This window comes from Protopterus annectens, chromosome 12.part0, assembly GCF_019279795.1.
Source record: "Protopterus annectens isolate FY-2018-M chromosome 12.part0, PAN1.0, whole genome shotgun sequence".
Taxonomy (NCBI): Eukaryota; Metazoa; Chordata; order Ceratodontiformes; family Protopteridae; genus Protopterus; species Protopterus annectens.
The window spans coordinates 1241064191-1241136279 of NC_056746.1; positions in this window are offsets into that span (position 1 = coordinate 1241064191).

The following is a 72089-nucleotide window of genomic DNA, read 5'->3' on the forward strand; positions in this document are numbered from 1 at the left end:
TGAGACCTGTAACTGTGACATGTTCAGTGAGAACACCAACACTATAGACTGTGCAACTGTGACAATAAAGACAACCCTGAAACATATAACAATTGTTGGAGTGTACAGACCACCAAAGTCAAGTGCAGATGACCTAGAGGAATTCATACATTTATTGCATGAAACACAGGAGGGAAGAATAATATTAGCTGGGGACTTAAATTTACCAGAAGCAGACTGGAATAATATTGATTCTACAATGTTAGTAAGGAAATTATTCACAGTGTATATTCAGGAGCAACAATTGCTTCAGATTGTAAAAAAAACCTACTAGGGGATGGAGCATATTAGACATTGTTTGTGTTCCCAGAAACATTATTGTAACTTCAAGTCAAGTTTTACCACCATTGATGTGCAGTGATCAAGGGGTTATAAAGGTTAATTTGTTGCTAGATAATTCTGCTAAACCGAAATCTAAGCCAATGTACAGAAGGTTAATTACAGCTTATAGGGAAGCAAAACAGTCACTATGCAAAACTAACTGGAGTGAGGTGTTCAGTGGAAAAAACTGCAGATGGAATGTGGAAAGTTTTGAAAGACTGCAGATGGAATGTGGAAAGTTTTGAAAGAGAAATTGTTTGAGTGCAAAAAAATAAAAAAAAATGTTTAACATCAGGATCTAGGTGTACAACATCAGGTGGATATAGTTCCATAAGAACAAGATATATGATTAAGGTTTGTGTCTTTTGGCTTTTCCCAGTTAGGGGTCGCCACAGCGGAACTCTGGTCTGCTAATGATTGGCAGTAGATTTTTACGTGCTGGCTTGCCAGGCCTAACGCACAACCTTCAACGAAGGAACGCCCATTCATGCATGTCACCACACAGAAGATGCTCTAACTGAAAATCAAACGGGCAACGTCTAACTGTGAGGCGACAACGCTACCGCAGCACCACCACCGCAGTGTAAGATATATGATTAAGGTGAGAGACAAAAAATATAAGAAATGGAAGACAGGTTGAATTACAACTTTGAAAAGTGATATAACCAAGCTGGACAAACAGATTAAGCATAGTGTGAGACAAGATCAAGAAAATTTTGAAGAAAATGTATATAAAGATATTGAGCATAATAGGAAACCTATTTATAGATACATAAGATGTGGAAGGAGAAAAGACACACATATTGATAAACTGTGTGCAGATTGTAAAATGTATTCTCAAACACAACAGATTATAACTATATTTACAAAATCTTATGCAAAACAGTTTGGCTCCACAAAAGGGGTGGTAAGTTGCCCTAGTGACATTCAGGTAACCCCAGATACTGAAATCAAATTAGATTATATTGAAAAAGAACTGCACAAACTGGATCCAAACAAAGCACAGGAAGGAGATGGAATTAGTAACAATGACCTGAGAACACTTCAGCAAGAACTTACAGTATCATTACATCTGTTATTCACTAGGTCATATAAATATGGGGAGATTCCTCAAGATTGGAGACATGCACTTATTAAACCTGTTTTTAAGGGAAAGGGGAGTAGGGCAAACCCAGAATCATATAGACCCTTAAGTCTACTTTCATGTTGTGGAAAAATAATGGAGAAGGTAATGCTGGGTAAGTTATTGTCAGAACTGGATAGGCTGGGACTTGAAACCATATATCAGCATGCATATTTGAAAACATATCTATTGCCACCTGTAACCTGATGTTCTATAACAATATAATAACAGCTATGAATGGAAAACTGTGCTGTAATTTAATTTATATAGATTTAACTTCAGCATTTGACAGGGTCATATGCATAACACTGATCAATAAATTAGTACAATTAGGTATTGATGTACTCTTGATTAGATGGATAGCTGCATGGCTTGCAAATAGGACATGGCAAGTATCATACAGCAACTGGACAGGCAAAATCCTTGGTTACAGTCAGGGTGTCCAACAGGGCTCTGTCCTAGGCCCTTACAAGTTTAGATTATATCCTTCAAACCTAACTTTTTCATCTGAGGCGTTCTACAATCTATATGCAGATGACATGAAATTGGGTAAACTGATCACATGTGTTACAGATAAGGCATGTCTGCAAAATAATGACTAAATTGACCATTTGGGCACAGGAGAATAATATGCTGATAAATACATAAAAAACTAAGCATATGAGATTTGGTAGGCATAAATTAAAAGGTGAATATTTAATACAGCACACAGTGATTGAAACTGTAGACTCATTTAAAGACCTGGGTATCTGGGTAGATTCCGCTATGAGTTTTTTAATCATGTCAACCATCTGGATAATGATAGTTATAGAACTATAGGTTGCATAAAAGATTTATAAAGTCTAGGAAATCAAAAATAATGAAGTCATTGTTTGTTAGTTACATTAGACGCAAACTTGAGTATGGAATAACAGTATGGAAACCCTATAAGAAAACAAGCATGAGTAAACTGGAAAGAGTACAACAAAAATATTCCAAGGGTATCCATGAATGCAGAAATTTAAGTTATTATGAAAGACTAAAAATGTCTGAACTTGTACAGTGTCACTTACAGATATCTAAGAGGAGATCTTATTCAGGTATATAGGGCATTTAGTGACAACTACCTCTTGGAATGTTTGGGGTTAACAAATAGTACTAGAGAATCATCAGACAACCTACGTTCAAGATTCTATAGGAATGAGAAGTGTACTAATTGGTTTTCTGACAGAGTAGCTGATGCATGGAACAGGCTACCAAATTACATTAAAGCAAGTACTAGTTTAGATATTTTTAAGAGCGGCCTGGATACTTGTTATGGGAACAAGTGTTTTAGTATATTGACAAGCTAGAAGGGCATTAATGCCCATGCTTGAAATATTTGTATGTATGTATGTAACATTACAAGAGCCAACCGCAATCATGGACAATATCTGAATAATATAACCATTAATCTCATGCCTCTGACATAACATATGTGATGTGGAGTGATAACAAATACACCTGCACACACACATTTGACCAACTATTATGATACAGCCACACTCTATGAGGTTAACCATGCACACTGTCCTGGCAGTGTAATATTTACAGGAGGTGTTAGCAGGGACACTGCTGTAATTGTATGTGACAATATGGGCAGTGCAGGCTAGTTGCCTTGTGTGCATGGCATATATCTATGGCCCAATTCACACTGTCACAAATGATATACATGTCATTAATGTTGTCAAACAATTATGTATACAGTGTGAGCATAAGATGAACAGATAGCACACATGCATTTGGTGTAACAATTTGATTGGTGCTCTGTTTTACATATACCTTGCCAGACAAATGTAGCAGCTCGACAGACCACAGGGCTTTCTCAGCAAGATAACATAGGGCCCACATGCCATGCCATGATGTATTTGGATAGATTAAAAGCCATGTCACTGTAAATTTTATTGTATAAGATGATGTGACCTCTGACTAGCCCCTAGACCAGTCTCTGACCCTACCCTGCTAGGAGTACTGCACATCCAGAAATGTAATATAGCTGATTATATCAGCAGTGTCTGTTGAGGACAAGAAAGCAGTGCCCCACATGCTGGTGTAAAATGCTGTCTGTAATGTCAAGAAACAACCCCACCCCCCCACACACACACAGTTGACTGCAGTGAGAACAGAAATTCCACCTATCTATGTACACAGTATTTTACACCAGTGCCACAGCTCACATCTGCCATAGAGTGTGTCAGACAACACTTTATAACTGATGACACCAGCAGTGTTTGGTGGGGAAAATATAGTAATAATAGTGTCCCACATACTGGTATAAAATGCTCCATGCAATATCAAGCAAAAGCACAGAAACACACACTCCCCCAGTTGACTTCAGTGAGAACAGAGCCCTTCCTATCTAAGCACAGAGACTACAGAACACAGTACTTTAGGCAAGTGCTACAGCTCAAATCTGTATTGGATTGTGTCAGACAACACTTTATAGCTGATGACATCAGCAATGTCTAGTGAGGAGAATATGGTTATAACACTCTCTCACATGCTTGTGTAAAAGGCTCTTTCTAATGTCAAGCAAGGGGGGCAAACACACTGCCCACCCAGCCAACCGATGTGAGAATAGAGCCACTACCTATTCAAGGTACAAAGACTACAGAACACAGCACTTAACTCAAGCGCCACTGCTCAAGTCTGAGTTATACAGCAGTGTAGGTGAAGTTATAGTAGATAACATCAGCAGGCCATCTGGGAGACAAGAGGTTGGGAGGCGTGTATGAAATGGATGAGTAGGCATGAGGAAGTATCAAAGTACTAGTAATCCATGTAAATGGTATAGTAACAGTAGGATGCACACATCTTCTTTGCTGTTTAGACACACAAACACACCCACTCAACTTTAGTGAGAACAGGACCTCAATCTAAGTGCACTGTCTAAACACACATACACACATATACACTCAACTCCAATGAGAGCAGAAGCTCAGTCTATCTAAGTACTCAGAGCATAGAACACAGTACTTAACTGAAGCACCACCCAAGTCTGATTTATGCAGGAGTGCAGGTGAACTTATAGTAGATGACATCAGCAGGCCATGTGGGAGACAGGAGGTTGGAGACCTGTATGAAATAGATGTGTAGACATGTGCAAGTATCAAAATATGGACGACTGATGAAATGGAAAAGTAACTGTAGGATACACACACACACACACACACACACACACACACACACACACACACACACACACACACACACACTTGCTCTGCTGTCTAGCGACACACACATACACCCAGTTGACGACATTGAGAACAGAACACCTACCTATCTAGGTACACAGACTACAGAACAGAGTACTTAATGCAAGCATCATAACTCAAGTCTGATTTACATAGGAGCGCAGGTGAATTTAGAGTAGATGTCTTCAGCATGCCATATTGGGGAAAAGAGATTTGGAGGTCTGTACAAAATGGGTGCATAGGCATGAGCAAGTGTCAAAATGCTGGCAATCCACGTAATTGCCGAAGTAACTGTAGAATGCACAAATCTGCTCTGCTCTCTAAGTATACACACACACGCACAGACACACACACATACACACACACACACACACACACACACACACACACACACACACACACACACACACACACACACACACACACAATTGTATATTATGCAAGAGCCACAACATGTTTAATTTATACATGTGTGCAGGTATACTTATAGTAGATGACATCAGCAGGCCATGTGGGAGACAAAAGGTTGGGAGGCCTGCATAGGCACATAGCCACATAGGTTCATATGAAGCTCCTAGCTCAATAGCACTAGGGTCTTTGGAAGCCTAGCTGTGTAACAACTCAAGTACCATTATTGAGCATAAAGCTATGGTTGTTTTTAGCAAAGTGTGTTTGTGAGCATCACCAACTGGCCTTGTCCATAAGGGACATATTTGCCAGCCCAGAAGTCAATTTACAATCACGCAACCAGTAGTTAAGGTTGCGCTTGAATAGGGTCATTGAGGAACACTGATTCACATGCATCAGGAGCCCATTACAGAGCAGTCTGAATCATCGTGGGATATATCTTTCTCCCCAGCATGTTCTATTTATGTCACAGGCTAGGATGAGAACCTTGGGGCAAATTATTTGCCCCATTTGAATTGCAGATGTCCATCAATTCCAGAAGACCAGGGTCTGAGACTGCTCTGAAGTGCAGCCATAGGTCACCTCTCAGCAGCCTACATGATGCCGAATACAATGACAGGTATGGCAATCTTTCCATGTATGTCATGTCTGGTGGCCTGGGAGTCTGCCAGGCAGAACCCTGTGTTCTCCACAATTGCTGCAGGTGTCTGGTGAGGTACAGAGTGAGATGTGAGCATTGCACTGCATTACTGGTGTGATTAAGGTAGAGTTCAGCAGAGGTATGACTACACTGGTGTTGGATGTGATGTCCATATGTATGTACAATGCAGATTGTGTGTGTCACCACTATGGGCACATAGTAATGAAAATTTAGATTGCTATCAACATGAGTTCCCAAGTCTCACAACCCTGTGTTTGAGCTTGGAGAGGGTGCTATATATATCAATATTATCAGAGGCACTTCCTTGACAAAGGTGACAAAGAGTCATTGTATGCTTAAAGTTCAGTCCGTAAGTTTATCACCAATCATCAGTCTGTGTTAGCCCCATATTGTAATATCTTACTATCATTTGGGGACTGTATATGAGTGCATCCACTTAACAATCATCTGCAGACTTGGTAAACAATAGGCCATCTACTGTTGCCTGTGCTTCAGGGAAGTATTTTACAAACAGCTGATTGCCCAGCACAGATCCTTGGGATATTTCACTGGTGAGCGGACTAGTGGTTGAAGTGCAGACCCAACTGGGAGAGTGTCTGTTCTGTCATTGAACCAGTTGGCTATCTGTCTAGTACTTGAGTTGACCCATGTTGTATTTCCCAAGGATAGATCTTGACAACTGAACTGTGTGGACATCTTTGAAACTGATCCCAAAGACTTGTTTGACATATAATTGGACATACCACCTATGTTCAGTTATCAAAGGCCTTTGACAATATCCCACATTCATGTCTCATAGTGTAAATGTCATCTCTGGGAATTAAGCCATACAGTACTAGCTCGATAGCCAAAAGGCTCACCGACAGAACACATATTCTCAAAGTTGAGACTGCACCCTCAACTAGCCACTTATCAACTGAATACCCAAAAGATATGTGCTGGACCATCAACTGAGTGGAAACTACTTCCCTGAATTGCAAACAACGGTTGGTGGCCTGTGGTTTACCACATTTACAGATGACTGTTAATTGGGCACACTCATATAGATTCCACCAAGGATGGTAGCATATTACAGAAGGGACTGAGAGAGACAAATGATTGGAGCCAAACTCACAGACTGAACCCTACAGCAAACAATGTCTCATTGTCCCCTTTGGGAATGAAGTACCCCTGTTAATTATGATATACATAAAACCCCTCTCAGCTCAAAGACAGTGTTGTAAGACTTGTGAACAGATGCCCACAGTAATGTACACTTTCATCACTAAGTGCCCATGGTGGTGAGACACATATTCTGCATTGTGCACATCATACATATGGACATTACATCTAAGACTAGGGAGGTCATAGTTCTGTTGTACTCCACCCATATTAGACCAGTAATTGAGTACAAGGATCCATTATGTCTGTACCTCACCAGACAACTGCAGAAATTGGAAAAATAATAGAGGCTTGTGACTGGGAGAATGCAGGTTCTCCAAACATGACATACATGGAAAGACTACAAGGTCTGTCACTGTCCTCAGTTTCCTGCAAGCTGCTGAGAGGTGACCTTGCCTGACCTACAGAGAAGTCTTAACCCCTGCCCTACTGGAAATGCTGGACATCTGCAAATCAAATGGGACAGGAATAACTTGGACCAGGGTTCTCAACCTATCCTGTGACAAACAGAACATGCAGGGGAGACAGATATATCTCACAGCAACTCAAATACCTCTGTTATAGGCTCCTACTGTGTGTGTGAAATAGTGGTCCTCAATGACTCTGTTCAAGCACAACATTCGCTATTGATTGGAGGACTGTAAAGTCACTTCTGAGCTGCCACCTATGTCCCTCAGAGATGGGCCCAGTTGTCACTGCTCACAAAACCACTCTGCTAACAATGACCATCTAAATATGCTTAATAAGGGTACTTGTTTCTTACAAAGTTAGACTTCTATTGCCTCATGTGTACTGACAACCATGTACTCGTAAAACTTACAAATACAATATGTGAGAAATGCAAATATATAATGAATCTAGAATAAATGCTCTCTCTCTCTCTTAGGGAATAACAAACTAGATATCAAGCATGTTGTCAGCACACACACTTCACCTCTTCAGCAGACCAAGTACACAGTACATAACCTCACATATGCAGAGATCATTAGAAGTTTACCAAAACATCAGAGACCTTCCAAATGCAAACCTTCTGTACACATTACTGTCCCAGCAGAACCCATTACACATAAAAACAAACATATCAGTGTGTTACCCATTAAGCCCTTAAGGCAAAACACCTAAAAAACATTGTCTTGATAATAGGCTAATCCACAGTGAGCCAAGTGATGCAGGCATATGATATCGCAGATCAGCACCGTAGTGGCGTCAGCAATGCCAAGGCAGTTGGGCTGTCAAGACAGGGTATGGGTAAATGTGTTCCCAGACAGACTCATGTCCCTAAAGCCATATTCCTCAAGGGTCACTTCAAAAACTACTGGAGTCTTCAAAGGGGAGAGAGATGTGACAATCTGAGGTATTGCCAGCTATGCCAGAAGTAGTAGAGCATTCTGTTTTTTGGAAACTGACAAAGAAGGAACCCTCATTTACTTCATCTTGTCTTGCTCTAGTAAGTGACCTGGGATGAGTAAATCTTTAGATCAGTCAGGAAAATATAGTGAGATTAGTTAAGTACTGGATTTCTGCATCTGTATGAATCTATTCATCTGTGTTATTTTAATATTTCCTATGACTGAAACTAGTGTTTATGGTAAGTAGATATTTATTATTTTCATGTTATTTTATTATTTATTATTAAATATACTTGAACTTTTCATGTGGCTGGTCCTTTAGAAAATATTTTTAACTTTCAACAATACTTATATCTATTTGGTGACTCTGTGGCTACTCCTGAAAGCCTTATTGCATTGGTCAAATACTATCATTGTATTAATAATAATTTCACTCAGTATAATTGGGTACCGTTGTAAGTGCCTTAGAGTAGCTGGCTTTGCAGTGTCTGGTGGCAGTGTAACTACTTTATAGTCTGGGCAGAAGGGGGCATAGCTAGTAAATCTCTGCCAGCCTTTCCCAAGTGTGTGTGTGTGTGTGTGTGTGTGTGTGTGTGTGTGTGTGTGTGTGTGTGTGTGTGTGTGTGTGTGTGTGTGTGTGTGAAAATCAAATTTCATAGAGTGTGTGTGTCAGCTACTTGGAGTAAGGACACAGAGCGCTCGTTTCATAGAGACAGTGCTGAAGGACTTGGCTTGAGGACTTGGCTGAGGACTCAACTCTACAGCTCTGCCAGTGGGGAGTCTTATTTGGGGCCTGGAGAGAGAGAGAGAGAGAGAGAGAGAGAGAGAGAGAGAGAGAAAACCAGCCCCTGGACTGAGTGTGTTTTTTGTGTGCTCTTAAGAGAAATTGTGTTTGATGCAGAGACCTGGATCTGAAAATACTGTGTTTATCTGTTTTTGTTCCAAGTGAACGTCCCTCTCCAGTGCATTGGTGAGGATTCCATCTCCTTGACTACTGGTCCAGACAGGGGATGTCACAATAACAACACTTCTCTATTCATTGCTTAGAGATTTAAAAGCATTTCTCACTATAGTTATAACATCTGTGTCCTGTAAAATGTTAGATAATGAATAAATATGACAAGCAGGGATTTATTGTCTGATAAGACTAACGTTTTGTCCCAGGTACATAATAAGAAACTGGGGTCTTACACCAAGTGCTTTTAGTACTAGTGTATTTTCTTATCAACAGTAAACCACACCTCAAAGTGTCATATTCTGTTTATAAAATAGATTTTGTATTTATGATCATAGGATCATAGGAATTTACTAGGCCATTAGCCCTGAGGCCCTTGCAAGCCTAGCCAAGAATTTAGCCCATGTTCCAACAAGTCAGCACCCTATGCCACTGTCCACCAGGGACACAGTTTGAATCCCAGAGGTGTATTTTCTGTTCCCCATCCAGTTATCCAGGTTGAGAATAAAAAGGGTAAATGAGGTACTCTGCTTGATGTGGAGAGGGAGTCAATTCCCCAAAAGAGGAGTCTCTGGGACACAAATCTGTTCCACAAACAAGTACTATTGATGTTACAGACCAAGTTGAGGTTACACTTGCATGTTACTGGCATGGAGCTTGACTTGCAGATATGCAGCAGTCCCATCAAGGTGGGGTCTAATATTGCTTTGTATGCTATACAGAGGTCACCTCTGAGGAGTGTGTAGAGACTGAGTACAGTGATAGGGCCTTCAGCCTATCTGTGTAGGAAAGAGGTTTGAGGCTCTGATTCTCCTTGTGAGGACATTCTGTGGTCTCTCCAGCTGCTGCATGTGCTTTGTGAGGGACATGCCAAAAGGGGAATTGTACTCAATAATTGGTCTTATAAGGGAAGAGAACAGGGATGTTACAACCACCTTATCCCTGGATGAGATACCCTTACTAATGAGGTGGGCCATGTAGAAAACTATTTGCAATATGGTGGCCAAAAGCCACTTTGCTATTAACCTGGGTGCCCAAGTCCCTCACAACTGATTGTGTACTTAGGACCTTATTATCGGTCTGATAATTTGTGGGGATGTCACTCTCCCCAATGGGGATGATGATGCATTTTTTGGTATTCAGTTTGAGGCCATGTGTTTGGCACCATTCATTTGTTTGGTTGAGACCCTCTTGGAGGATGTCCACATCACTAGGGGAATTTATGACAGCACCCAGCTTGCAGTCATCTGCATACTTGTTCAGCCATAGCCCACTGTATTTGGCCTGCACCTAGGACAAGTATTTCCCAAACAGCAGAGGCCCCAAGACAGATCCCTGGAGTACAATTCTCATTATGGGTCAACTGCTTGAGGTGACTTCCTATTTTGACTAGGTGGGTTCTATCAGTTAGCCAGTTTGCTACCCATATGGTAACATATGGATTGAAGCCTAGTTGAAAGAGTTTATCTATTATACTCGAGTGGGAAATGGTATCGAAGCCTTTGGCCAGGTAAAGGTAGGCAGTGTGCACCATCTTCCCCTCATCCATGGCCTTAGTAACTGTCTCAAAGAAGTTGACCAAATTTAACAGGCATGACCTCCCCTTGACAAAACTGAACTATGTGGGATTGAGTGTCTGGAGGTTGCCAATATCGCTGTTAAGGAGCTCCATGATAATCCACTCCATGGCCTTGCAAATCAGGCTGGTTAGGCAGTGAGATGAGGCAGTTTTGCTTTGTGTGTATTTGAACTTTTGCACTGTATTTTATTTTAAGAGTAGTTGTAGATGAGCAACTCCTTGCATTTGTTAATATGTGTGTGTCTTTCATTTATATGAAGTTGTAAATTTAAATGCAACTAAAATATGAATTAAAACAAAAAAGCAACCATATAAGCAGAAAATCCATTTCATAACAGAACCAGAGATGGAGTTAGATAGCAATGTTTCTCATTAAAATATGTAGAGATGGAAACAAAGAATTGACCCTGCCTGGAGGTATCTCATTCACTGTTTACATTTCACTAGATTTAAAGTTCGTTTAGACTCTTATCTTAAGACTTTTTTGTCTCTGGACTGAGAAGAAACTACAGACATGCTAAGTAGTATAGAAAATCACATGTAAGCAGTCTGCTTATGGCAAAAAGTAACAAATAAACAAGAAATCTGTGATGGTTTAAACCATCTATAGTAGGTAGAATAACGGCTAAGATTATATTTTCTATAATGCAGGTAAGTACATCATCTTCAAACTGTGTAATGTTGAAACTTTCTCTGTTTCATGTTGATGAAACTTTCTCCAGTTCTTCATCTTTCTGTTTATCTCTCTTTGTCCCTATGTTTTCAGTGACTTGGTTCATAGATTTGTACTAGGCTAAGTGTCAGTGTGGGCCATTTTAAGCCTAGCTGATTATCCTAGGTGAGAATCAAACATTGCACCTTGTGTCTGTAAAGCAAACACCTTAACCATTATGCCACCCTCCCACTTAACCATTATGCCAGCTTGATTGCAGAACTGTAGCTCTGTAATCTTGTAGTACAAAGGTAAGGTTTGGATAGTGTATACAAAACTGCAATTGTAGAGAGACTACCCTGAAGTCAGAAGTAAATAAGAAAGGATGACTACATCTGATTGTTAAGGGTGCTGTTGTAGTTTGATTATCCATGCACAGAACAACATGCGTTCTTGTGTCTGAAACTCTGTCATTCCATTCCCATTGCAAAATCTAAGCAAGGTCCTATATCATTCTTGTGTTATTATAATTTTGATTTGCATTAAAAAATGTTGCCTCATCAGCTATTCTTGCTGTCCTTCCTTATTCTTATTTTAAAAGATTAACAATGATGAACGTGCAAGTGACTGTAGGATTCAGATAAATGATGGTCTAGTATATGCCAACCAATAAAGAACTTGATCAAGGGATTACCTTTAGATTAAACAACTGCATTTTGTTTTTACCATGCAGCACTGAACCAGTGATATATGCAATAAAATAAAGTATGTTTGTTTGTCTTTCGGCTTTTTCCCGGTAAGGGGTCGCCACTGCGGAACTCCAGTCCGCTAATGATTGGCAGTAGATTTTTTTTTAATAACCGCTGAGGTGCCAGCTCGATGCCCAACCTTCAATGAAGGCACACCCATTTATGCACGCATGTCTTTCGAACGCTACTCAACCGCGGGGAGGACATGCAGACTCCACACAGAAGGCACTCCCAAGCCAAGCCGAGAATCGAACGGGAGAACCTCTTGCTGTTAGGTAACAATGCTACCGCCATAAAATAAAGTATGATTAGTAGAAAACAATGACTTAGCTAATGCTCAGTGAAGTGGTATGAGCTTGCCTTCCAGTGCGACATAATTAAAATTGCTTGCAGTTATTTTTCTTACTGCTGTCTGATTAATATGTAATTGTATTAGACTTGAGCTGTTTGGAAGTAATCCCATTTGCGGGGATGTTTTTCTATAAAATAGTTATTGACTAATCATTTGTTGGTATTTGTATCCATTTTATTATGAATATGAATTGTATGGAATTTGTGCAAAATCAGCAGCGTGATCATCAATAACATAATGGTGAAGTTTTGTGACACATAAATGTTAACTTTTGCTCCTGTTTATATCTCGGCAGACTATTATTTATGGATCTCTGAATTTAATTCATAATTGGTTGCAGGATGAATTTACCTAAGAAGTGAAATGCCACTCCATGTAACAGTTTGACTATAACAAGTCAATGAAACTCTGGTGGAACTATTGTTTGCAGATATCACTGGTGAAATTCCACATCCCTGCCAGTAATACTAACACAGATCCAGAATGACAATATGGAAGAGTTTTTACATTATTCTTTGTCAATTTAGAAAGCTCCACGTGGCACAAATATCTAGATTTATGAGTGACTTGGAAGCAAGAAATATTAAAATTACTTGCTCAGAGATACAGAGAATGCATATGGTTGCTGTAATGTGATCTTGGTTTAATTTTACAGTCATTTTCATAGTGATTTATGTTGAAAACAATGTCATCATAGCAGTTGAATTTTGCTTGTATAGATTTTAAAATATATATTTAATCATGTTTTTCTCAGATAAGCATTGCTTCATTGAAACATGTAACCTTATTCAATTGTTGGTCTAATATCCGTCAGGTAATTGTGGAACAGGAATGCAGTCTAGTAGATTATAATCCAGGCTTCCAGGAACTTGGAGAATACTTAATCCCATTGACTGAATAATTATTGACTATACTACACTCTATTTCTAAAATTATTAAAATGGCTGGCTGCACTGGTAACTTATAAAATGTAACATTTCAAATCCCCTTTTTATCAACACATAACTCAGAAGGTCTGACATGACTTATTAAATGGTGCACACATTTATAACTAAAACAGAAAGTGAAGCACAGTTTGACACACAATAACAAGAAATAAGACTTTGCTTACTCAATGTATTTATCTAAGGTAAAAAAACTGAATGCATTCTTTTTTACACACACACACACACACACACACACACACACACACACACACACACACACACACACACACACACACACTCACACACACACGTGCGCGTACACACACACACACAAAAGCTCTATGCTTTTAATTAAATGCAAACAGGAATAAATCTTCTAATATGTGAAAAATAAATACATAAATAAATATGAAAAATCAAAATGCCAATGAAAGCTTTAGTGCCTCTTCCCTGTGTGTTTTGTTTTTGTAGGCAATCCAACATAGCTGTCAGAGTCCTAGCTGTTCCAAAAGATGTATGCCTTTGGAGTGTCCTAGAGAAATCTTCAAGCACATGTCTTTTGTGTCAGCATAACAGGTGTGTTTTGTATATGTGTGTGTGTGTGTGTGTGTGTGTGTGTGTGTGTGTGTGTGTGTGTGTGTTTGTTTTATTTTGGATGTTAGCCACATGGCAAGGTTATTCTCTTAGACAAGCTGGCAAATGACAGTGACAGGATTATAATTAAGTGCCAGGACATGCAGCCAAGACAATTACTGCACAGTTATTACACAGTATGATGTGCTAAAGCAGCCTATAAAAATGTCATGAAGGGTTTAAATCAGAGAAGAAAGACACAACTAACGCAGTTCTTAGAGTTATCATTGTAGCTAAAACAAAACCAGCGTTAATATTTTGGACTTAAAAAAAATACACTTTCATTTATGATTCCAAGAGCTATACGTGATATCAAAAGGCTTAATGAAAACCAAGGCACATTACCTGAAAATAAGTAAATAAAACATTACTGCTGGAAAAAGAGAAAATGAACAAATGAATGAATGAATGAATAAATAAATACACAAAAGTAATGGTACACTGGTGTGGTTACTTCAACAACAATGTATGCAACAGTTTTTTCTGAAAGTTGGAAGAATACTTCGAAGTAATACCAGCATCTGAAATATTAAGGATTGAAAGTTAGTTGTTATAGAAACTTGCAGGTGTTTTTCTACTGTTCTGCCAGTAATGCAACCTTCTGCATATTTGCTGTATACTTAATGACAGTCACACTTTTAACCATTAAATGCTTTATTTCCATATCTCAACAAAGTTACAGAGCAGCAGTTGAGCTTACTTGTATCAGACACTGGCAAACTATTACTCACATAGCTTGTTTTGATTTTAGTTGGTCTCATTTTTCTAACAGAAACTTGACTCATATGAAAATGCTCAAGGAACAAAACACAGCCCAAAAATAATTTGTCAGGCTAATCAAATCATAAAAAATAGCCTACCTTATGTTCTTGTTCTTATCTGTGTGTGGTTGGATGAAACACACTGCACCCTGAAGCTAGGCAGTAAAGTAAGGAAACAGAAGGAGGAGGTCATGGGTGATAAACTCAGCTCAGATAAAATATTCATCTCCCTATCTAATTTGGCCATGCACCATTATCCATTATGAGATGATATTTCGTTTGTATTAAAGGAAAATAAATTATAATCAAAAATAATTCAACAACCATACTTCTATCTTATGCTTTCATAATGACAGATAGAGTTTCTCAAAGATGAATTGCATGACAGAATTAGCGTGTGGGTTGCAGGGTAGGAGTTCAGTGCAAGCTCACGACCTACCAGTGTACATGGTTTGTGACATGCTTTTCACAAAGAAATGGGAGAAGACATGGGTACATGGGTAATTTATATGTTTTATATAATATAATCAGGAAATTGCATTTTTTTAATAATATATGAACTTTAAGAAGACATGAAATGTGATTTCCAGTTCAATGAGAATGTTTAGTTCATACACACTTTCATTCAGGCGATAACTCAATCTTCACCTTTCAGCCCCAGAACTTGGACTGAAGCTCCAAAGGCAGTGGTGTTTCCATATTCATAAAGGATGCGCACACCTCCAGACTGGTAGCCCAACATAACACATCAGAGATACTTCAGGTGCAGCTAAAATTGGTAAGACAGTAATTCAGGTCGTCACCTGCTACAGGTTTCCAACCATGTTCCAGGACTCACACTCCAGATTGCTAAACACCCTGGAGAATATTAGAGTCCAACCTAACATTCTCATAATGGGTGACTTCAACTAGCCCTCCATTAACTGGGAAAACTACTCATGTACCAGTGCAATTGCCCAATGTTTCCTGGTATACATTACTTCCAATGTCCTGGACAAGCTCATTCTTACCCCCATTAGAGGTAGCAACATCCTTGACCTGGTCATTACTAACATGGGTGACCATTGTTCTACACCGATAGTCATCTTCTCCCAGGATAGATCTGACCACAAACTAATCACCTTGGAAATCCAACCCCCCCACAAAGGCAACCACCATGAAAAACTTCTCCAAAGCTAGCTTTGGGCTCCTAAAGACACAGGTGGATAACTAAACGGCACCCATGAAAATGGAGAATATTTGCATGACCACCAACTCATATACCAGTGTACTGTACAAACACGTACACAAATTCATGGATCTCACCATACCCAATCGAACCAAGACACTCTCCTGCAAAAAAAGGAAGCCAATCTGGTGGTCCCCTGCCATAAACAAACTCTACAACAGAAGGAAGAAACTGATGCGGAATAATGTGAAGTCCCAAGACTGGAAAAACTCCCTTATTAGCCTCAACGAAAGGTTGAGATCCCTCATCAAATCCTCTAAAGCTAGCTATCAAAACAGAATTGCAGCAGATAGTAAGGATGACCACAAGAAAAGAGAAAATCCAAGAGCACCAAAGGTCAATGAAGGCTGGTGAAGAACCACAATTGTATTAGCGTACACACTCAGTTTTATTAACGCTTTCATCAAAAAATGACTTCATCAGAAAACACTTCATTTAAAATACACCTCATTTATATAACACATGATTACATCAGCAATTGGATAATTGAAACAAATAATTAATTAAATCAATACCAACTACCTTGAAGATAAAATAACATAAAATTGGATTCAAAATCGACTATCTTAAAATTTGGAAACTTTTAGTTTCCTGTACTTTAAAAAACATTTAATGTTAATGAATTTGTTTAAATCTGGTTCCTTGTCTGCTTCTAATTTAGTCTGCCACAGAGATTCCCTTTGCTCTAAAAGATTTTTATAACCCTCACCTAAATCAGATAAAACTACTTCTAAAATCGAGAAGAGAAACTTCTTACACTTGGAACACTCATTGGAATATCTAAATAAGGCATTGCTGACATCCTTTGTCTTAATACTATACACATGTTCCCTGATACGTTCCATCAAGGTCCGTGTTGTCATGCTGACATAAAATGCCTCACATCCACTACAGATACTAATATAAACAACCCCTCTATATGAGACATACCCTGGTACTTTAATAGACCTGTTAAGGTGATTCAACAACACAAATGGCCCCTCAGAAATAAATCTGCAAAAATTGCAATGACCACATTTATACACACCCTTTCTAGTAGTAGAAATAACAACATTCCTGGTTTGTTGGTGTTGCAAAATATTTTTTATGTTGTGATTATTTTTATAAACAAAACTTGGATGTTTCCCAATTACCTTTACCAAATTGGAATTCCCTTCTAAAATTCTTCAGTTCTTCTGGACAATTTCCCTAATATGAATAGAGTCTACTGTCATGTCCAAAAAACAAACTGGGCCTCACTGCCTGTTTTTATTTTGATTATTAATAATTTCAAGGATATTAAGTCTATGCCGAAATGAAACCCTTAAAATGGGGGGATACAACCTATCCCTGTTCTCAAAAACATAATGTTTAGTTTTATCAAGATGTTCAATAACTTACCTTCTACTAGTAAACATATTAGTAATCATTTCAAATTCCTGTGCCAAGTCTGATTCCTTAGTAGTCATTCTACTGGCACGTATGTACTGCCCTGTTGGTATATTTCTTTTCATAAACCCCGGGTGGTTACTTTTATGATGTAAATACCCATTTGTGAAGGTTTCCTTTCTATAAATTTTACTATGCAAACTCTGGGTGTCATCCCACGACAACAGGACATCAAGAAAATTCACTTCATGCCCAAATGCACTGACTCCAAACTTTAAAAATTCTGAGGTATCATTCACCCCTTCAATAAAGGAGTCAACTATACCTGAGCCCCCTTCTAAAATAAAAAAAAAAAAACAAATCGTCCATAAACCTCAAATAGTACAATACCTTAAACTTTTTTACCAGGGTAGCCAACCCTGTACTTTCCCAGAAGGCCATAACAGTACTAGCGTAAATTGGACCAAGAGGTGCCCCCACGGCCACCCCTTTTATTTGCTTATACAAATTTCCTTCAAACAAAAAGAAATTATTATTTAGTACAGTCTCTAAAAGACTGCATAACAGGTAAACCATATTCGGCCCAAAGGACGTATTAAAACTCAAAAATAATCTAACTGCCTCAACTCCCTCTTGATGGGGAATACATGTAAATAAGGAAACCACATCCACAGTAATAAATATGTGATGATCCATATCATAATTAAATGAAGCAAAAAAATACTCTCAATTTGTCCAAAAAATCCCAGGAATCCTTTAAAGAAGAAGGTAAACCTTGCGCCACAGGGTTTAAGAAAGAATCAACCACAAGGGCCATGCCCTCCATTATAGAATGAGGGGAAGACATGATTGGCCTGAATGGAGGATTCCTTAGGTCCTTATGGACCTTCGGAATTCCAAATAGAACTCTGATTCTTGGTTTTTCAATTAAACAAAAATTATACATCTCTCCAACCATGTAATTGTTCATCAAAAGTTCATACAAAAAGGAATAAATCTATTTATTACTCCTATTAATGTAAGCTGCATTAGTTGATACATATTCATTTACATTTAACAATTTCAGCATCCCCCTTTGGTATTGCTCTTGGGACACGACTACAATATTACCACCTTTATCACTTTTCATGAACTTAAGTTCATGGTGGCTGCTTAGCTCATACAGAGCTTCCCTTTCACTCACTGTTAGGTTATCATACCAATTACCAGCTTTACTAGCCAAACAATCTTTTAAATCATTTAAACAGACTTGTTCAAACACTTTTATAGTATGGTGTAAGCTAGGCATAAAGCAAGACAGCTTAACAAACTTCCTAGCTTCAATGTTAACATTATGAATGAAATACTGCAAATTTAATTTGCGCGTATATTGTCTAGTAGGTACAAAATTGAACCTGAATTTCAAAATAGTGTTTTGCTCCTCAGTTAAAACAGTATTAGACAAGTTAATGATGTTAAATGTATCTAATTTGTCTCTTACTGCTTGTCGGTTGATGAGTCCGAGGTTGTTTGTGCCCTTGTTTTTATTTGCCTGTGCCTGCCTGCTTTCAGTTCCCTCTTCAATAAAAAAACCTTCTGTCTAGCTCCACTAGAATTGCTAGGCAAATTCCCTGAATTAGAGCTAAAGGAACCAATATTAGCTCTGGCTTCTGATGCCTCTGAATCCCCAGTGCTCCCTTCGCCATGTTGGTCAGGCAACGGTTCATTAGACTTGACCAGAAATAACCTTGGCTGAGAATAGGAGGCTTTTGATCGGCTATTCAATCTATAGTGCTTTCCATAAGGACGACCGCCGAATGCAGCCATATTATCAACTTTAAATGAAGTACTATTTTGATTAGCCTTATTATTGAACCCAATAGGCCCTTTACCTTTCTTGTCTTTCTGAAATAAAGGGTCAAAGGACTCAAAAGCTGTTTTGTTCTCATAAGCTGTTACGTCATGTAACAGCTTATTATGCTTTCTTGCAATCATTTCATTTTTGTGCTGCTCAACATCACTAAGAACCTGCTCGTACGTACAGTCCTCCTTAACTTCTTTAGATAATGCAAATACTTCTTCATTGGCTACTAATATTTCTTCATTCAATGCTTCCATCTTTTTGGAATTATTTTCTATTAATAATTTCAACAATTGCAAACCTGCTTTGTTGAAAAATGCAATTAGTTCATTGAAAAATGGGTCACTAGAGTCAATGCCATTCAGACACTTAAAAAATTTCAACCCTTTAGGCACTATAGAAAGTTCAATGCAACACTCAAAATATATATTTTCAAGGTCTAATGACCTATATTTCTTTAACTTCCTACTTAACTTGTCACAACAATTGCGATATTCTTCCACTTTTAAACCTGGTAGTTCTATAGTCAGCTTGGTTAAAGAGATCAAAACAATTGTCCAGGACTGAGCGAATATTGTTGTATTGTAAGTGTCCAAGTTCATTGTCAGTCACCGACTTTAATGGTACTGCTGAATTATTGATATTACATTCAATAACAGTTACCTGGTCCTCATCTGAACTAAATGGCAGTTTTCTCTTATCACTATAATTCGAAGCCAGTAAATTGGGGGACTTTTGAATTCAGCTGTAGATGCCAGTAACAACGTTAACAAACCAGAATCTTGGGTAGAAGGAATAGAATGCAGACTCAAATCCATCAAAGGATCATTCACCAGCTCGGCCATCGGATGCCATGCCGTAATAACCACAAGCAACTCCAAAAGCATGAAACCAGGAACAAACAATTAGAAAAGAGAAAATTCAAGAGCTACGAAGGTCAATGAAACCTGGTGAAGAACCACAACTGTATTAGTGTAAAAACTCAACCACAAGGCCTTTTACGGTTATGTAAAGAATCTCCATGGCAATACCCAGATTTTCTCTGAGCTACTACACAATGGTACCTCCTATACTAAGCCAACAGATATTGCCAATATACTGGTTGACAGATTCAGTGCCAACTTTACCCCCCTCTCCCCCACCAAAGGACTAATCATAATACCAGTAGGCTGCCAGGTATCCAGTATTACTGCTGCACAGGTTAAAACAGCACTGTCCAAGGCCAAGAATACAGCTTCTATGGGATCTGACAATATCCCTGGCTGTGTTCTACATGAACTACAGAGTGCACTGGCACCACACCTGTGTGCCCTGTTCAATCACAGCCTTACCTCAGGCTTTGTCCCTATCGAATGGTGCACTGCTACAGTTATCTCTCTCCACAAAGGAGGAGCGACTACAGACACTGGAAACTATCGACCCATTAGCCTGACGAGTCTGATATGCAAAGCTATGGAAAGCATCATCATGGACCTAATAAACAAGGATATAGGGAATCTCCCAACTCTGGATCCCACACAGTTTGGTTTTGTGAAGGGAAGATCATGCCTGCTCAACCTGGTCGACTTCTTTGAGTCAATCACCAGAGCTGTGGATGAAGGCAAGGTGGTTCATACAGCCTACCTTGATCTGGCCAAGGCCGTTGATACCATTACCCACTCAGGAATCATAGAAAAACTCACTAAGCTAGGCATCAACCCCTATATCACTAGGTGGGTTGCAAACTGGCTCACAGATAGAACCCACAATGTGAAAGTAGCTGACTCCAGATCAGACTGCCGACCTGTCACGAGTGGAGTCCCACAGGGTTCGGTCCTGGGTCCTCTCCTGTTTGGTATTTACTTCTCTGAAGTCAAGGCCAACATGAAGAGACTCTTGCTGACAAAGTTCACAGACAACTACAAGTTGGGAGCTATTATTAACTCCCCAAGTGATGTTGACATCCTACAGAAAGGCCGCACTGAGACCAATGACTGGTTTCAGAACCATGGCCTTAAGCTCAGTGCCAAAAAATGTGTCATCATCCCCTTTGGGAAAAACCTGGTTCCCATGAATTACCACATCGATGGTAGCCCACTGAGCACAGTAGGAGTGATAAGAGATCTGGGTACACAAGTTGACAGCAACCTCTCTTTTCACCACCACATTGTCACTGTGGTCAGAAAGTCCTTCTATGTGGCACATCTCATTACTAAGGGTTTTGCATCCAGGAAGAAAGAGGTCATTATCTCCCTCAACTCTTCCCTCATTAGGCCAGTCATCGAGTACAATGCCCCATTTGGCATGTACCTCCAGAGACATCTGCAACAACTGGAGTGGCCACAAAAGTACCTCACAAAGAGGATCCTAGGCCTTAAACACTTGTCCTATATGGACAGACTCAAAAAACTCCATCTATTCTTTGTCTCATATTGCCTACTTAGAGGTAATCTTTACTTGACTTACAAATCCATGTCTGACCCAGCTCTGTTAGAAATGCTACATCTAAAGACATCCCAATACCTCCGCACCAGACACTCCAGAGACCTCAACCTCATTACCACAATCAATAGAACAAGCTGGAGGGACAGGTTCATAACCCAGAGACTGCCCATGCTATGGAATAGACTTCCCATACATGTCAAACAGAGCACTTCACTGGCCCTGTTCAAGAGAAATCATGATAAGTGGATGGGAAATAGAAAATTCACCCCAGGATCACTCCAGTGGCTCTACTCGACAGAGGCACTGGGAACTAAGGTAGGGTGGCACAATGCCAGGGTAATCCTATGGGCTAGGCTTGTAAAGGCTCCAGGGCCCTTAGCCTAGTACACACCTATGAGCCTATACACCAATCCTTGCAAGTTTGCATTATAAATCATTGTGCTTTGCATTATTGTTTAAATAGAACCCACCTCAAAAATGAAGAAAAATACCCAGTCTTATATAAACACCATTTTGTTCTTTCCATTTCATTAGTCAGTCAGTTAGATAAATTTTACACTTAATGCAATACAGAACCTTAAAGGTGGGCAGACCAGGCCCAGGTATGAAATAACTATCTGCCTGGAAAGAAGAGCTACAAATGAAGATGTACGATTTGGAAGGATAAGCACCAGTAAATGTTGCTTTAACAGTATATATACATACATATATATATATATATATATATATATATATATATATATATATATATATACATATATATATATCTATCTATCTATATATATATATATATATATATATATATATATATATATATATAAAAATATGGATCTAGGACGTTTGATCAAAAGATCAAACGTCTGAATCCATTAAGGGAGAGCACACTCACGCGAAAGTGCTTTTCACTGAAAAAGCACTTTCGTGTAAGTATGCCTGTTGCTGAGGCCGTACTATGGTGCAGATAAGGGAAAATTCCCTTTTCCCCACTGTAGTGTGGTCCCAGAGGGAGACTATTAAAGTATGGTGGTGTAGGGGGGACCCCTCTGCAGAAATGTTAATGTAGTGTTTTTTTTTTATTTTTATTAACACACTTTAACGAAAACGCTTTTTCGATGGAAGCGCTTTCGTTAAAGTGTGTTCGGTGGTTATGGATTTGGACATTTGATCTTTCGATCAAATGTCCTAGATCCATACATATATATATATATATATATATATATATATATATATATATATGTGTGTGTGTGTGTGTGTGTGTGTGTATGTATATATACATATATATATATATATATATATATATATATATATATATATATATATATATATATATATATATATATATATATATATATATATATATAAATAATCTATATATGTCTATATACATTCAGAAGCCATGTACCTAAACACTTATATGTCCTTAATGTGTCATTTATATTTATCCCATGGGCCACCAGTACAGAAAGCTTAAGGAATTATACAGTGAAGACTCTGACTTGGCTGAACCTTTCTTGTAGTTTTTAGAGAACGGTTTGTCTCTACAACCTTTTCACCTTTTGCTTTTATATATATATATATATATATATATATATATATATATATATATATATATATATTATAGAGAGAGAGAGACATATGCCCATTCCCTGGGAATTACGCAATCTCAAGAGTTAATATTTTGCAGTGGGTGAGGGGACACAGCTATCTAAATGAGGAGGTAGAGGGGGCTTGCCAGCCTGCAAAAAAAATCTTATTTGGTATTGCATGTTCCAAGGGTTAGACTAAGAGCATGAGCTGTAGTGTCTTGACATGCTCTGTTGACATTTCCATGGATCAATTATTCATAGCAGACCCATAAAAATATATGTATAATAAGACTCTGTGTTGTTACATCAAAATTACAGCACATCAAACTACATATGGTTGAAATCTAGTGACCAAAGCTCCATAACTTCCAAAGATAAAAAAAATAAGAAAAGTCTATATTTTGCTGGGGGGGGGGGCAAGCCCCCTTACACCCCTCACATGTTCTGTGAATTATATATGCCAACTTTGGGATCACACTACAATGGGGAGAGGGTAAATTCCCCATTCCCCACTGCACTGTGATCTCCATATAACTGCTTTGACTTTTTGGAACGTTGAGCATATGGTTTTGACCTTCCTGAAAGGTTAATCTTCCATATCAGACCATTGCACATATATATATATATAGATGGCTATGATGCAGAAGGTGCAGAAGGTGGAATACTCATTTGATTGAAAGAGTGTGTGGGTCCAAAAAAGAGACTGCACAAATGAGTGAATGCTTATTTATAAGACCCACAGTGAAAAAAGGTAAATCAGCACCCACAAGTACCAAACCAAAAACAGAATGATGATAGGGATTAGGAAGCACCAGAGTAACAGGAGAATGCAGAATAAATCCCAAACTTTGTAGATAACACAGAAACCAAAACGTTATTATGAACGCTTACCAGTTATCATTTTCTTCCGTGCAAAAGGACTTCATCAGATACACATGCTTAACAAACATCCCTCTTTAAATAGCAACATTTTAATATTTATTATTCATATAGGTTCATAGGTGTGTACTAGGCTAATGGCCCTGGAGTCTTTATAAGCCTAACCCATAGAAGTGCCCTGGCATCGTGCCACCCAACATTAGTTCTCAGTGCCTCTATCAAGCAGAGCCACTGGAGTGATCCGCAGAGTGAACTTTCTATTTCCCATCCACTCATCAAGATTTCTCTTGAAGAGGGCCTGTGAGGTACTCTGCTTGACATGTATGGGAAGTCTATTCCAGAGCATGGGCAGTCTCTGGGTTATGAATCTGTCCCTCCAGCATGTTCTGTTGATTGTGGTAATGAAGTTGAGGTCTCTAGAGTGTGTGGTGCAGATGGATTGGGATTTCTTTAGATGTAGCATTTCTAACAGAGCTGGGTCAGAAATGGCTTTGTAAGTCAAGCAGAGATCTCCTCTTAGTAGACGATATGAGACAGAGAATAGCTGGAGTTAACTGAGTCTGTCCATGTAGGACATGTGCTTAAGGCCTAGGATCCTCTTTGTCAAGATACTTTTGTGGCCTTTCTAGCTGTTGCATGTGTCTAGTGAGGTACATGCCAAATGGGGCATTATACTGGATGATTCCACTAATGAGGGAAGAGTAGTGAGAAATGATGACCTCTTTCTGTCTGGATGCAAAACCTCTGGTAATGAGATGTGTCACATAGGACTTTCTGACCACAGTGGCAATATGGGGATCGAAAGAGAGGTTGCTGTTAACCTGTGTTCCCTGATCTCTTATAACACCTTCAGTGTTTAGTGGGCTCCCATCGATGTGGTAATTAGTGGGAACTGAGTTTTTCCCAAAGGGGATGACAAAGCATTTTTTGGCATTAAGCTTAAGGCCATGGTTTTGACACCAGTCATTGATCTCAGTGAGGCCTTTCTGTAGGATGTCTACATCACTTGGGGAGTTAATAATGGCTTCCAGCTTGCAGTCATCTGTGAACACAGTCACCCAGATTCCCTCCGTGTTTGCCTGCACTTTTGAGAAGTAGATTCCAAACAGGAGAGGACTCAGGACCAATCCCTGTGGAACTCCACTTGTGACTAGTCGGCAGTCTGACTTGGAATCTGCTACTTTCACACTGTGGGTTCTATCTGTGAGCCAATTTGCAACCCACCTAGTGATATAGGGGTTGATGCCTAATTTGTTGAGTTTATCAATAATTCTTGAGTGGGGAATGGTATCAAAGGCTTTGGTCAGATTGAGGTAGGCTGTATGAACTGCCTTGCCCTCATCCACAGCTCTGGTGACTGACTCAAAGAAGTCAACCAGGTTGAGTAGGCATAATCTACCTTTCACAAAAACAAACTGAGTTGGATCTAGAGTTTGGAGATTCCCTATATCCTTGTTAATTAGTTCCATGATGATGTCCTCCATAGCCTTACATATCAGACTTGTCAGGCTAATGGGTGATAATTCCCAGGGTCTTTAGTCGCTCCCCCTTTATGGAGAGGGATGATGGCAGCAGTGCACCATTCGGTAGGGACAAAGCCTGATGTGAGGCTGTGATTGAACAGGGCACACATATTTGGTGCCAGTTCACTTTGTAGTTCATGTAGAACACATCCAGGGATATTGTCAAGTCCCATGGAAGCTGTATTCTTGGCCTTGGTCAGTGCAGTTTTAATTTGTGTTGCAGTAATGCTGGGTGCCTGGCATTCCTCTGGTATTGTGATTGGTCCTTTGGGGGAGGGGGAGAGGGGTAAAAGCACTGAATCTGTTGGCCAGTATGTTGGCAATATCTGTTGGCTCAGTATAGGAAGTACCATTGTGCAGTAACTCAGAGCAAACCTGTGTATTGCCATGGAGATTCTTGACATAATTATAAATGGCTTTGTGGTTGTTTTTAGTGTCTGCCACAATTCTGCCTTCATAGCTGGGTTTAGAGGTTTTAAATAAAGGAGTGCTTTATTAAAAAAGTTTTTTACTTACTGAAACAAATTTTGTACATCTTGTGTATAACTATGTTATAATAATTTGTTTTAAGTATAAGGTGTTTTTAACTAAATTTAGCCTCATATCATTAATTAATAATTAGTTGAAGGGGAAAATATGATATTTAAAAGGGATGTTTGTTAAGCATGTGTATCTGATGAAGTCCTTTTGCACAGATGGAAATGCGGTGATAACTGTTAAGCATTTATAATTAAGTTTTTGTTGCTGTGTTATCTATGAAGCCTACTTGTGTGTTCCCCTTAACAGTAACCATAACCCTTCCCCTACCCATAATACTGCACACTATGTTAATAAAAAAACCCTCCCCTTCTCTATTTTGTTTCCCAGCTAGAATGCCTTTTGTATAGTGCATGTATGTCCTCCATGTATCCACATCAGTTTTTGCTGGGGTCTTTGACTAGACAGCTAGACAGACAGACAGACAGACAGATAGACAGACAGACAGACAGACAGACAGATAGATAGATAGATAGATAGATAGATAGATAGATAGATAGATAGATAGATAGATAGATAGATAGATGAAAGAGTATGCCTGATAAATACAATAAAAAAGGTACATCCACTATGGGTTGCTATGGAACTAACTCACTAATCACAACTATTTAAGACTTCAACTTGATGAAAAATTAAATGTAAGCACTTTTTTCAGGGGCGATTCCCAGACATCCCATATACACTGAATTTTTATGCATAAATGCCAAGGTCACACATACACAAAATTTACAAACGTGAGAAATATCCATAAAGAAATGAGTCACTGTTGGTGCACACTTGGAATGTGTACTGGCTGTAATTTCCTTGGAAAACAGTGATCAGGGGTTTAACCTCACAGAGTTACTCTTAGTGAGTTGGCTCCTTAGTGAGTGGCAAGACAGCAAGCCATAGCAAAGCCAGAGAAGGTTATTTTCTGGTTAATGGTCTTAAGTTGTAAGCTAAAGAAGATTCTGTGAAAAGTACATCTCATGTAGTCATATAACTGTATTTCAGTTTATAAGTTTATTTTATTTATTTATTTAATTTAATTTGATATCCATGATTGTCCAACTGAACTAAAGCCCATTTCCATGGAGACTCATCAAAAATTTCCATATAATACCAATGTGACAAACACAAAGCAAGCAACAATGGATATGATATTACAGATATTAAAATTAGGCAATTGATATAAAATTGGAAATAATACAATCAACAAGTGAGAATGTATATATAAATTAAGAGTAACACATATTACATAAATTCATAACAATAAATGAGGAATGGTGCAGCAGGATAATGTAGTGATTAAAACTTCAATATGCATTCATAAAAAAATTTAGTCTGGGAGATGTTTTCAGAGATGCAGAGCAGTGGAGGCCAACATTGTCTACAATCAGATTAAGACAGATAACTGGGAGCAGGGTTCAAAGCCTTAGAGGTGCACAGAAAGAGTATAGAGTCATAGCTGAGTATACAGGATAGCTCAGGAAGGTATGAATTGGAAGAGATTATGAACAAGAGTAAATCAATGCTGGTTTTGTCATGAGGAGGACTTTGAAATTAGGAAAGTAGTTGGTCTGAACTGTGTTGTGTCTAATGTTTTGTGGAGGATTTTGCATTTGCAATATAAATTAATGGTAACATATAACACATTCTGCATCTTTGAAGTAGCTTATTTTTCCATTTCCTTATTTTCCCCTGACTTGGAACTTTTTTTATTCATTTATTTATGTATGCCTGGGTTAGTCTCACTATGGCAATGGCCTCTTTTTGAGGCATACCCAAGATGGCTTCATATTGAACAATGAAAATTTCAACAGGGCACTGGGGAATCTCACCTACTTAATACCACTTTTGTGGTCCATAGTGCCAACAAGCATGAACGTGAACTCAGTCAATTCCCAGAGCAGTGGCAGCTGGGAGACAGGTACAAAATTGGAGGAGAGTGGAGGACTGGCTAGCAGAAGAAATTGTAATTACTACTCTCCAGTCAGGAGGGTTTTGAGATGAGATATTAGCAGAATTAATGGACGAGAAGGAACTGGAGAGTGGAAATGACATATCTTGAGTAGAAGTAATGGAATGGATTAGAGAGGAGGAAGAGGGTGGTACTGAGATGATTTCATTTGTGGATACAGTATGGAAAAACAAAGAAAATAAGAAAAAGGAAAGTAAAAAAACTGAGACTTCAGATAAGCATGGCATAATGAAATTTATGTGGATAAAAGGAGAAAATAGGAAAGCAAACACTCAGGTCTCTCCAAAGCAAATACAAATATGACTCAGTCATTGTACATGCTGGTGTGAATGACCTGAGATGTACCTCCCTGGACTACATGAAAGGAGACATATAGGTGCTCTCTGATCATGTAACCCAGGCTGGTATGACCCTGACCTTGAGCAGCATCTTACCCTCACCTAGAATGATGCCACAGTACAAAGACAAAATGATCGATTTTAACAATTGGCTAAAATTTTGGTGTCATTCAAAGGGGATCCAGTGTCTGTCAGCCTGGGATGACATGCTCGACAAGCCACATTGCTTCACTAGGGACGGCTTGCACCTGTCACCACTGGGCTTTTGGATATTGGCAAAGGCTCTTGCCACCCCCATAGTGCCTTTTTTAGGCAAGGCTCAAAAGTCAAACCCACCCCCATAGACAGCACAAGGAACAAGAAACTAAGGGTAATGCTGCTAAACGCCAGAAGTCTTAACCTCAACATGCACGCACCCGAAGCTCTCCTCAGTATAGAGAACATCGATATCTGTGCAGTGACAGAAACCTGGTTCAAGGCTCCAGAGAGCACCCCAGCACTACCAGGCTATACCTCATATCATGCTTTTCGGCCCCAAAACCCAGACCGAACCACAAAAGGAGGGGGAATTTCCATATTTATCAAGGATATCCACACCTCCAGGTTAGTGGCATTGCACGAAGTATCGGAGACCATCCATGTGCAACTAAAAGTGGGCAAGACTGCTTTTCAGTTTATAGCATCCTACAGACCACCCTCTCAAAGTCAGGAATCCCACTCGGCTTTCCTGAAAACATTGGAGAACATGAAGATCTCTCCGAACACCATTATATTGGGCGACTTCAACTACCCAAACATTGACTGGGAGCACTACTCAAGCCCCAGCACCTTAGCCCAAAGGTTCCTGGAAATTATAAACTCAAATGCTATGGAACAATTAGTCACCACTCCCACAAGAGGGGACAACATACTAGACCTGATCATTACCAAGATGGGGACTCTATGCTCCATACCAGAAGTATATCCCTCATTGGTAAGATCAGACCATAAACTAATTTCACTGGATGTCCACATCCCGACCCCACCCCCAGCCCAGAAAACCACAGTGAAAAACTTCTCAAAAGCGAACTTCTCACTTCTCAAAAACCGGTGGAATCCTTCAAGGCCCCAGGGCCAGTGGAAACTATGGCCCAAACTGCAGAATCTTATATAAAAGCATTCTACGGACATCTCCAGGAATGCATGGATCATGCAATCCCAAACAAAACCAAGACCCAATCATCCAAAGGCAGTCATCCAGTTTGGTGGAGCCCTGCCATAAATAAACTGTACAACAGAAGGAGGAAGCTACTACATGATAGAGCAAAAGCCCTAATAGGGAAGGCACCTCTGATCAGTGCTAGCAAAAAATTACGATCCCTCATAAAATCTTCCAAGGCCAGCTTCGAGAGAAAAATTGCACAGGACACCAAAGACAATCATAAGGCTTTTTTCAGTTATGTTAGAAACCTGGGATGCAACTCCCAGACTTGTTCTGAGTTGATTCTAAATGACAAAAAATACACTGAACCCACAGACATCGCCAATATCCTGGCAGACAGGTTCAGTGCAAACTTCTTCCCCCCTCCCCCCCAAAAGAGAAAGTATCTATCCCGGAGGAGGGCTGCCTCCCAAACATCTCTGATGCTCAGGTGAAGGCTGCCCTCTCCAAAGCAAAAAACACTGCTTCCATGGGATCAGATGGCGTCCCAGGTTGCATCCTACATGAACTCCAAGAGGAACTAATCCCTCAAATAAAACAGCTATACAATCTCAGCCTCACTACAGGATATGTGCCCACAGAATGGCGTACAGCAACAGTGGTCCCACTCCACAAAGGTGGAGACGGACCCTGGAAACTATCGCCCCATAAGCCTGACTAGCTTAGTCTGCAAGACTATGGAGAGGATCATCATGGAGCTCATAAACAAAGACATTGGGGACCTACAGACACTAGATCCTACCCATTTCGGCTTTGTCAAGGGCAGATCCTGCCTTTTGAACCTGGTTGACTTCTTTGAAACAGTCACCAAAGCCATAGATGAAGGGAAGGTAGTCCACACAGCCTATCTGGACCTTGTAAAGGCATTTGACACAATACCCCACTGGCATCATAGATAAGCTATCCAGCTTAAATATAAACCCCTATGTCACAAGATGGGTCGCAAACTTGCTCAAAGACAGAACCCACAGAGTGAGAGTTGCTGGAGCCATGTCAGACTCGAAACCGGTCACAAGTGGCATCCCACAGGGTTCTGTCCTGGGACCACTCTTGTTCGGTATATACTTTTCCGAGGTACAGGCAAACATGGGAGGACTATGGCTCACCAAGTTCGCAGACGACTGCAAACTGGGTGCCATAATCAACTCTCCAGCTGACACAAACATCCTTCAAAAAGGTCTCACAGAGACAGATAACTGGTACCAGCGCCATGGTTTAAAGCTAAATGCCAAAAAATGTATAGTCATACCCTTTGGCAAAAACAATGTGCCCATAAATTACCACATAGGCAGAAACCCATTAAGTACAGAGAAAGTTATTAGGGACCTGGGGACCCAAGTTGATAGCAATCTCTCCTTTGAAAACCACATTGCCAAAGTGATTAGAAAGACCTTCTACATAGCCCACCTCATCACGAAGGGTTTCACATCTAGATCAAGAGAGGTAATCGTGCCCCTTTATTCATCCCTCATCAGGCCCATCATAGAATACAATGCCCCTTTTGGGATGTACCTTACCCAACACCTGCAGCAATTAGAAAGACCCCAAATGTATCTCACCAAGAGGATCAAGGGTCTCAAACAGATGTCATATGCTGCTCGGTTAAAAAAACTCCAGCTCTACTCAGTTGCATACCGCCTACTTCGAGGCGATCTATGCCTGACATACAAAGCTATGTCAAATCCAGAATTAATGGACATGCTCCACCTCAGTAAATCTAAATCCCTTAGAGCCACACGCTCGAGGGACTTGAACCTCAGCACAGAATAAAATAGAACTTGCTAGAGGGACAGGTTCATAACCCAGAGGCTCCCTTTGCTCTGGAATAGAATTCCAGTTCATGTGAGGCAGAGCACCTCACTGAATCTCTTCAAGAAGAATCTCGATAGGTGGATGGGGGATCGTAGGTTTGTCCCAGGGATTACTCCCGTGTCACTATTAGACAGAGGCACAGTAAACTAAACCTTAAAAAGGGCACAGTATACTCAAATCAAGGGGTGGCGTAAGCCATACAGAATCAGGCTAGGCTTATAATTGCCCCAGGGCAGATAGCCTAGTATGAACCTATGAACCTATGAACCTATAATTAATTGGAGACTGGATATATTAAATAATACAGATTATAAGATTTTTATGACAATTTTACAAATAAGATAAAGAAAGTGTTACAAGATAATAGGATGTCAGGAAATATTAATGATTTATAGGGAAATAGTAGAGGATATAAGACAAGGAAAAGGCAACAATTTTAATAGGTGATATAAATAAAACTTTTGATTCAATAGATCACAAAGTGTTATGGGAAATTTTGAAAAATTATTTTAGGTAAACAGCTGTGGAAAGTAATTAAGTAAGTATATAAGAACAATAAATAAAATGAAAATATTGGTAAATGGTTGGTTAAGTGAGGAAACATAGATGAATAGAAGATTAAAACAAGGTTGTTCTATGAGTAGTGTATTATATGTCTTGTTTATGAACTGTATAGTAAAAAGAATAAATGAAGATATGATACAGGCAAGTATATACAGAATTCCTGTATTGAATATTCAGTTATTATGTCATATGTAGATGATGTGATTTTTGTAACTAAGAAAAATAAAATGGTGAAACAAGTAATTATTAGAACATATGATTACATACAAAGTATAGGAATGGTGTTGAACAGTAATAAAAGTAAAGGATTTGGTTTAGTAAAAGTGATAAGGGGATTATATTTGAAACAGAAGAAATTTCAGTTTTGGGAGTCACTTTTGGATGAATTGAAGTTATTAAGGAACAATGGGTTACATTTTACAGGACTTAAGAGAGTTGATTATTATATGGAGTAAATACAGATTATTTTATAAGAAAAAACATTTAATAAACTGTGTATGGATGGAAATAATAGCTTATATGGCAAGCATATATATGATGCCTAAAGAAATAAAGAAACAGATTATTGATTAATGTTTAAATTCATTTGGGGTTCTAGATTGAACCCAGTTAATAGAGGAGTATTGTATATAGATAGGGATGAAGGGGGGATTGGGTTTATTGAATCCAGTGGTTTATGGTGCATCTTTAAATTTACATAGAGTGCTAAACTGGATCAATGGAGATAATAAATTTTTATATAGCAAAATTGTTTAAAATAAATAAATAAATATATATATATATATATATATATATATATATATATATATATATATATATATATATATAATTGAGAATGGCATTTAATAATATTGAATAAAAGAGAAAGAATGAAGAAATGAGCAATAAATAAAAAAATAAACTTGTGAAAATTGAATATAAATAAAGTGGAAAATAATAGGAGACTATGGTATAAAAATATAACAATAGAACATCATTTTCTTAATCATTGGAACAATTTGACAGTAGAAAAAATTAGAGTTATAAAACAAAGCAATATTTGATATATGAAAAATGAAGGCTGCCGAGATTTTTTTATGGAGATTATAAATTAATAAATTACTGGCAAAGGCAAATATGCCTTATAAAAATAGATGAAAGGGTATGTCTTTATTGCAAGGAATTAGAAACTACAGATTATGTTTTATTAAATGCAAATGGGTTTGGAAATTATGGGAAATATTAATAAAAACTAAAAATTTTAATGAATTTTAAGATTATAAACAATTGAATATGTATATGGCTAAATACGGATTCTATGAAGGTTTAGATAAAAAATATGTGAAAAGCTTAGATAAAAAAATGTTTGTATTGTTTGGTTCATTGGAATCAAAATTTAAATGAGATTATGTTTAAAAGTAACTGGGTTATTCCAAATATATTTAGGAAAATTAAGTGGTGGTTGTGGAAAAAGGAGTATGGGTTGATAGGTATATGACATGGAATTTTGAAGAAATTAATGTATAATTACTTTTCCTCTAAATATGTAAATATGTTAATACTTTATTTTGTATATTTGTAAATATTTGAAATTATTTGTGCAAAATAAAAGACCCCTACTCTTTTTGAGCACTAAGTAGTGCCAAGGGGTTGTCACTAGACATTAGAGAATTTCAAGATGGAAGAATGAATAAACATTTTGTGGTAGAGAACGTGTGGAGAGAAAATCTGAATTAAATTAAATACTAGTTACAGAGTTGGATAGCAGAGGTGTAGATACAGATGTGGTGGGGAATTTAATTAAGGCATAAGAAACAGATGAAGGAGTGGAGACAAGCTGTAGCTCTGTAATGGATCAAGTCTTACTGGGGCAGTCAGATAATGAAACTGATTAAATGGTGGAGAAGCAGATTACAGAGAGTGAATGCACAGAGGCATGTTTGGCTGATGAATTTATGTTTTAAGAATATGTCATTGTAACTGGGTAGTGTGGATGACAGATATGGAGAAAAGCATATACAAATGTTGTAAGTTAAGGAACAAGAAGTAGTGTATTAGGTAAAGAGAAGTGTTTGATATGAACAAAAGGAAGCAGCATCAGAAAAAAAGCTGGTATTAAGAATAAGAAAATATACTAATACCCATACTCTAAGTGACAGGTATGAGATTATGGACAATATTATATTGCCATTAGGATTTACTTTAAGAGATATAAAAGCTTTAATACTCTTGGAGACAGATGACTTTTGTTTATTTATTTTTATTAATTTATTTTACATTTGTTGACCGGGAGAGTCCAACTGGATTACAAGTCCATTTTCAGTGGAGGCCCGGGGAGAAAAACTCCAAGAGAACAATTTTTTACAAAACATAATTTTAAGGACAGACTTTTGACATGCAATTTCCATAGAAGAGACTTTGACATACATATTAACTAACAAATAGGATACATTTGTTCTCTACATTATAATATTACATTTTAGAAGATATTCCTAAGTTTAGGATTCCTGTGCTAGATTTACTATCAGAGTAAAAGCAGAGAGATGTAGACTAAGGCTCCGAGAGAGCAAATGATGCTTGCTATAGTTGAGAAGGATAACAAATTGATTTACTATATGTCTTCACCTGGTTTTAGTTGAGAAGGATAACAAATCGAGTTACAATATGTCTTCTCTTGGTTTTAGTTGCTTATGGAAAGCACAACATTGCTGGGGTAGTTTTCTCTAACTCCTGGAGAGATGGGATGAGCAGTAGATTAACAGTCCTAAGTGGGTACAGTACTATGATTGGTTGGCTTAGAAGAGTTGCTTAAGTTAGGTGAAGTGTTCTAATGAGACATTAGCTAGGGGGGATACAGGAGCGCAGTTGATTATTCAAAAAGTGAGTTTTAACAAGTTTCTTGAACTGTGATGGGGATTTGTTGTCAGCTATGTGGGCAGGAAGGGAGTTCCAGGTTTTTGCTATACAGTGGCTATAGACAGACTTACCAGCTTCATTGTTATATTTGGTTACTTTGAGGAGGTTTTGTGTGCTAGACCTCAAGGGCTTGGTGTTTGTATAGGGTTGCAAAAGATTTTGTAGGGCTGGGGTGTTTTCAGAGTTATATATTATTTTGTTTGCTAGTAATAGTTGATTGAGTTGAAGTAGTACTGGTAGTTCTAGCCAATTGAGTATTTTTAGGCATTCACAGTGATGTGTTCTTTTGGGAGAGGTTGTAGCGAATTTGGCTATCTTATTATAACAACTATCAAGTTTGTTTAGGTCAGATTTGCAGAGATTTGTAAGCACAGGAGAGACATAAAGTAGGGTAGATAGATGAATCCTCGCTATTGTAGTTTTGGAGTGGTCAGTGAGGAAATTGTTATTGCGATACAGTAGGTCAAGTTTTTTATGTACTTTTTTATGGTTATAGAAATATGTAGGTCAAATCTAAGGTGATTATCTATTTCAACCCCTAATAGTTTGGTATGATTTGTGGGGGCGATTGTGGTCTTGTTAAAGGAGAAGATGAAGAAAGAATCAGTGGGAAATGTGGCTGTGTGGGAGCTAAAGTGTAGTAGATTTGTTTTACTTGGGTTCAGAGTGAGCCTTTGGTTTGTAATCCAAGTTTCTGCTAGGGAAAAGCATTCTTGTGTTAGGGAGTGAAAGATGTCAATTGATTTGGCTGCACATATTATGGTGGTATCATCTGCATATTGCACTATTGAGGCTTTAGGAATACTGTTTGGGAGCTGATTGGTGAAGAGGGTAAAAAGAAGTTGCCCCAGGATGGAGCCTTGGGGTAATCCTAGGGAGACTGGCAGGGAGGGGGAGAGTTTGTTTTGCCACATAGCAGCATGTTTCCTTCCCTCTAGGTAGTTTTAGCACCAGGAGATGGCAGGGGTGGTAAGGTTTAGAGTTGCTAGTGAAAGAAGAAGTTTATTGTGGTTAACCATATTGAAAGCTTTGGACAAGTCCAGGAAGGTGGCAGATACAAGGAATCTGTTGTTTCTGTGAGTATTGACAATGTTGATGAATTCTGTTAGTACGGTGGTGGTGCTATGGAAGAGTCTAAAGCCATGTTGTTGTGTTGCTATTAGATTATTTTCTAGGAGATATTTCATTAGTTGCTTGTGTATTACCATCTCTAAAAGTTTAGATAAAGGGGGTAGTATGGCTATAGGGCAGTAGTTATTGAGTTCCAGGGAGGTTCCCCCTTTATGTAGACGGATGATATGTGATATTTTCCATAGCTTGGGTACTATACACTCGGAGATGGTTCTGTTAATTAGGATGGAGACAGGATATGATATGGCTTCTGCAGCCAGGTGGAGGTATTCAGCGGGTGATTTATCTGCAACTAGAGACATTGGTTTGAGCTTGTGGAGTAGATTTTCAATGGATTTGGTTGGTTCTGGGTGGAAGCTGAACTTAGGGCAATTAGTTGAGGGTGGGGGTGGATTTGCAGGGGTGGGGATGTTGTCATAAGGTTGGTTGTTTGCAAGGGTCTGGATGCTTTCTGTAAAGCATTTATTAAATTGAGTGGGGATGTCTTCTTGGTTGTTATCTATTTTTGGGGATGGGTGGTTGTTTTACCTGGTTGTAGAATAGAGTTAATTGCTGCCCAAAATTGTTGTGGGTTGTTCCTGCGCTTATCCTGTAACTTTTGGTAGTAAGATGTTTTGTCTGTATGAGTGAGTGTTTTGGCTTTGTTACATAGATCAATGTATATTCAATTGGGATTTACTGTTGAGGTAGTTGGTCCAGGCCTTGTTTCTTTTTTTGAAGAGGGATTTTGTGTCTGGGGTTAACAGGGGGCATATTTAGTTTTAATTCCTGTTGTTCTGGAGGGGACATGATGGTTGAGGGTGTTTAAGAAGGTAGTATTGAAATATAGTACAGCTTCATCAAGAGGTAGTTTTTTACGGTGGGGGGGGCAGTTGCACATTTTTAGGACATTTATAAAGTTGGAGCAGTTAACGTGTTTTTTGTTTTTAATTAGACATGTATACATTTGGGTCAGTTGCGGTGATTTAGATCTGAGTAAGAATGTGGCTTGTTGATTTAGATCTGAGTAAGAATGTGACTTGTTGGTCACTCAGGTTGTCTGGTAGACACCCTGATAGGGATATCAGTGATGGGTGGGATACGAGTATCCAATCTAGAGTGGATTGGTGTTTAGTTCTCTTGTCTGTTCTTGTGGGGGAAGTGATGAGTTGGGTTAGGCCATGTAGGTTAATATGGGAGAGTGGGTTATGACTGGAACAGTTTTGTCAGTCAGTATTAAGGTCTCCTAATACTATGCTTTCCTGGGGGAGGGAGTTAGATACCCATTCTAGGAGTTTTTCTATAATGGGGATATTGTTGCCTGGAGGGATATAGCATCCTATGATGTTGATGGGTTTACTATCATTAAGTTTTAGTTTTGTTAGAATGAGTTCAACTTTAAAGAGATCTGGGGATGTTATGTCTACTTTCTCAAGGATGAGGTGAGATTTATACACTATAGCAACCCCCCCTTTTTACCTATTCTATCACTACGAATTATATTGTAACCTGGTGGAGTGATTTCATTGTTGTGGTTGCCGAGTTTAAGCCAAGTCTCTGTTAGTATGACTATCTCAGGTTGATAAAAGGAGAGTAGTGCATGAAGGTCGTGGACTTTGTTTAGTATACTTCTGACATTTAAATTTAAAATGAGGAACATGGATTTGTCTTGGTGGAGTAGGGTATCATTCAGTTTGAGGGTTGGGGCTCCTAGATTTTGTGGGCCTGGATTTGGGTGTATATCACCACAGCTAATGAGTTGGGTTCTGAGGTAAAAATAGAGTTTGAGTAGTTTGATTAGGGCTTTAAAGTTCTTTATAGTTGTTTGGGACTGGTAGTGTGATGGCTGTAATCTGTGTGCATAGTGGTGAATAAAGAAGTTTTGCTAGTGATATGGGACTAGTTGAGTAAAAGGGTGTATTGTAATAATGTTAGTGGAAGTAGTTTTTCTTGGTATGTGGATAAAATTAAGCTGTTTTTGGTGGTTGGTGATAGAAGTTAGCAGCGGGAGGGTGGATACACCTAGCAGCATTAGTAAGAGGTGTATGTATGTGGGTTTGGTTAGTGTGGGCATGGTTTGTTTAGGTTTGGTCATGAGTGAAAGATCGCTTGGGATGGGGTGGGTGTGGTGGATGATCAGAGGTGTTGTTTGTGATTGTAAGGTAGTTAGATGGAAGACTGTGCTTTACAGGATGTGGAATAGTGGAAGAGAAGGAAATGGGTACAGGGGTGAGACAAATTCAGTGATTGGTGGTTAGCATGAGGGGAGTGGCTAAGTTCAGTTGAACTGTAGCAATAGTGGGGGTGGGTGGGAATAGGGGTAGGGAGAAGAGTGGAGTGAGCCCGGGCACAGCGAGGGCGAGCACAGCTGGGCTAACACTAGCTCCAATTATATCCATGGGCTTATTTGTTTCTTTTCCTTGTACACCAAATGTATCTTTTCACTTGTTTCTGTTTACAAAAAATGTATCTTTTTGGCTGTATTGTACTAGTTTAATTTCAGTCCAAATTTATTTCTTTGGTTGTATTGTACTAGTTTAATTTCACTCCAAATGTATCTTTTTGGTTCTATTTTACTGGTTTAGTTTTACACCAAATTTATGGGCTTTTTTAAGCTATAGATTGTCCCCTTGCAGAGATTAATTAAGAGCTGCAGGGTATATTTTATGGGCTATGTGCAGGGGAGCTGGATGAAATTACTGTGTGCAGAGTAGATTTGTAAGTTAAAGAGGTAAGATCCTTGGGGAAAATCTAGCTAGGTTACAAAATATGGAGGCAGCCTAGAGGTGCCTTTAGACCCTGGGCAGCATGAAACAGTACATAGGTAGAGATTTAAGTTATAGTACATGTTATGGTATTAACCTTATTCAAATTGCAGGTTGGACTTGAAAGACTTGTAGCAGGTAAAGTTTTTCAGGATAATGTCCTTTCAGTCAGGAGTGTCTTATACTGGGGTAGTTTGAGGGGGACTACCTAGAATGAAAACACTTATTATGAGAAAGACCTTATCAGCACTAATAACTAGCCACCAGTCAAGCAGGCATAACATTGTCACTTAAACAATGTAATATAAGGCAATACAGGAGTTCCGTACAGCTATGAAGCACAGTATATTAAGAGTAATCAAAAAATCCAGAGCTTACATGGGAACTCACAACACCAGCTGCTTAGAGAAATTTAAAGATGGCTCCCAGGGTTTAAAAAAAAAACCTCTTACAGGCTAGATGGGGAGGGTCAATACCAACGTCAGGTGGGGAGGGGATAGCCAAATAATACATTGCAATCAGACCTGGGCTTACTTGTTTCTTTTCTTTGTACAACAAATGTATCTTCACTTGTTTCTGTTTACACCAAATGTATCTTTTTGCTTCTATTGTACTAGTTTAATTTCACTCCAAATGTATCTCTTTGGTTGTATTGTACTAGTTTAATTTCACTCCAAATGTATCTTTTTGGTTGTATTTTACTGGTTTAGTTTTACACCAAATTTATGGGATATTTTTAAGCTACAGATTGTCACATTGCAGAGATTAGTTAAGAGGTGCAAGGTATATTTTATGGGCTATGTGTAGGGGAGCCAGATGAAATTATTGTGTGCAGGGTAGATTTGTAGGTTAAAGAGGTAAGATCCTTGGGAAAATCTAGCTAGGTTACACAATATGGAGGGAGCCTAGAGGTGCCTTTAGACTCTGGGCAGCATGAAACAGTACATAGTTAGAGTGTTAAGGTACTAGTAGATGCTATGCTATTAACCTTATTCAAATTGCAGGTTGAACTTCAAAAACTTGTAGCAGGTAAAGTTTTTCAGGGTAACGTCCTTTCAGTCAGGAGTGTCTTATACTGGGGTAGTTTGAGGGGGACTACCTAGAAAGAAAATATTTATTATGAGAAAGACCTTATCAGCACTAATAACTAGCCACCAGTCAAGCAGGCATAACACTGTCACTTAAACGATATAATATATAGCAATACAGGAGCTCCGTACAGCTACAAAGCACAGCATATGTTTTTTAGTTACATAAATGATCAACAAACAGTTAAAATGAATCAATAGCTTTATAGACTACTCTTGCAATCAGACCATGATGCAGGTAATAATTAAGGTTTTCTCCAATGCTGGGTCGTTGTTTGATGTTAAACATTTAATCTATATGCTGGACAAGAGCTATCAAGTACGTTTTCCTTGTAAAAGCAGTCCTTAGGAGAATGGGAAGCTAGACAAGCTAAGAGCAGCCATGTGGTAAGCAGCTCTGTTAACAGATTTTATCACACCACCTAATGAGTTTTTAACACTTAAGTAAAGCAGTAGTAGGTGAAACAAAAGCATGCAGTACTCAATAAAAAAACAGTTCCAGCCACAAAATGCAAGGAGAAAACTAACAATATTTATGACAAGGATAACATGCATTTAAGTAAAGCAGTAGCAGTATGTGAAACAGTAGCATGCAGTACACAGAAAAACAAACACAGTTCCAGCCACTATTGCTATAACAAAAGATGATAGTTATTTTGGTAACTGTTTACACTGTCAAATATGGCAGTAAAAAAGTCTAAAATAAAGGTTTACATTTTGAAAAAAAAACAATTAAGAGTAATCAAAAATTCCAGTGTCTACATGGGAGCTCACAACACCAGGGACTGCAGCTGCTTAGAGAAATGTAAAGCTGGCTCCCAGGGTTTAAAAAACCTCTTACAGGCTAGTGGGGGAGGGTCAATACCACAGTCAGGTGGGGAGGGGATAGCCAAATAATCAGCCCTGGGCTTGCTTGTTTTTTTTTCTTTGTACACTAAATGTATCTTTTCACTTGTTTCTGATTGCACCAAATTTATCTTTTTGACTGTATTGCACTAGTTTAATTTCACTCCAAATGTATCTCTTTGGTTGTATTTTACTGGTTTAGTTTTACACCAAATTTATGAGCTATTTGTAAGCTATAGATTGTCCCCTTGAAAAGATTAATTAAGAGCTGCAGAGTATGTCTTATGGGCTATTTGTCGGGAGCCAGATGCAATTACTGTGTGCAGGGTATATTTGTAAGTTAAAGAGGTAAGATCCTTGGGGAAAATCTAGCTAGGTTACACAATATGGAGGGATCCTAGAGTTACCTTTAGACCCTTGGCAGCATGAAACAGTACATAGGTAGAGGGTTAAGGTACTAGTACATGTTATGGTATTAAACTTATTCAATTTGCAGGTTGGACTTGAAAGACTTGTAGCAGGTAAAGTTTTTCAGGATATTGTCCTTTCAGTCAGGAGTCTCTTATACTGGGGTAGTTTGAGGGGGGCTACTTAGAAAGAAAACATTTATTATGAGAAAGACCTTATCAGCACTAATAACTAGCTGCTTTTTATTTACATAAATGGTTAACAAACAGTTCATGTATCACTAGCTTTATAGACTATTCTTGCAATCAGACTATGATGCAGGTAAAAATTGTTAAGGTTTTTCTACAATGCTGTGTCCTTGTTTGATGTTAAACATTTAATCTAGATGCCGGACAACAGCTATCAAGTACATTTTCCTTGTAAAAGCAGTCCTTAGGAGAATGGTAGCTAGACAAGCTAAGAGCAGCCATATGGTAAGCAGCTCTGTTAACAGATTTTATCACACCAAGTAATGAGTTGCTATTCCAAGTTTAGAAGGCTTTGTATAGTTTTAAAAAGAAGCAACTAATCAGACTAAAAGTGGACATATAGTATGCAGTTCTGTTATCCGTTCTCACTACCACAGGTAATTCTTAACAAATAGCCTTTGCTATGTTTGCATTAGAAACACATGCAATATGCACTTAAGTAAAGCAGTAGTAGGTGAAACAATACCATGCAGTACTCAATAAAACAGTTCCAGCAACAAAATGCAAGGAGAAAATTAGCAATATTTATGACAAGGATAACATACACTTAAGTAAAGCAGTAGTAGTATGTGAAACAATAGCATGCAGTACACAAAAAAACAAACACAGTTACAGACACTATCGCTATAACATACGATGCTAGTTTGGTAAATTTTTACACAGTTAAATATAGCAGTAAAAAGGCTAAAATAAAGGTTTACATTTTCAAAAAAAAAAATTAAGAGTAATCAAAAAATCCAGAGCTTACGTGGGAGCTCACAACACCAGGGACTGCAGCTGCTTAGAGAAATTTAAAGATGGATCCAAGGTTTTAAAAAAACTCTTACAGGCTAGATGGGGAGGGTCAATACCACAGTCAGGAGGGGAGGGGAGGGGGTAGCCAAATAATACAGTGTAATCAGACCAGGGCTTACTTGTTTCTTTTCTTAGTATACCAAATGTATCTTTTTACTTGTTTCTGTTTACACCAAATTTATCTTTTTGGCTGCATTGTACTAGTTTAATTTCACTCCAAATGTATCTCTTTGGTTGTATTGTACTAGTTTAATTTCACTCCAAATGTATCTTTTTGGTTGTATTTTACTGGTTTAGTTTTACACCAAATGTTTGGGCTATTTTTAAGCTATAGATTGTTCCCTTGCAGAGATTAATTAAGAGCTGCAAGATATATTTTATGGGCTATGTGCAGTGGAGCAGGATGAAATTACTGTGTGCAGGGTAGAATTGTAGGTTAAAGAGGTAAGATCCTTGGGAAAATCTAGCTAGGTTACACAATATGGAGGGAGCCTAGAGGTGCTTTTAGACCCTGGGCAGCATGAAAAAGTACATAGGTAGAGTGTTAAGGTACTAGTAGATGTTATGGTATTAACCTTATTCAAATTGCAGGTTGGACTTCAGCGACTTCTAGCAGGTAAAGTTTTTCAGGGTAAAGTCCTTTCAGTCAGAAGAGTCTTATACTGGGATAGTTTGAGGGGGACTACCTAGAAAAAAATATTTATTATGAGAAAGACCTTATCAGCACTAATAACTAGCCACCAGTCAAGCAGGCATAACACTGTCACTTAAACTATATAATATATGGCAATACAGGAGCCCCGTATAGCTACAAAGCACAGTATATGCTTTTTAGTTACATAAATGGTCAACAAACAGTTAAATGAATCACTAGCTTTATAGACTACTCTTAAAATCAGACTATGATGCAGGTAATAATTGTTAAGGTTTTCTCCAATGCTGTGTCCTTGTTTGATGTTAAACATTTAATCTAGATGCCGGAGAAGAGCTATCAAGCACGTTTTCCTTGTAAAAGCAGTCCTTAGGAGAATGGGTAGCTAGAGAAGCTAAGAACAGCCATGTGGTAAGTAGCTCTGTTAAAAGATTTTATCACAACAAGTAATGCGTTGCTATTCCAAGTTTAGGAGTCTTAGAATAGTTTTAAAAACAAGCAGCTAATCAGGCTAATAGTGGACATATGGTACGCAGTTCTGTTATCTATTCTCACTACCACAGCATAATTCTTAACAAATAGCCTTTACTATGTTTGCATTAGGAACACGTGCAACATGCACTTAAGTAAAGCAGTAGTAGGTGAAACAAAAGCATGCAGTACTCAATAAACAAACAGTTCCAGCCACAAAATGCAAGGAGAAAATTAACAATATTTATGACAAGGATAACATACACTTAAATAAAGCAGTAGCAGTATGTGAAACAATAGCATGCAGTACACAGAAAAACAAACACAGTTCCAGCCTGTGTCGCTATAACATAAGATGATTGTCAGTTTGGTAAATGTTTACACTGTCAAATATAGCAGTAAAAAAGGCTAAAATAAAGGTTTACTTTTTCAAAAAAAAAAAACAATTAAAAGTAATCAAATATTACAGTGCTTACACGGGAGCTCACAACGCCAGAGACTGCAGCTGCTTAGAGAAATGTAAAGATGGCTCCCAGGGTTTAAAAAAACCTCTTACAGGCTAGATGGGGAGGGTCAATACCACAATCAGGTGGGGAGGGGACAGCCAACTAACACAGTGTAATCAGACCTGGGCTTATTTGTTTCTTTTCTTTGTACACAAAATGTATCTTTTCACTTGTTTCTGTTTGCAACAAATGTATCTTTTTGGATGTATTGTACTAGTTTAATTTCACTCCAAATGTATCTTTTTGTTTGTATTTTACTGGTTTAGTTTTACACCAAATTTATGGGCTATTTTTAAGCTATAGATTGTCCCCTTGCAGAGATTAATTAAGAGCTACAGGGTATATTTTATGGGCTATGTGCAGGGGAACAAAATGAAATTACTGTTTGCAGGGTAGATTTGTTGGTTAAAGAGGTAAGATCCTTGGGGAAAATCTAGCTAGGTTACACAATAAGGAGGGAGCCTAGAGGTGCTTTTAGACCCAGGGTAGCATGAAACAGTACATAGGTATAGTGTTACGGTACTAATACATGTTATGGTATTAACCTTATTCAAATTGCAGGTTGGACTTTAAAGACTTGTAGCAGGCAGTGTTTTTCAGGGTAACATCCTTTCAGTCAGGAGTGTCTTATACTGGAGTAGTTTGAGGGGGGCTACCTAGAAAGAAAACATTTATTATGAGAAAGACCTTATCAGCACTAATAACTAGCCACCAGTCAAGCAGGCATAGCACTGTCACTTACACTATTTAATATATGGCAATACAGGAGCTCCGTACAGCTACGAAGCACAGAATATGCTTTTTAGTTACATAAATGGTCAACAAACAGTTAAAATGTATCACTAGATTTATAGACTACTCTTGCAATCAGACCATGATGCAGGTAATAATTGTTAAGGTTTTCTGCAATGCTGTGTCCTTGTTTGATGTTAAACATTTAATCTAGATGCCGTACAACAGCCATCAAGTACGTTTTCCTTGTAAAAGCAGTCCTTAGTTGAATGGGTAGCTAGACAAGCTAAGAGCAGCCATATGGTAAGCAGCTCTGTTAACAGATTTTATCACAAGTAATGAGTTGCTATTCCAAGTTTAGGAGTTTTAGTATAGTTTTAAAAACAAACAGCTAATCAAGCTAAAAGCGAACATATAGTATGCTGTTTTGCTATTTGTTCTCACTACCACAGCATAATTCTTAACAAATAGCCTTTGCTATGTTTGCATTAGAAACATGTGCAATATGCACTTAAGTAAAGCAGTAGTAGGTGAAACAATAGCATGCAGTACTCATTAAACAAACAGTTCCAGCCACCAAATGCAAGGAGAAAATTAACAATATTTATGACAAGGATAACATGCACATTAGTAAAGCAGTAGAAGTATGTGAAAAAATAGCATGCAGTACACAGAAAAACAAACACAGTTACAGCCACTATCGCTATAACATACGATGCTAGTTTGGTAAATTTTTACACTGTCAAATATAGCAGTAAAAAGGTTAAAATAAAGGTTTACATTTTCAAAAAAAAAAAAACAATTAAGAGTAATCAAAAAATCCAGAGCTTACATGGGAGCTCACAACACCAGGGACTGCAGCTGCTTAGAGAAACATAAAGATGACTCCCAGTGTTTAAAAAACCTCTTACAGGCTAGAGGGGGAGGGTGGGGGATAGCCAAATAATACAGTGTAATCAGACCTGGGCTTACTTGTTTCTTTTCCTTGTACACCAAATGTATCTTTTCACTTGTTTCTGTTTACACAAAATGTATCTTTTTGGCTATATTGTACTAGTTTAATGTCACTCCAAATGTATCACTTTGGTTGTATTGTAGTAGTTTAATTTCACTCCAAATGTATCTTTTTATTTCTATTTTACTGGTTTAGTTTTACACCTAATTTATGGGCTATTTTTAGGCTATTTATTGTCCACTTGCAGAGATTAATTAATAGCTGCAGGACATATTTTATGGGCTATGTGCAGGGGAGCCGGATGAAATTACTTTGTGCAGGATAGATTTGTAGGTTAAAGAGGTAAGATCCTTGGAGAAAATCTAGCTACATTACACAATATGGAGGGAGTCTCAAGGTGCCTTTAGACCTAGGGCAGCATGAAACAGTACATAGGTAGAGTGTTAAGGTACTAGTACATGTTATGGTATTAACCTTATTCAAATTGCAGGGTGGAATTCAAAGACTTTTAGCAGGTAAAGTTTTTCAGGGTAATGTCCTTTCAGTCAGGAGTGTCTTATACTAGGATAGTTTGAGGAGGACTACCTTATTCAAATTGCAGGTTGGACTTCAAAGACTTGTAGCAGGTGAAGTTTTTCATCATAATGTCCTTGCAGTCAGGACTGTTTTATACTGGGGTAGTTTGACGGGGACTACCTTATTCACATTGCAGGTTGGACTTCAAGGACTTGTAGCAGGTAACGTTTTTCAGGGTATGTCCTTTCAGTCAGGAGTGTATTATACTTGGGTAGTTTGAGGGGGACTACCTTATTCAAATTGCAGGTTGGACTTTAAAGACCTGTGGCAGGTAAAGTTTTTCAGGGTAATGTCCTTTCAGTCAGGTGTGTCTTAAATTGGGGTAGTTTGAGGGGGAATACCTTATTCAAATTGCAGGTTGAACTTCAAAGACTTATAGCAGGTAAAGTTTTTCAGGGTAATGTCCTTTCAGTCAGGAGTGTCTTATACTGGGGTAGTTTGAGGGGGGGTTACCTTATTCAAATTCTAGGTTGGACTTCAAAGACTTGTAGCAGGTAAAGTTTTTCAGGGTAACGTCCTTTCAATCAGGAGTGTCTTATACTGGTGTAGTTTGAGGGGGACTACCTTATTCAAATTGCAGGTGGGACTTCAAAGACTTGTAGCAGGTAAAGTCTTTTAAGGTAACATCCTTTCAGTTAGGAGTCTCTTATACTGGTGTAGTTTCAGGGGGATCACATGGGACCTCACAACACCGGGTACGGCAGCTGTAACTAATGAAACTTGTTTAAATGCAGAAGACTTTATGGGTGTAATAGAAAGAAAATAATATATGACCTTGGAAAGACTTTATTTTTCACAGCTTTGGCTGGCCATTAAAAGGAAACTAACTGTATGATTCAAAACTTCAGAAATTGAGGAATTTGAACTTAAAACTTTGTTTCTTGCAAATCATGTTAAAGTACATAAAATAAAGTAATTGCATGATAACAGAAATATATGGATGGGAGGCAAGTGAAGGGTTGGTTACTGCATGATGAAAAATTAGAGCATATTTTAAATAATATAAAAGTGAATGTGAAAAAATAAACTTTTAGGTATTGGCCCAACCAAAGGCTAGCATCTACTGTGTTGATGAAAAACATGTGGGATAAGAATGTACAAAACTTACAAAAGGAAGATGTTGGCAAATTGGGGAGCAAGGCCATTCTAGTATAAATGGTGCACATTTTTCTAGGAAATTTAATACGTCTGGCCATTTTTGGTTTAAAAGTTAATAGAAAAAAGAAGCGGTGCATAAAAAAAGAAACTGACACAGGAAAGATAATGTGTAGAAAACACTATTCAGAAGAATGTGAAATGACTGATGTATGTGAGAAAGAAAATGACAGAAATATGACTAAAAGCAAACAAAAAGAGAACAGGGAATGACTAAAGTTAGAAGAGATTCAGATTCAAACTGATAATGAATTTGATGGGTTGGCAAATGAATAAGAGGAAGCTGAAGACTGATAAACAGGGGAACAATAATAATAGAAATAAGTCAAATATTTTGAGAAGGACAAAGAGGAAAAATAAGAACAGGAGGAAAAAAGATGCAAATAAATGGAAAATAATGAGTTTTTTGACTAAATGTGATTAGTATTAGAAATTAGGTGAGGGGTTAATAGTTGTTGAATGGTACAAGCAGAAAAAGACAGATGTATTATATTTGCTGAATGCAAGATGTGTTACACAAGAAAAACAAAAACAAAAATAAATACTATAACTATGTGGGTAAAATATATGATCAGTAGGATATAAAACATCTTCTGCATTTAGAGTGTTAAAGAGAGGAGCTGAAGCAAAAGTATTGGATGTAACAACTGCTGATGGCATGTGACTACTGAAAAAATGGAACCTGTGTGAAAGTAATAGTAATATAATCATATGCAAACATTTTTGAAAGAAAAATATTTGTAGACATAAGAAAATATATGATCATTAAAATGTCAATAATAATGAACAAGAACTTTAATTTTAAGTTATGAAAAGAAAAAGGAAAACAATTCTAAGATATAAAAGTGATAAAAGAAGTAATGTGATATGCAAACTTGAAGCTAGGTAAAAGTAGAAAGTGGGCATACAAAAGGGGAGTTTTTAAAACAGAGATTATTTTATATATTCAGTTGACATGAAGGAAGTAACAGGTAGGGTAGAAGGAGTATATTTTCAGATCATATAGTCATATGGTTGTGGTAGTTGATAATGAAGAAATCATAAAATAAGATAAATTAAGAACATAGTGTGAACGGGCGTTCCTTCGTTGAAGGTTGTGCGTTAGGCCCCGCAAGTTAGCACATAAAACTCTACTGCCAATCATTAGCAGACCAGAGTTCCACTGTGGCGACCCCTAGCTGGGAAAAGCCGAAAGACACAAACAAGTTAACAGTGGATATAAGTAAAAGGAAAGAATAGGAGGAAGGAGGTAGTCTACAGAAGGAGCATATGATAATGAGATTATTTCATAAGAATCTGACAAAATGGTGGACAGTGTTTAAAAAGAAATATAAAAGTACTTTTTTCATGAAAATAGTGAGAAGGAGAAAGAAGTAAAAGTAGAACAAGAAAACATGGTGAAATATTTGATAAAGGAATGGAAAAATAATATAACAGAGTAAGAGAAATAGAAAAGAAATTTTATGAGAAAACCTAACATTAAAACAATGTTATAGAGACAGAAATATTTTAAGGGAAAATACAGAACTTTCACCTTTTTTAGAAAAGAAGGTAAAAAGAAATGAAGGTAAGATGCATAGAATGTTCAATGAGAATGGGGTAGTAAAATATATGCAACAAAAATTATGGAGGTAGTAGAAAAACTCTAGAAAATATTTATAAAAAGGAAGAAGCTAAATGGCAGAGATGGGGAGAAAAGAAATGAGAGTGACGTAAATTAGAAGAAAGAATCGGATTGAAAAAACTGGAAGGGGTTATAAAAGAAGTGGAGGAAGACTCAGCACCAGGCTTGGATGGGTTAAATTATGAATATTAAAAGGGGATAAGTGTAAGGGAAGATAAAGTATTTGTGGAAATACTTAATGGATTGTCAGAAGAAGGGATAGAAAATAAAAAAGGCATGTGCTTGCGTAATGAAATTTATATTGAAGAAAATTTAAAAATTGGACACCATGGAGTGGTTTCCAGCTCTGAAATTGTAATTTTATTAGCAATTTTGGGCTGATTTCTATCCCTTTCAACTTCTGGCTTTAAAACGGGTGCGTCTGCACATTTTTCACATTGTGCAGCACAGCAGGGCTATGGTTAAACTATTCCAGGTGCCAGAAAGTCTGCTCTTCAAATTTTCCCTTAGAACTAGCTGGTTTCTCAGTAGTACCACTAGAATCTGAACCCCTGTGACTAGCACTTGCTCTAGAACCTGCTGGAAAGCACTAGGAAGCCTTAAATTGATACAAGCACTCAACTTTCCTTGTTAATAAGGAGAAATTAATCGTAGGCACTAAACAACCTATAATTGCAAAGTACCTTGTAAAGGTTAGGGAAAACAGCTCTTGTACTTTACAAAAAAGGCACCTAAACAGGCATGTCCAAGGGTCAGCTTCTGGTGATTTCTCCTGTCCACCTGGTGAATCTGAGCATACTGGGGCAATGCAGCAACTGCCTCATGTACACAGACAACCCTTTCCTCCTACCACCCAACACTACAACCTGTGAGAGATGTACTTACATAGTAAAGCTCTCTCCAGCCAAGATTGTGCTAGACAGTCAAGAGGAGAAGGTTAACACCTACACTACATCTCAAGAAACACATAGCCCTTCAAAACCCACACCATCAACACCCACACATAGCAACACTAAACCCACATATGCGGAGGCCCTTAACATTAACTTGCCCAAGCAACAAGGACCACCAAAGCTGAAATGCAAACAAACACTAGTCACAACCAAAGTGACACATAGCTCACAACACCAGTGTGCCACTCAACAACAGCCCCTAAGGTAAGACAACGTACCCACCACTTTAGTCATAGGTAGTCAGGCACACTGATGTCCCACTCACCAGGCTGAGCAAGAAGAAAATTACAGTCAGCTGCCTGTCGGGTGCCAGGATCCACCATATAACACATGCACTCAAGTCACTCCACAAGTACATATATGACTCTGTCATTGTCCATGTTGGAGTGAATGACTTGAGACATACCTCCCTGGACTACATGAAAAGAGACATGGAAGAGGTCTCGGATCATGTGGCCCAGGCAGGTATGACCCTAGCCCTGAGTAGGATCCTGCCTTCACCCAGAATGATACCACAATATAAGGACAAAATGATTGACTTCAAATTGACTTCAATAATTGGCTAAGTTTCTGATGTCATTCAAAGGGGATCCAGTATCTGTCTGCCTAGGACAACATGATCGACAAACCACAATGCTTTGCCAGAGATGGTCTGCACCTGTCACCACTGGGATTAAGGTTACTGGATAAAGCTCTTGCCACCCCTACAGTGCCTTTTTTAGGCAAGGTCCAAAGGAAAAAAAACACTACCGTAACAGATACAAGCATGCAAAATCTGTAGGTAAATCTACTCAATGCTAGAAGTCTAAATCTCAAAATGCACTCTCTTGAGTCACTCCTAAAAATGGAGAACATCAATATCTGTGCAGTAACTGAGACCTGATTCAAGACTCCAGGGAGCACCCCTGCAATACCAGGCTACAACTCTTACCACACTTTTCAGCCACCAAACCAAGACCGAAACACTAAAGGTGGAGGAGTGTCCATATTCACCAAGGATATTCACACCTCCAGGCTAGTTGCCCAACAAAATGCATCTGAAATTCTCCATGTGCAACTAACACCAGGTAAGACTGCAATCCAAACTGTAGCTTGCTACAGATCCCCCACCATGTCCCAAGATTCTCACTACACCTTTCTAAACATACTGTAAAATATTAAGATACAACCAAACACTCTAATACTGGGAGATTTCAACTACCCTGCTGTTAACTGGGAAAACTACTCGGGTACCAACACCTTTTCCCAACGGTTCTTGGAATTCATAAATTCCAACGCCCTGGATCAACTAATGCATTTTCCCACCAGGGGCTCCAATATCCTAGACCTGGTCATTACCAACATGGGAGATAGATGCTCCACACCAGTGGTCACCCCCTCATTGGTCAGGTCTGACCATAAGCAAATCACCCTTGACATCCACATCCCATCCCCACTCCCCAGTAAGGAAATCTCTGTAAAAAAATTCTCCAAAGCCAACTTCATGCTACTTAAGTCAGAAGTGACAAACTTCATGACACCCATGCAGACGGGAGCTGAAAGTTCGACTGCTGAATCCTACACTAAGGCACTGTACGAGCATATCCACTCTTGCATGAATTGTGCCATCCCAAATAGAACCAAGACGCTCTCCTCCAAAAAAAGGAAGCCAATCTGGTGGTCCCCTGCCATAAACAAACTATACAACATAAGGAAGAAACTGTTGCAGAAAAGAGGAAAATCCCAGGATGCAAGAAACTCCCTTACCAGCCTCAGTAAGAAGCTGAGATCCCTCATAAAATCCTCCAAAGCTAGTTATGAAAATAAAATTGTCAAAGATTCCAAAGACAACCACAAGGCATTCTATAGTTATGTCAAGAATCTAAATGGCAATGCTCAGATCTGCTCTGAGCTACAACAGAATGGCATTAAATATACTGATCCCAAGGATATTGCCAATATCCTGGCAGATTGATTTAGTTCCAACTTCACCCCCCTCTCACCCCCTAAAGGGCCCATCTCAATACCAAAAGATTGCCAAATTCTGGTAATCACGGCCACACAGGTAGAAACCGCACTCTTCAAAGCTAAGACTACAGCATCCATGGGAGCAGATGACATCACGGGCTGTGTACTGCATGAACTGCAAAATGAACTGGCACCTCACCCACGTGTCATGTTTAATCATAGCCTTACCTCAGGCTTTGTGCCCACTGAGTGGTTCACAGCTACAGTTATCCCACTTCACAAGGAGGTATCCACCTTGGATCCTGGGAACTACCATCCCATCAGTCTGACGAGCCTGATCTGCAAGGGCATGAAATGCATTATAATGGAACTTATGAACAAAGACATTGTCAACCTTAAAACACTGGACCCCACCCAGTTTGGGTTCATGAAGGGCTTATCTTGTCTCCTGAACCTAATTGACTTCTTCAAATCAGAGCTGTGGATGAGGGTAAGGCAGTCCACACAGCCTATCTGGACCTCGCCAAGGCCTTTGACACCACCCCCCACTCTGGAATCATAGATAAACTTACTAAGCTGGGCATAAATCCCTACATCACTCGGTGGGTTGCCAATTGGCTTACTGACAGAACCCAGACTGTAAAAGTAGCCAACTCCAAATCCAGCTCCAGACAAGTGACAAGTGGAGTACCTCAGGGTTCAGTCCTGGGATCACTCTTATTTGGCATCTACTTCTCTGAAGTACAGGCCAACACTAAGGGACTCTGGCTAACAAGGTTCGAAGATGACTGCAAACTGGGAGCCATTATTGAATCCCCAAATGATGTAGATATTCTACAACAGGGCCTTACAGAAACAGATGCTTGTTGCCAGAGCCATGAGCTCAAACTTAATGCCAAGAAATGTATAGTTATGCCCTTTGAGAAAAAACATGCACCCGTGAATTACCACATACGTGGCAGTACAATAAACACTGAAAGTGTGATGAGAGACTTAGGGACACAGGTGGACAGCGGTCTCACCTTTGATAACCCCATCGCCATAACAGTCAAGAAATCCTTCTATGTGGCAGTCCTCATCACTAAGGGCTTTTCATCCAGAAAAAAGGAGGTCATTGTCCCACTGTACTCATCCCTCATTAGAACCATTATAGAGTACAACGCCCTGTTTGGTATGTACCTCACAAGACATCTGCAACAGCTGGAAAGGCCGCAGAAATATCTCACTAAAATAATCACAGGCATAAAGCAGATGCCCTATGCTGACCATCTAAAAAAACTCTAGCTATACTCTGTGGCATATCGTCTACTCTGAGGCGATCTCTGCTTAACATACAAGGCCATGTCAAACCCTGAGCTGCTGGACATGCTCCACTTAAAGAAATCCCATTCCCCTCAAAGCCACATGCTCCAGGGATCTAAACCTTGTCACCACAATGAACAAAACATGCTGGAGTGATAGGTTCCTGACCCAGAGACTCCCCATACTCTGGAATAGACTGCCCATACATGTCAAGCAAGTGCCTCCTTGGCTCTCTTCAAAAGGAACCTTGATGATTGGATGGTAGATTGGAAATTCACTCCAGGGATCACATCAGTCACCCTGCTAGACAGGGGTCCAGGGAAGTAAATATTGTGGGAAGAAATATCCGGGGAATTGTTTGGCTAGGCTTGTATAGGCCCTAGGGCCGATAGCTTAGTGCCAATCTATGAACCTATGAACCTGTAAGTGCAGCACCCCACCTTATACTGCAATGCAGTGTGAGCACTGGATGCTCAGGAGTGCAGCACCCCAGTTTATACTACACTGCAGTGTCAGCCCTGAAAAATTTAGTCCAAATACCGCATGTGGAAATACAACCCACAACCTTCTGCATCAAAGATGAGCATGCTACCTGTTGAAATACTGAGAATTTTGCTTAGCCACTCTGATGCACTGAAAGATATGCATCAAACTGAAGAATTTTGAATAAGACCACTACACTTGAACTATATTGTATCAAACACAATAAAGCGATAGTTTAATATACATTAATATACCATTAACATAGTTACATTTATATACACAACTTTGAAGCAAACTCATCCTGCCATACTCAGCTTCTAACCTTAGATTCCATAGTAATGCCATTAATGTATAGAGATCTCCATACAGCCCTCACATCAAAACTCTTGGATAATCTCCCTTTTAATAAATAGAGACTTCACACCTTTCAGGATTTTGGAGCTAAACTCAATGTTGATCTTCATTAATATGCTTCCTGCCTGCATCACAAGATCAGCAGTAACCTAAACGATAATGGCACCCATATTTCCCAATGGTCTTGCTCTGGCCTGTCCATCACAATTAAACATCTTGGTTTCAGCAGCTGATTTGTTAAATTCATTCTACTACAATGTAAACCCTTGTAAAATTTGTTAAATGTATATCTTAGGAAGTTGTCCAATTCATGTTACTTGTGATCAAACTCTGTGATTCATTTGTGTGAGTACTTTATAAAACAAAATATCTGATGGAAAAATTAATAATATAGGTTATAACATATGTGTGCAACATGTCTGACCTTTTATCGGTTAATAGTGAAATGCGCATTACATGACCTTTATTGTTGTATTAACTTGTGTCTTTTGCTTCTTTGAAAAGTACTGACCTATGACCTATGTAAATATATTAGCTCTTTTGAAAGCATTAGCCTATTAATCTATATATGAACAGCAATGTAAAAACATATTTATAGTGGCAAATACTTTATGCTCAGATATTAATCCCATGTTGTGGCTAAAATTGTGGCATTAAAATAAGTCCACTATCATATTCAACATACATCTGTGAAATGAATAAATATGTAAAAATGTAAAAAAAAAAAAACAACAAAAGAACTATTTAGTAACTTCTTTAAAATGCGCCATTATGGTAACCTGCAAGCACATTTTACTTTGGTAGGGATATGCAGAAACACACACAGGTACAACAGAGTATTTAGAGGTATATCTCTGCCTGTAAACATGAAATTCTTTTATAAGATTTTCTATCATATTTAGGGGTAATTATACTAATTCTCTTGAATTTTCAGTCTAATACCTAAAAGAGCACTTAATTAAATTCTTAAATCAGTGGTCTGCTTCTAATTTAACAAGGTAAAAGTCATTTAATGTATGTATTTATATGCGGATGAGGGGACCCCTCCTTTAAATTTATCTGTTCTGCATCTGTTCCTTTTTCCAGCAGACTAGTGTGGGTGCCCAGTAATGATCAGACACTCAATAACAGACTATACCTTTGTATACAGTTTGCAAAACTGCTCTGCCAGAAATGTGGTACAGTTTTTTTTTCTGCCTGTTTTGTTGCACTACACTGCACAGAACATACAGGTATTACAATCTAATACTTGAGTGCATATTTTGTGGCTACTCTGCCTGAAGTATTATAATAAAAAATAATCTTTCCTACCAAGTTCCCAAATGACACAAGGGAACATAATACAGCAGTAATGGAGAGCCATTAGCATGTACATTTAACATTATGTAACAGGTGCTAGACATGCTTATAGGTTCATAGATTAGTACTAAACTAACTGGCTTTGTGAGCCATTCTAAGCCTAGCCAATTATCCCTTGTGAGACTCAAACCCTGCACCTGGTGTTTGCAAGGAAAACACCTTAACCATTAGGCCACCCTCCCAACCACTTTTATAGCATTCATTGTAACTCTTCTTAGTATCTGGTGGTGCAATACACAGTGAGACAGACAAAGCATGTTTACATGTGGTGTGTTAAAGGCATAGCAATTTCAAGCATTATCTTAAGTGAAAAAAATGTCTATGAGGCCTAAGAAAGAAACTACACTAATGTGGAAGATGTGGAGCAGTCAGCAAATAGCCAAGTGACATGAAGATGGACACAGTATTCATCTGAGCAGCAACAAAGATACATTGCTGGCTGAATTTCTTTTGTTAACTATGTGCACTCAGCTAAGGCTTATTACTTCTCTGATTATAGAACCATTGTAATGCTTATTTTCTATCAGTGAATACCCTATTATCTCTTATGAAAAGTGAGTGGGTGTTCATTGCCCAGAGGTCAAAGGCATCATGCTAAAAGGTTAAGAGTTTTGTGTCATGTGCCCCGATTGTTCCTCATTCTCATTTTCATTCACTTGGCAAGTGTGTATGTAAGTGCACACACATAAAGGCTTCTTGTTAGTGCATCTTCTGAGCACATAAAACATTTCTGGAGCTAAATGTAATAGTGCAGGGTGTGGGTATAAAGCAGCAAGGTCTACAGCCTTCTATCTCATCACTCTATTCTAGAGAAAGATGAGAACTGGTCTTCAGCTATTTGGACTTTCTTCATCTGGCACACTCCTCAGAATCAGGGCCACTAAGAGAGCACAGGTCATCTATGACAGATGCAGACATCTTGCTCTTTTCTGTCAGACTGGCTTGTATTGCTCATTCTCAGGATTTTTCTCAGACACGTTTCCACATGATAAATGTTTCATTTTCATACCACCTAATATATTGAACAACTTAGAAAACTCACGTCTTCTAAGAAGATGTTGGTCTTTTTAGACAGCTAAAAGTCAGTCAGCTACATGCAGTATCTGCTAAATTCAGGGCTATGGCTATGGTGCTCAGAACGTAAAGTGGGACTGTGGAGAAATATATATTGAGTCACAGACTATTTTAATACTGAGAACTTGTGCTTTTCTGAAGTTCCGTAATCTTGGAGTTAGTATATATATACATATATATTTATATATATGAATCAAAGGTTTGGGATTATAGGAGGGCAAAACCACTGCTAAAAGCACCTTGAATGTATAACAACAATCATACCTCTCAATATCTTTACTCAAGAATTCTAGAAAGTCAAAATAATGGAGGTTGGGAGGCAAGTCCAAAAATCAAGGACAATTTCAAATGTTACTCTTAATTAATTTAAACGGTTAATAGACAGTTGTTTCATTAGCATGCATTTTTGAACAATAAGCACACAACTATAAATACTAATCAAATTCACTGTGGTCTTCAAAGATTTACCAGAAAAATTTAAAATTATAGGAGGGGCAGGGCAAAAATATAAGGTAAAATCGGGCACATTATGTGAAATCTAGGACATTTTAGCAGTATGACACTGAGTTTTAGGATTCTGTATTTTTTTTTTTTTTTTTTTAATAATGGTTTATTTTTCAAGATGTTCATACTGGCAGAATCAGATCTTGCAATGTACATAGTCTATCTATGTAACTAACAGATTCACTAACAGATGTCTTATCAACAGGTGACCTCTGCTAGTCATGAAAAATGAGATAAGCACTCTCATAAACTATAGCAGAATTCTTGGGTAGGAGTGAGTTGCAAAACACTGTGGCTTTAATAACTATTATGAGTGTGTGTGGTGGTGGTAGGGATTCTGTGATAAACCTTGGATAAAAACAGTGTAAATCTAGGCAGAGTAGAGTCACCTATGTGATAGGAACAGGGTTGTCCAGGTTTGCCAAAATACATATTGCTACAATTTTTGGCATTTAGTTTGAGCCCATAGTCCAAGCACCATTTGTTAGCATGATTTAGACCTTCCTGGAGAATACATACTGTAGGTTATTTGGTGTATTTAGGAATGTAATCATTGGCAAACCTCATCAGGCATGGTCCCATGGTGTCTGCTTTAATATCAGAGAAGTATTAATATCAGAGAAGTAAATACCAAAGAGAAGTGGTCCCAGGACCATTCCCTAATGGACACCACTGGAATCTACTCTTTTAGTTCAGAGTTTGCAACACTAAAAGACTGGGTTTTGTAATTGAGTCAGTTTGTTATCCAGTGGGTAACATAGAGGTTCACATTTAATTGGATTAACTTAGCAATTATTCCTGAGTGTGGAATAGTACCAAAGGTGTTATCCATATTTAGATATGCTATGTAAACCAATTTACCTAATCTCATGCCTAAGTGACTAGTACAAAAAAGTCCATCAGGTTTAAGAGGGAAGATCTGTCTTTAACAAACCTAAATTGATTAGGGACTAGGGTGTGAAAACTGCCTATGTCCTTTTTTATGAAGTCTATAATTATGCACTCCATTATCCAACAGATAAGGCTGGTGAGGCTGATAGGCCTGTTACTACCTTGGTCAGTAATGGATTTACCTTTTGTGGACTGGGATGCTACAGCAGTTCTCCATACTTTTGGCAGTAATGCAGTGGGGAGGCAGAGACTGAACAGACATAATAAAGAGGCAAAAAAAAAAAAAAAAAAAAAAAAAAATGAATAGAACCAAATATTCACACTAAAAAGAATGAAATAACAACAAAAAAGAAAACCAAAGTTGCAAGGCATATAATTTAGTAAGGTCTTTTTATGCTTTAAACAAAGAACTTCATCACAATAACATCACATACAACAGTCATTAAATGAATTACTAAATCAAAAAAGTGTTCCACTAATTAATGGTTCAGCCTATTAGATTTTTTTAAGAATAGGAGCTATAGAGATATCTTCATTCAGCCCTGGAGAGGGGAGTTCAGAAAGAACCTGACAATGCATAAATTATATGTCTTGTGACTTTGGTGTTCTTTTTTGTTATAATAAGAAGTTAGGCAGGCAGTGTCTGGTGTTTACAAAAACAACCCAATACATTGTTAGGGCATTTTTAGCCTTGGAGAGTGCACTTGGGACTGGCTTGGAGGTGATTTGGTGGGATGGCACAAACATTCTAATATGCTTTGAGAGATATGGAGGAAAAGAAAGTCTGTGCTGAATTTGTCTGCTAATATGTTGGCAATGTCCTCAGGGGTATAGTATGTGATGTTATTATGTATTAACTTCAAGCATTGTTGGCTACTATTTCTTTGGTTCCTGACAGAGCTGAAGAAGTCATTATGGTTATCATTACCATGAGGGTAACAACACATTACTCTTGGAGAATTTGATTTTGTGTCTAAATTCTTTGTTGATTGCTCTGGGCTCTTTTCTAGCCGATGGAGTGTTGTTTGTTTTTATGGTCCTGGAGTTTCTTTTTCTTATTATATTGTTTGCTGATACTAATGGTGCAGCAAATGGATTTGTTCATAAAGCTGGCACTATATTTATATCTCATGAAGACTAAGGCCTCAATAATAGCTTGGGGGTTGATGTAATTTATCTGTGAAAATTATAGTATGTGAAGTTGGGTCATCTAGGTAAGGTGGGTGTTTGAATTTTACCAGATCATCAGCTACTTGGAGTAGATTTGCCTTAGAGTAGTCTCTGAAGATGGAGGGATTTTCAGGTAACTCATTTGTCATATCTAGAGTAGATGTAGTTGCATGACAGACAGATCTGACCAGCAATTTGATTAATGTGGACTCTGAGCATGGGGGCTATATTTGTGAGAACCAAGTCTAATATTTTTGCATCCTTTGCTGGGATTAGGACTAGTTATTCCAAGGAGTTAGCATTAATGAAATCTAGAAATCGCTATGCATACGTTGGTGGTGTAGTTTCCCCAGTTAATGGAGAGATAGTTGAAGTCACCCAGTTGGATAGTATTTGGTTTTATGGTAAGGGATGTTAGTTATTAAGATATTCCTTATGGTCTACAGGTATCTCATTAGCTGTATGGTAATTTGCTACTATGTGGTACTGTGTTTTGTTTATCATAAAAAGAATGTTGTTGTGGATTTCTACGTCATTGTCATGCATTCCAAGTCTGGAGGTAAAATGTTTTCTTAGTAACATACATACACCCTCTAACAGCTAAAATACCTTATTTGGCAAGGAGTCTAAAGGAGTGGTTGCCATTAAATCCTTGCACTGCAAGTGTACTTTTTTGTTCTAAAGTTATGTGTCAGTGACTATAACTATAGTAATATTTTCCAAGGTTTAGAAGGCCTATAAGTAGTACAACTTTTTGTTTAAACTTCTACGATTAAGCAATGCTACTTTTATATCGTTTTGATTGTGACTGTTATGTGGATAATTTGAAGGAAGTGACCTCACCTAAAAAGGTATTGTGAGGAAAGAAAAAATCTTAGCCAATATACGGAAGCTATGAGGACAGAGATGCAGGCCATCCATAACAAAGCAGCTAAAGTTGTCAGCCATCTCACCACAAGCTGATATGGCATATATAGCTGCATATATATATATATATATATATATATATATATATATATATATATATATATATATATATATATATATGTATATATATATATCAAATAGATATTCCTATAATGGCTTTAGTGGAGTCATTAAGCAAATAATTGAAGCCAGTTGCCTTTTATTTGTACTGCATCATTTTTGGCAATGATAGTATACTGCTCAGTGCTAGTTCTATTCCCTTTCTTGACAAATATCTTGAAACATCTATCATATGTCTTTCAATATTATCTAAAGATGTGCATCTCTAGTCATTTAGTCCCATATATGGAATGATCAGATCATATGTGCACCTGAGGTAACAGGACTTGTGAGCTTTAGTGACACTACATATTCTGGTACCAAAGAGCCAACTAACCATTACCCTGCCTTGGAACAGGCTGGTACATGGAGCATCTATGTGTCTAACTATTGAGACACCTATGATCTTGCTGCCTTAAAGGTAACTGCATACAAGTCATGTGACACATGTTAGTACCTGTATTTTCTATAGTACCAGCATGAGTGGCATGTAGGATATGAGCTGTTAATGCTCGGTAAGATGCAACAGGTAAATCAGAAGGTTTAAGCTGATACCTAGTCTTTGAAGTCCTCATAGACTTTGGTGAAGATTATAATGGCATTAACATTAGACACCTTAGAGTATGTAATCTGTGGATATTGTGTCGGTACTGGAAGAGGAAGAACAGTATTACACTCACGGCATGAAGAAGGCTGAATGAGAAATGTCCACCCGAATTAAATATTTACACCATTCACAGATACAGTCCTTTAAATTTAGTAGGAATTTATTATTATTTATTTATTTATTGACATTTGACTGGGAAGAAGCCCATTTTCAGCAGACACCTGGGGAGAAAAGCACCAAATTATTACAAAACATTTTAAGAACAATAATTTTACAATGTTCAAAAATAAAACAAAAACATTTGCAGTATAAATACTTTCACCAAATTAGACATAATATAAAAACAATCAGTACAAGGTATAAGACAATCATTTAATATTTAAAGACATTTTAGACATTTTGTAGAGAAATTAAAGATAAGCTAGTCTAATGCAAATAGGAATTGCAATATGAAGTGAGAGAAAAACAGGTTTATGGTATATTTAGAGAGAAAGTCAGGAAAGAGAATTAGATAGTAGTAAGGAAGTAAGTGAAGAAGGGAGAGTAAGGAGATATATGGAATGAAAAGGTATCTGTTCAAATTTAGGGATATAGTTTATCCTGGTTTTGAGCAAGATCAGAGACAAATTTTTATCTAAGAAGTTCTTCAGAGTGGATCTGAAAGATAGGAGGGATAATTTAGACCTGATGGTTACAGGTAAGCAGTTCCAGGCCTTAGTAACCTTGTACGAGTACAGACAATGCACAGCAGTTTTGCTAGGTTTGTAGATAGACAGGAGTTTTTGGCCACTGGATTGCAATGACTGACTGAGAACATAGTTGTGTAAAATTATTTTGTGCTGCACAGGCAGATGGATGCTGGATAATTTCATACGTAGTAAGAAGTTGTATATATGTTAGTTGATGTGGTAGTTCTAACCAATTAAGGTTTTTCAGTCTTATACATTGGTGTGTTCTAAAATGGGTATGTGTTGCAATTTAGCAACTTAGTTATAGCATTGTTCAAGTTTCAATTTTTATGAAGCCTGGAGGTTAGTAATAATGGGAATGCCATAAAGAAGAGCTGGGAGGAGATAAGTAGTGGCAAGTGTAGTTTTATTTGGATTGGTAAGAAAGTTTTTGGCTCTGTAAAGCATCCCTAGTTTTTGATGTTGCATTGGTGAGAAAGTTTTTGTCTCTATAAAGCATCCCTAGTTTTTGATGAGTTTTTCTTATGCAACTTTGTATATGCAAGTCAAATGTAAGATTATCATCAACTATCACCCCTAATAATTTTCTATGAGAAGTGACTTCAGTGGTTGTATTATCAAGAGAGAGGACTTTAAATTTTGTTTTTTCGTGGTAGAGGGATTTGTGGAAAAAAGTAGTAAGATGGTCTTTTTGGGGGTGAGCATGGGTTGCGAGTTACAAATCCATGTTTCAGTGTCTGTCAAAGCTTCCTGAGTAATGTTCTGGAGATGTACCATGTTGTCAGTTGTGAAAATGAGAGTGGAATCATCTGGGTATTGTATTAAGGTAGCCTGTTGTGAGGATGTATAGAGGATGTTGGTGAAAATGTTAAAGAGGATGGGACCAAGGACAGAGCCTTGTGGTACATCAGTGGTAACTGGGAAGTAAGGAGAGAGCATGGAGTGCCATTTTACTGACAGATACCTATTGTCATGTAGCTTTTGAACCACAAAAGGATGGGCTGGGAGAGACCTACATAAGTTATTACATATAAATGCATTTTGCGCTGCAGACATTTATAAATCTGTAAGAGATGCATATATTATGATGTACAAAGTTCCACCCAGTATGACATCATCAGTAAACACTCACAAGGACAGAGGCTCCACATATTCAGTCAGTTTATATGGTCTAACTTGCTCATAACCAGTAGATGTGAGACATACTTTTTTACTGAGATTGTCCCAAGTGACTTTGAATTTGCAACAATAAGAATTGGCAAATCATCAGTGTTTGTTTTTTTTTGGTTCCCATTTGCATCACTGTACAGCTCACTACCCATCTCCATCACCAGGTCTGTCAGCCTTCACTGACAGCCCCCAGAATTTACTCCATATGGGCTGCATCTGGCATGGAACCTAATGGTGTCCTGAGAGATCTGGCCATGTCACTATCTGCTGGGTGGATTTTTTAATTATGTCTTACCTCATTCCTCCTCCCCTGCAGCCTCTTGGTAATGTCCAGATGGAGGTCACACTGAGGTCATGCTGAAGTATCACCACATCTCTGCAATGGCTCATTCAAGGGCTCCACTGTGATCTTTCTATTGGACTTTAACCCCCCCCCCTTCTTCAATCGCCCAGGCATCCACCAGGGATTGTATGGGAAATGCCCCTGTGACTGTTCTACTCCAGAATGATAATGCCCATCTCTCCTCTGCTGATCAATCAGTCAACTAAGCCTCTAATCAAACCTAGGTCAGTTGGACTATACTCAGGACTTTATCCCTCTATGCCATAAGAATCGCCAGATTATCCTTGCTTTGTTAAAGCTTTTCCACCTGCATCATTTGCTCCCACAACTAATTTTAAGCAACATCATTTCCTCACTTGCAAACACACCTGTCTCATGATGTTAGGTTACAAGAATTAAGGCTGACTTGTTCTACATCTATAGTTTGTCTGTGTGTGCTGAGGTCTTCCATCTGCCATAGGGACACCTGTGAACACAAAGCTCAGACATAATATACAGGACATATACACATCACACTGACTGCGCAAGTCATCTAATGTGTATCTCCAGTATGTGTCAAGAGGACAAAGCCAAGCTATGTATGTCTTCAGTCATCACTATATGATTTCCTCACATCCCAAAATACCAGAAGAGGCAAGAGTGATGACGTAAACCTAATCAGGAACACAATCCCAAACAGGTATGTTGCCCAATCAGAATTGATTAAGAGCACATTTTTCCTTTAACCAACTGGATATGAATAACTTAATCACATTTGCAAAGGAAAGCTCGCCTGCAGTTCTGGCTCCCTCCAAAATGTATGCACTCTAACTCCATGTAAACACAAAAGTGAGGAAAAGAGGATCTCCTTTCTGAAGTCCACATCAGTCTCATATGAACAATGATCCCACAATGCCCCAAAGTCAAGTGCCCCAAAGACAAGTGTCCTTTAATCTGTAAAATGTTGGTTATGTCCAGTTGTCTTTGGGCAGTCAGATGGTCCTAGGTCACCTATAAGGAAACCAGTCAAAACACAATGACATTGTTAATATATACATTTGTTTATTGGCTGTATAATGGTGAATGGTTTAAGTATGCATGCATGTATGTTTGACAGAATAATAAAAACATGACTGCCATGCATGTATGTTCCACAGAATGATAAGCGCATGACTGCCATGCATGCATGTTTGACAGAATAATAAGCACATGACTGCCACACATGTATGCTACAGAGAATAATAAGCACATGACTGCCATGCATGTATGTTTGACAGAATAATAAGCACATGACTGTCATGCATGTATGTTTGACAGAATTATAAGCGCATGACTGCCATGCATGCATGTTCCAGAGAATAATAAGTGCATGACCGCCATGCATGTATGTTCCACAGAATAATAATCACATGACTGCCATGTATGTATTTTCCACAGAATAATAAGCGCATGGCTGCCATGCATGTATGTTCCACAGAATAATAAACACATGACTGCCATCCATGTGTGCTCCACAGAATACTAAGCACATCAGTGACACGCATGTATGTTCTAAAGAATAATAAACACATAACTGCCATGCATGTATGTTCCACAGGGGTTCCTATTAGACTGTCAAAACTCTGTTTACGCGAATACGAAATCATTGACACGTATTGCACGAAATATGTAATCGTTGATTGTGCAAGACTGCAAAATTCGAAATGTTGAAGTGTTTTGATTGGCCCGTCTGCGGTATAGCTCCATAAGGTAAGTGTACGATAGTTACGAACCTTAGGGTTAGGGTGCGGGTTAAGGTAAGTGCATAGATAGGTAATGTGTGTAAGATTTAGTGTAGTGTTAGAAGTAGGGTTTTGTTAAATGTATTTCTTTGTATTATTTATTTTGTTTGGGTATATCTCTGTAGGGGATGTGTGCGGTAGTTACGGACCTTAGGGTTAGGGAGGGGTTAAGGATAGTGCATAGATAGTTGTGTATGTGGGGTTTAGTGTAGGGTTAGAAGTTGAGTTTTGGTGCTTTACTTTAGGGTTAGGAGTAGGGTTTGGTTAGTGTATGCATGTGGTTTATTTATTTTGATTGGGTAGGTAGTATGTAGCGTGTGGTGGGGTTGGCTGACTATGAACATTCGATATTTTAAATTTGGCGGTTTAGTGCATTCGGTATTTTTGCGGTTCGAGTAATACATGTCGCTGTTTCGGTATTCGATGTAATGGATTTTCGTTGATTTAATATAGACCTGTTCCACAGAACAATAAGCACGTGAGTGCCATGAATGTATGTTCCACAGAGTAATAAGCACATGACTACTATCACTTTTTGGCGTTTAGCTGGAGGCCATGGCTCTGGCACCAGTTGTCTGTTTCTATGAGGCCCTTTTGGAGGATGCTTGTGTCGGCTGAAGAATCGATTATGGCGCCCAGTTTGCAGTCATCTGCGAACTTGGTCAGCCACAGTCCTTCCGTGTTGGCCTGTACCTCCGAGAAATATATACCGAACAAGAGAGGTCCCAGGACTGAGCCTTGTGGGACGCCACTTGTAACTGGTTTGGAGTCTTACATGACTCCATCAATTCTAACGATGTGGGTTCTGTCCTTGAGCCAGTTTGCAATCCATCTAGTGACATAGGACCTCGCAAAAGCCTTCGATACAATACCCCACTTGGGCATTATAGATAAGCTCACCAGCTTAAATATAAACCCCTATGTCACTAGATGGGTTTCAAACTGGCTCAAGGACAGAATCCACATTGTTAGAATTGCTGGAGCCATGTCAGACTCCAAACCAGTTACAAGTGGCATTCCACAAGGCTCAGTCCTGGGACCTCTCTTGTTTGGTATATATTTCTTGGAGGTACAGGCCAACATGGAAGGACTGTGGTTGACCAAGTTCACAGATGACTGCAAACTGGCGGCCATAATTGACTCTCCAGCTGACATAAGCATCCTCTAAAAGGGCCTCATAGAAACAGACAACTGGTGCCAGAGCCATGGCCTCAAGCTAAACACCAAAAAGTGTATAGTCATCCCCTTTGACAAAAACAAAGTGCCCACAAATTACCACATAGGTGGTAATCCATTAAGTACGGAAGAAGTAATTAAGGACCTGGGGACCCAAGTTGATAGCAATCTCTCATTTGACAACCACGTGGCCAAAGTGGTTAGAAAAACATTTTATATAGTCCACCTAATCATGAAGGGATTCACATCTAGATCAGGGGAGGTCATCGTGCCTCCTTACTCATCCCTCATCAGGCCCATAATTAAGTACAATGCCCCTTTTGGGATGTACCTTACCAGACACCTGCAGCAACTGGAAAGAGACCAAAAGTACCTCACCAAGAGGATCAAAGGGCTAAAACAGGTGCCATATGCTGTCTGGTTAAAGAAACTCCAGCTCTACTCAGTGGCATACCGCCTGCTCAGAGGCGATCTGTGCCTCATGTTTAAAGCCATGTCCAACCCGGAATTAATGGACATGCTGCACCTCAGAAATTCCAAATCCCATCGAGCTACGTGCTCGAGAGACTTGAACCTCAGCACTGAAATAAATAGGACATGCTGGAGGGACAGATTCATAACCCAGAGGCTCCCTTCACTCTGGAATAAAATCCCAGTCCAGGTTAGGCAGAGTCCCTCATTGACTCTCTTCAAGAGGAATCTTGATGAGTGGATGGGAGATCGTAGGTTTACCCCAGGTATCACTTCTGTGTCACTGTTAGACAGAGGCACAGTATACTAACCTCGAAAAAGGGCATAGCAAAATTAATTTAAAATGGGTGGCGAAAGCCAAACACACTCTGTCTAGGCTTATAAATGCCTTGGGGCAGATAGCCTAGTATGAACCTATGAACCTATATTTGTCCCTCTGCATAATGATTGCAGTTTTCACATGTAAAGCCTACAAGCCTCAAGTACACTGAAAAGCCATAACAAAATGTGGCACACACGTCAGAGATTTCAATGACAACTCAGTATTGCTAATAACTTAGCATTCACTATCAAGTAACAGGCAGAACACTTGTGAATGTTGGTCCATCACATACTGAAATATGCAGCTGTAGTTTTACAACACACAAGCTCCAACTTTTGTATGCTATATATGAACATCTACAGAATGGTAGTCACGAGTTAGGTGGACATTGCTACTATCATGTGAATCATTCCAGTTAGAAAAACACACTTTCCTACTCACAAATGATCATCCAAGATATAACTGATCATTGTACAAGACAGTGTTGGGTGGTTGGGTGGGGAGAAAGAAATGCTAGTATATAAATCCATACACAGTTTACTTACGACAGGGTTACTCATCTGAAAAAAAACATATTTTTAAGTGGTTGTGGATGGAACTAGCGGAACAGTTACATAACATTTCTCATCTCTGTAGGGACAGTATTTGGAGAAATAAAATGTTTTTAATATAAAATGGGGTGGAAAAATCAATAAAAGCTTAGAGTAAAAAAACTAGAATTATTGGACACATTCTTAAGAAAGACATTTAAGAAACACTGATTTTATCTGTGTAGGCAAAAAAAGGAAAACTTTTCAGTAAGTTAGGAGACACATTTGCCCATGGCAGTAAAGGTTAGCATTATGTCTCGATCTTGGATCTGTGAGTGGGGAGAGGCGATGGTAGTATTAACACTACAACTGATCTAAATTGCATCTCTCTTCCTCTCTCTGTCTCTGTCACTGTCATTCCACGATTGATTGGATAGTGCCAGTCAGATGGATCACAGCTAAACAAGTTTATATAAAACAAGACCCATTAATTTCACTAACTAAATAAATTATAATTATTTTATATGAGATGGTATGTACCCTCTTGGCGAACATAATCGAATCATTTGATAAAATCTAGCCATCAGTTTGTTGAAATGGATTTCCTAAAATGTAGGAATAACATCAAAAAGACAATCTAGCGATTCTTTTCTACATTTCCACTTCATTAGCCCTGCTTGAAAGAAAGGAGCTAACAGGCGCAGCAATGTTTTCAGTTGAGAGCTAATCATTTTTGCAAGAATTTTGATGTCAACATTTATTGAAATAAATAAGTCAGTACTTTTCATGGAGAACCCAGATATTATTAGGTTTAAGTTCAGTATAAACTTGTCATAAACCTATTAGGAAAGAGGTGATTAATGTGTTCCTCATTATATATGGGTTTTGCTACTATATGGGTTTTGCTACTGAGGATGTTATTTCAAAAATTCTCAAGTGAAACCATCAGGCCATGATGACATGATCTCTTTAACCTGACTAAAGACAAAATCTGCATCTCTGACCAATTTAGACAGAGAACATAGAAATAATTGTGAAAACTCTATAAGGTATTATTAATCACCATTTGACTGCATGTCTGTTTACTATTGCTACATTATGGTTTGTTTTTATAGACATATTTTCATTATCGTCCAGCTTTTAACTGCTAAAAATTTGTTTATCATTCTAGTTTTAGCTGCTAAAAATCAGTGTCTAGTTTTGTATGAATTCGTGCAGGTCTTAATTAAGCTCAGCAAATTTTAATTTAACTAATTTCATATGTTGAGATCAAAGTAAGTATTGGGTTTTATACTAGGAGGTGACCATGTATACACCTAAACTTCCTTTAAAGACATAGAGGTGCTTCTATTTTCTATTTCTATATTCATGCACTGCAGTCACCCTACATATGGACTGTTCCTGCACCTAATATCTGGGAGGTGTCATTGTAGCATGTTGTTGTGTCTTTTGGCTTTTCACAGTTAGGGGTCGCCACAGCAGAATTCCGGACCGCTAGTGATTGGCAGTAGATTTTTACATGCCGAGTTGCCAGCCCTGATGCACAACCTTCAACGAAGGTACACCCATTCATGCATATCTCCAGACAGAAGACGCTCTAGCTGAGAATCGAACGGGACAATGTCTTACTGTCAGGCGACAGCGCTACCGCAGCACCACCACCACAGTGTTCATTGTAGCATACATTGCAAAATGGCCTGATTTAGCAGAAGCTTCTATGCCCTGGCCATCAGCCTACTGATGTCCTGTGACTGTCCTACTCCAGACAGCGTACATCTGGCTTGACATTAGGGGCAGTAGGTAATATGACGAGTGAGAAGCATATTTGCATGCAATAACCTTAAAAGGTCTTAAATACACTGTGCAATTAATCTAACAGAGTATAATCTTATTTCTGTGCAATATTCGCTGATGCTAAAACAGGATCCTATGCAATAAGTAACAGCTGTAATTTTTTTGTGCAATAAATTTCGTATTTCCCTTGATTAGTGCCAACAGAATCCTGTGCAATAAGAAGTAGCTGTGGAAGTCTGTGCAATAAATACCGTCGTTTTAGCTTAGTAAATGTCTGTTGATATGTAAAACAGTAGTAAGAATGTCTAAATATAGTAATGTGAATTGTTGTATATGTTAGATGTTTGCACATAGAGCCTGGATTAGCGTGATTTTGCTCAGTTGCACTTGTTGTGGAGTCAGAATGATAATAAAGTTTACTTTGACTTTGCTCTCCCTTCCTCACTTACTTCCTTACTTTTATCAAATTGTCTTCTCTGATTTTCTCTCTGAATATACTATAAGCCTGTTTCTTCCCTCACTTCATATTGCAATTCCTATTTATATTCAACTAGCTTAGCTTTAATTTCTCTGCAGACTGTCTAAAATTTCTCTAAATATTAAATGATTGTCATATAACTTGTATCAGTTCTTAACCAATGTTTTGTATTATGTCTAATTTGTTATAATCATTTAAAATCCAGATGTTTTTGTTTTATTTTTGAAGATTGTATAATTGTTGTTCTTAAAATGTTTTGCAGTAATTTGAAGCTTTTCTCCCCAGGTCACCAATTAAAATGGGCTTTTAACCTGTCAGACTTTTCCAGTAATCAAATTTCAACCAATAAATAAATAAATAAATAATAAATAAGTGTCCATGACACAACTTACATTTATTGCAGTATCAGTATTATGATAGATTTTCATTTAAAGGCATGACCCAACAGCCTCTTTTAGCTTTGGTATGGGCATTATGTTCTGTATAAAAAAAGATTTGCCTCCACAACTGCCAGTTAAGGTGCACAGAATCATGCATGTTATATGGTACAAGAACCCCCTCACACTGTCACATTCCTGCATGAATTGCATCGACCCATGTGCAGTTGCAGCATTTCCCTGATGGAATATATGGTTATATGTCCCTGCCATATATGATACCTGCAGTATAATATTTTATTATTTATATAATTAATTATTTATTAGCATTTCTTATTGGGGAAGTTGGACAGTACAGAAATATCCCTTTTCAGCAGAGGTAGAAAAGTTTCACAGAAACTACAAATATAGAATACAATCATAATGAATGAAATTAAATGCACAGTTATGGAGGACAGGACACAGTTGACAGCAAAGCCTCTACGCACTCTTTTCCCATGACAAAATAGCCTTGATACAGGAAGACTCCTGGGGACATTAGAGTAAACAAGGTGACCTGCCATCTCAGACATGTTTTCCTATGCTTGTAGGTCAATTAAAGACATAGAGAGCTACACACAGGCACTGGACAGATATGCATTATTAATGGACGATGCACCAGTAGTTTTCAAAACCACTATAACTATACTGCCACATGCATATACCTAAGGTCATATGTATGTGCAACAGCTACTATGCAGGGTGCACATCTTGCCCTGTATAGCCACTCACATCAATTCCCCTTTCTCAGGTTACATGTTGTTATTGCATTATGGTCTCTGCATACAGAGCTGTGACCATGACATATTGCATCATCTTGCCTTTCATGTAGGATGCACTGCTCACCTATGATATACATACCTATCAACTGCCCAGATTTTTGCAGAATGTCCAGATTTATGAGTGTTTGGGCTATTCTTCATAAAATTTGTGGTTTTCTGGCAAATCACTGAGGACTGAAATAACTAAATAATGCCATACATTTGAGTTTCAGACGTCATTTCCTTCAGACAATGCGTGCTAACACAAATGTTATTCTAGCAACTTTCTAAGTCTATAAGAGCAATATTTAAAATCTGTTGTTATTTTTGGGCCTTTGTCCCCCATTATTTTAGGCTTTGTCCAGATTTCTTTTACTAAAGAGGTTTGATGACACCACACTGCACAAGTTGCTGACAGATGTCTTTATTCCATCATTCTGGCTATGCTGGTATGCACATTGCAGTTTGGCTGGGTGATGAGTATAGAAGGGTCATGCATATGAGAAGGATATACAAAGGTCTGCACCATGTGGTGTACTGGAAGAGTGTGCATGATCATATTAGAGGCAGGAGGCTTCACATTTTTGCCGTAGTTCATGTGGAAATCTCTGATGCTGCTATTTCTTCTTCTTCCTGCTGCTCAGGTAACTTCATTATTGAGTTTATCTTGGGCTAATGAATGCCACATGGTAGAAACCATTCATTCACCTAGTCCCATACTTACCACTAGTATAGATAAATATAGTGTGTGTGTGTGTGTGTGTGTGTGTGTGTGTGTGTGTGTGTGTGTGTGTGTGTGTGTGTGTGTGTGTGTGTGTGTGTGTGTGTGTGTGTGTGTGTGTGTGTGTGTGTGTGTGTGTGTGTGTGTGTGTGTGTGTGTGTGTGTGTGTGTGTGTGTGTGTGTGTGTGTGTGTGTGTGTGGCTGTGTGTGTGTGGCTGTGTGTGTGTGTGTGTGTGTGTGTGTGTGTGTGTGTGTGTGTGTGTGTGTGTGTGTGTGTGTATCTGTGTGGTATGTGAGTCTGTCTGTCTCACTGTCACCACAGTCTCTGCCTTGTACACGACTGGACTGTGCAAAATATTATCAAAACTCTTTGATATTTTCATTAGCTGGATGATCGCTTCATTATTTATTGATAACATGTAACTAACAATTTTTAATTTCTAGTTTTCTAAAATAACATGCTGCTTTTAATGTTTGATACAAAGCTATAGTCAGATAAATACTTTTCAAACTGTTTTAGTTTAGTCTTCTTTTGATAGCTAAATTTATTTTTGGAAGAATCTTTTTTGTTGTCTGTTTTACTGACTTTGTGATTCCCGAAGTTATTTATTTTTTTTTTATTTTAATTTTCTATCTTGCTTGTATCTTGCAGTAACGCAACATATAAAAATGCAGAAGTTGATGATATTGCCACTGACAGCATATTGAGCAGATTTGCTTGGGGCAGTAAGAACATTATTGCAGATTGTTTTCAAGAGTATGCAATATTAATTTATAATTTCCACTGGAAATGTCTAGCAATGATTGTAGAAGTCATCGAC